Source organism: Spermophilus citellus, assembly GCF_964194105.1.
Source record: "Spermophilus citellus genome assembly, chromosome: 12".
Classification (NCBI taxonomy): Eukaryota; Metazoa; Chordata; class Mammalia; order Rodentia; family Sciuridae; genus Spermophilus; species Spermophilus citellus.
In genome coordinates, this window is record NC_138198.1 from 115714161 (window position 1) to 115786249 (window position 72089).

At 35.6% G+C, this 72089-nt stretch overlaps 1 protein-coding gene across 1 annotated transcript; it reads left to right on the forward strand.

Annotated features, from left to right (window-relative positions):
• Window positions 1-16778: 16778 nt before the first annotated feature.
• Window positions 16779-33176, forward strand: LOC308631670 (uncharacterized protein; the record flags this gene model as incomplete). Its single annotated transcript, XM_081263037.1, has 6 exons — window positions 16779-16962; window positions 18619-18703; window positions 21873-21943; window positions 23361-23373; window positions 27091-27169; window positions 33003-33176. The coding sequence occupies 6 exons, from the start codon at window positions 16779-16781 to the stop codon at window positions 33174-33176; spliced, it is 606 nt and encodes a 201-aa protein (XP_081119163.1).
• Window positions 33177-72089: the final 38913 nt, after the last annotated feature.

Below are 72089 nucleotides of genomic sequence, written 5' to 3' on the forward strand. Positions count from 1 at the left end.
TTGGCGCTCTGGGTACGGGCATCATCCTGGGCTCTGTTCTCCCCATGTGGTGAAAATTCACTGCTCTCATGCCTGCACCTCTCCATTTTCAACACCCACCCTTTTCATTAAAGTAGTGATGTTTGCATTAACTTGTATTTCTCTTGTTTCCTGGAATTCGTGTGCTTTCCCCCCCTTCTGACTAATAACTTGTGTGATTCAGCAGTTTATATATGTACCCTCATCCTGAGTCATAGCTTGGTTGGATAGAGATTCCAATTTTTAAATTATAAGTCTCAGAATTTGAAAGCATCATCTGACTCTCCATGTCCCTGCTGATGCCATTCTGCCTCCTCATCCTGTGTCAGACCTGTTTTCCTTTCAGCAGCAGTAAAAATTTGGGAGTTTTATCCATAATATGATTATATCATATTATCATGTGATAATGTGTACATGAAATTATCTTGTAATTTATCTGTTAAATACATCCCTTTGGATTCCACTATGGGTGACTTCCATCATTTGGATTCTGAAAAGTCCTAATTCCATCTTATAATTGCCTAATTTTTACCCTTTTCCAGTTGTTTGTCTTCCTTTCCTACTTTCTAGAATATTTTATCAAAGACATTCCTTATTCCTTCATTGCTATGGTTTAAATTTTCCGAGAACTATTTTATTATGTTTCATTAGCTTTTCCTATATAGTTCTTGTTCTGTCGATATTCTATCACTTCTTATTTCTTTGGCAATATTAATTATAAGTTATTTTTTTAGCTTGTCTTTTCAACATAGCCCCAGTTTCTAGTTAATTGTTTCTTTGGGACCCACTTCTTTACTGACAGTTTCCTATATGAGCTGGTATTAATTGGATGTGTCATCTATTCATTCAGGAAGTGCTGAGTGCATTAGTGGGGCTGAGTTAGAGAAATTAACCATGAGCAGCTGGGAAAGTCAGTCTTTCCAGTAGAGCACCTTGAAACCTTTTCTCATGCCATTTATGTTTGCTAACACCCCTTCTGTTTTCTTACTTTGGGCCATTTTGAAGTTCTTGGAGAAGAAGGAAGGTCTATTGGTTGGCATTATGGAAGCAGACCAGTGGCAAGAGTTATGGTTTAGAGTAAATTTTACTTAATTCCTACTTGTTAATCCCTTATTTCACCATTGCTTGCAATATGCTTGGTCACTCAAAAACCATATATTTCTTTTCTTTTTTCTATTAGTTTCCCTTAGTTATGTAATATTGGAATTCATTTTGATATAATTATACAAGCATGGAATATAATTTACTCCAATTCAGTCCTCAATACTTCCCTTTTCCTTCCCTCCTCCTTCACTCTGTTCCTTTTCCTCTACTGATCTTTCTTTTATTTATTTATGCTTTCTTTTAGAAGTGCATTATGGATATCCATAACAATGAAATTAATTGTGGTATATTTGTATGTGTACATCGGAATTTTGGTTGGATTCATTCCAACATTCCTCCCCTTTCCAGCCACTCCTCCCTCCTGACAATCTACTTCCTCTACTCCGTTAATGTCTCTTCTATTATAATGGAAACCAGCCCCCCTTTATTTTTTATCATTCTTATTTTGGTTAAGCTTCTGCATTTCAGAGAAAATAGTCAACTCTTGACTCTGGCCTGGCTTATTTCACTTAGCATGATACTTTGCAGTTCCATCTTTTTATCAGCAAATATTATAATTTCATTCTTCTTTATGGCTGAGTAAAGCTCCATATATACCACATTTTCTTTACACATTGATCTGTTGATAGGCACCTAGGCTGGTTCCATAGCTTGGCTGTTATGAATTGTGCTGCTATAAATATTGATATTGCTGAATTCCCATAGTATGCTGATTTTAGATGTTTTGGATATATAGCAAGGAGTGGAACAGCTGAGTCATATGGGGATCTCATTCTTAATTTTTTGAGGGATCTCCATACTACTTTCCAGAGTATTTGTACTAATTTTAAGTTGCATTAACAATGTATGAGTGTACCTTTCCCCCCACATCTCCACCAACATTTATTATTATTTATATTCTTGATTGCCATTCTGCCTTTAGTGAGATGAAATCTCAATGTAGTTTTGATTTGAATTTCCCTGATTACTAGAGATGTTGAATATTTTAAAAATACAATTATTGGCCATTGGTATTTTTTTGAGAAGTATTTCTTTAGTTCTTTTGCCCATTTGTTAATTAGCTTATTTGCTTTTCTTTTGTGTGTGTGTGTGTGTGTGTGTGTGTGTGTGTGTGTTAGACTTTTTGTGTTTTTCATATATTCTGGATATGATCCCCTATTTGAGAAACAGGTGGGAAGGATCCCCTCTCATTCTGTGGGCTCTCTCTTCATGCTCTTAATTATTTCCTTTGCTGTGAGAATCTCTTTAATGTGATAACTGTTCCACTTCTTGATTCTTGATTTTATTTCTTGAACTTTAGGAGTCTTTTAAAGGAGATCAATTTCTGGCCAATATGTTGAAGTGTTGAGCCTACAGTTTTTTCTAGCACTTGTAGAGTTTCTGATCTAATTCCAATGTCTTTGATGGGATCAAGTTTCATTCCTGTACATATGGCTAATCAGTTTTCCCAGTATCATTTGTTTAAAAAGCTATCTTTTCTCCAATGCATATTTTTGGCACCTTTGTTAAGTATCAGATGACTGTATCTATGTGGGTTTGTCCCTGTGTCTTCTACTTTATTCCAGTGGTCTTCTGTCTGATTTGGTGCCAGTACCATGCTGTTTTTGTTACTATGGCTCTATAGTATAATTTGAGATCCAGTATTATGCTGTTTTCAGCCTCACTCTATTTGCTCAAGATTGGCTTTGGCTATTCTGGGTCTCACTTCCAAGTGAATTTTAGGACTGTATTTTTTTTTCTGGTTCGTGTAAAGAACATTGGGAAATAGGAGTGGTAAGAGTAGGCATCCTTGACTTGTTACTATTTTTAGAGGAAATGCTTTCAGTTTTTCTCCATTCAGTATGATGTTGGCCTTGGGTTTGTCATATATAATGTCTTCACAATGTTGAGGTAAGTTCCTTCTATCCTTGGTTTCTCTAGTGTTTTAAACATGAATGGGTGCTGGACTTTGTCAAATAATTTTTACGAATCTATTAATATAATCAGGCAATTCTTGTCTTTAACTCTATTTATATATAGTGAATTATATTTACTGATTTTTATATATTGAATCCAATTTGCATCTGTAGGTTGAAACACACTTGATAATGGTGCACTACCTTCTTAATGTGTTTTTGAATGTGTTTTGCCCATAGTTTATTAAGAAATTTTGCATCTACTTTCATTAAGAATATTGCCCTGGAGTTTTCTTTCCTTGATGTTCCTTTGTCTGGTTTTGGTATCAGGTTAATACTGGCTTCATAGAATTAATTTGGCTGTGTTCCTTGCTTTCCTATTTCATGGAATAATTTAAGGAGATTTTTTTTTATTTCTCTTCTCATTTCTTCCGTGATACATTCATAATTAAAAAGTGTGTGATTTAATCTCCAGGTGTTAAAATGGTTTGTTTCTTTTGTGTCTCATCATTAATTTATAATTTTATTCCATTATGATTTAATTGGATATAAGGAATTATCTGTCTTGTATTTGTTAAGATTCACTTTGTGACCTAAAATATTATTTTAGAGAAAGTTCCATGTGCCTCTAAGAAAGTGAATTCTGGATGAAAGTCTGGATGACTTATCTGATTGTTAGAGAGATGTGTTTAAATCACCCAGTATTATTGTATTGTGGCCTATTTGATTCTTTATATTGAGAAGAGTGTGTTTTACATAGTAGATGCACAATTGTGTTTGGGGAATGAATTTATATATATAATTACTATACCTTTTTGCTGGAAGATTCCCTTAACTAGTATGAAGTGACCTTCTTTGTCTCTTCTGATTTTGACTTGAAGTCTACTCTGTTTGATATGAGAATAATGACCTCTGCTTGTTTTTGACTTCCATTTCCATAATATATATTTTACCCATTTTTTTTTTTACCAACAGTCTGTGGGTATCTTTGTCTGTAAGGTGAGTCTCTTGTAAACAACATATAATTGGGTCTTGTTTTTAATCCTATCTGTCAATATGTCTTGATTGAAGAGTTTAGATCATTTATATTCAATGTTATTATACATAGATTATTCTTATTTTTTACCATTTTAGTTTATTCCTAATGCTTAATTCAAACTTGATTTCTTTTAATTAACTATCCTAGTGCATTTCATCTCTATGCTGGTTTTCATTTTTATTTTTCATTTCTTCTGCATGAAATATTTTCCTGAATATGCTTTATAGTGCAGACTTAGTGGCTATAAATTTTTTCAGTTTCTGCTTATCATGGGAGGTTTTTATTTTATCTTCAATTCTGAAGGAAAATTTTGCTAGATATAGTAATTTTGGTTTGCACCTTCTTTCTTTCGGGATTTGGTATATATTATTCCAAGCCCTCCTAGGTTCAGCATTTGGGTTGAGAAATAAGTTGAAATACAAATTGGTTTACCTCTAAATGTGACCTACTGTTTTTTTCTTGCAGATTTTAAAATTCAGTTCTTATTCTTCTTATTTTAGGTATCATTATAATGGGTCTTGGAGAGAATCTTTTTTGATCTTGCCTATTTGAAGTCCTATATGCATCTTGTATTTTTAATCTTAATAATCTCATTTTAAGATTTGGAAAACTTTCCAATGTTATTTTACTGAAAAGATTGTGCATTCTTTTACTTTGTAGTGTCCCAAGATGGAGGTGGGCTAGGCCTGGGCTCTCACCTCTCTGATCAGCTCTTCCTCCTTTTTGTGCTGGAGAGGGCTGAGGAATCCCCACCTAGCTCCACTCATCTATCTTTTCTCTTTTTTCATCACCCAGGTATTTATGAGAACCTAAAACTCTAATATTCTATAGAAGTATAGAAAATAGGAAGTAGAAGAAAATGGCAATAGCCAAGTTTTACAGGGAGCACAATCTTGGGGTTTAATCTATGTGTCAGTGGTCAGTCACTAGTGGTCAATCACCTGCTTTCTGTTTTATGCCTTACCTTCACTTTCCGCACTATCTGGTGCCTCCAAAAGTCATTCATTTTCATGGCTATTCGGAAAAGTTGGGTTAAACCTCTACAAAGCTACATCAGAACATATGTCACTCACTATTAAATTGCTTACCATTCCTCCATCTATTTTGTATCTTGAAATTTTTGAAATGTTGTCCACTGTTACTTTATTTTCCATGTAAAATGATTATAATGGAATTTTTGAAAGGAAAAGGGAGAAATATATGACTTTTCCAGAGTGTTTTATCCCTTCAGTCTTCAGCTTGAGTCATTTTTATTGGCTTTTCTTTCAATTCATGTGCCATATCTGCAACCTCTAACCTTGTATTAGACAAGTCATGTAATTTTTTTCATTTCAGATATTTTGCTTTTTCAGCCCTAGAAATTCTATTTAGTTTAATTCTAGTGTTTCTATTTTTCCTTATATTATGTTTATGTTGTCTGTAAATCTTTGAATAGTTGCAGTAGATTTTTAAATGTTCTTATCTACTAATTCCATAATCTTTGTTATTTCTGGCTCTGTTTCTATTTACTGATCTTTAAATTCACCACAGATAATGGGTCACATTTTTCCTGCTCTTTTGCATTTAAAAATCTTTATTAGATGCTGGACATTGTGAAATTTATGTTATTTTGCATGTAGATTTTGTACTTCAAAGTACTGAGTTTTGTTTTGGTGGGCAGTTAATTTACTTGGGGTCAGCTTTATTCTTCCCAGTCTCATTTTATTTTTAAGAACTTTTTAAATTTGTTTTTTTTAGATATATATGACAGTAGATGAATTTTGACATATTATACATACATGGAGTATAACTTCCATTCTTGTGGTTGTACATTATTTGGAGTTTCACTGGTCATGAATTCACATATGAACATAGGGAAGTTATGTCTGATTCATTCTACTGTCTTCCTTAATCTCATCCCCAACCCTTCCCTTCATTTATCTTTGTCTAATCCAAAGAACTTCTCCACCCTCCCCCCACTTATTGTGTGTTAGCACCCACATATCAGAGAGAACATTTAACCTTTGTTTTTTTGGGATTGGTTTATTTCACTTAGCGTAATAGTCTACACAAAACCAAACAAACAAAACCCAAATAACCCAGTCAATAAATGGCCAAAAGAACTGAACAGACACTTCACAGAAGAAGAAATATGGATGGTCAACAAACATATGAACAAAAGTTCAATATCTCCAGCAATTAGAGAAATGCAAATTAAAACTATACCAAGATTTCATCTCACTCTAGTCAGAATGGCAATTATCAAGAATACAAGTAAGAAAAAATGTTGGTGAGGATATGGGGGAAAAGATACATTGCTGGCGGGACTGCAAATTGGTGCAACTACTCTGGGATGCAGTATGAAGGTACCCTAGAAAACTTGGAATGGAACCACCAGTCGACCCAGCTATTCCACTCCTCAGTTTATACCCAAAGGACTTAAAATCAGCATACTACAGTGACATGGCCACATCATTGTTTATAGCAGCTAAATTTGCAATAGCTAAGCTATGGAACCAACCTAGGTTCCCTTCAACAGATGAATAGATAAAGAAATGTGGTATATATACACAATGGAATATTATTCAGCCTTACAGAAAAATGAAATTATGGCATTTTCCAGTCTTATTTTCAGGCACCCATGAGATCTACAGTAGCCTTTATTCTAGGACTAGTTCAGATCTAATCCTAATGTGTCATATTTCTGTTTCCTTCTGAGACTTTTCTTCAATGCTCTGTGTATCCAACTTCATCACTCCACCTCATGTTTCAAAAGTGAAATGTGGGCTGAGACTGTAGCTTACTGGCAGAACACTTGCCTAGCATGTGTGAGGCACTGAGTTCAATCCTCAGCAGCACCACATAAAATAAATAAATAAAATAATAGTATTCTGTTTATGTACAACAACAAAAAATTAAAAATAAGAAAAATGAAAGGGTTCCTAACTCTATGTGAACTCCGGGCACTGTTTATCTTACTCAGTTTTATTTCTTCTGAAGATATTCTTAGTCTGATTCATGAAGTCTCACTCTAAGCATTAAAAGCTGGGTGTTTAGTACAGAGCTACATTCTATATTAATTTTGAAAAAAAACTAATCTTAAATATAAATGTATACACAAATATAATATAAAAGTAAGTACCCCTTTTTACCACTATCATCATCTAATGTCTTCCTGTAGGCAATAGATAATTTGGTGCATACCTTCCAGTTATTTTTTTCTATAAACTATTCTGTACATATTGTTCACTGAATGTACTAATATTTGTAATGGAAATGCTAATTAGTTTGATTGAACTTTTCTAAAATGTACCCTTAGATCAAAACATCACATAGTATCCCATAAATATGCACATTACTATTTTTCAATAAAAATGAGTAAATTCTTAAAAAGACATTTGAATTTGGAGGAAGAAAAATTCAATTTAAAATAAGAAATTGCCCTACAGAACTAAACCAATTTGTAATTCCCATAAAGTGTTACTTATTTGAAAACACTATTAATTCAGTGTTTTTTTTAAATTTTTTTTCCAAGCTAATGGTCCAAATATTTTATAATTTTAATTACCCATTTATTAGTAATTATTAATAATTTACCAATTGTTAAAATATTAATAGTTTATTGAATTTATATATGATGTGTCTATGATTCCTTTTGCAATGATGATTTTTTAAAATTTGCCTAATGGCTGCTCAATTTTTTTCTGCTTTGCAATGTTCATAATATCTTCAAATTTTGATGATCTGGAGAGTGGGGGGGCAATTTAAATACAGATTATATGACCAACCTAATATATCCTGCTAACTTTAGTCCTAAAATTTTGTTGGTTTAATTACTAACCATTCCATATATGTACTGAATTAAGTTGTCTTCTTATAGCAAGTATTTGTAGTGGCCTAGTTACTACTAAGTTGCCTTCTTAGTTTATATGATTGGGATCAGTTGAGGTTTGCTTCAATTTTTCTAGGCTGCTGCCAATCAATTAGTTAGCATAGATGCTTCATATCTATGCTAAGAGATGAGGTTACATTAAGACCTATGAAATTCAACTTGGAATTATTGGTCTCTTTTAGGCTATATCTTAAAATCTTTCTTTAAAATGTAGGCTTTGGCTGGGGATATAGCTCAGTTGGTAGAGTGCTTGCCTTGCATGCACAAAGCCCTGGGTTCAGAACCACTAAAAAAAAAAAAAAAAGAAAAAAAATTTGGTTACAGTGTAGGCTTTGAAAAAACACAGAGACATGTGAGAAAAGAAATATAAGTTACATGTGTCAGCAAGAGAATATAGAGCTGTGGTTCCTTCTGTGTAAAGCCATTTAGCAAAGCTTCCACTAACCCAGGTAATTGAAATCATTATTGTTGAAATGAGAGGATCAGTATTGCTTCATATATTAACATTTTATTCTCAAGTTATAAACTTATATTACCTGAAAACAATTTAGAATATTGACATGACTATTTAGAGTCTATTTACAAAGACTTTAGGTGGGAAAAGGGAGAATTATCATGCTATTTTAGTAAAATGAGATGATTAAGGTTAGAAGATCTGGTTTCTTTGCCCTGACAGTTGTAAGTTGTTGGGCAAATTTCCTAAGCTTTCTGTAAAATGATCTCTATTGTGTATATATTTGGATCTAAATAATGTGAATGTGACTTATAAAAAATCAATAAGTAAAACTGTTTTTTTTTTGAAATCTAAAGATCAAGGGAATTAAAGATATCCTGTCTGTATTTAGAACACACAAACCAAAAGAATAACATGTACAATACAGTTTTTATTATAACAATTTTTATTTTTTCTCCTTTCAATATGGTCACCCTAAAAGCTTTAAAATGCCTACAGAAAAATTAATGTGAAGTGAAAGATCTAAGAATTCTATGAATGTAAACACCAGGTATTCCCACAAAGCTCGAGCTATTTTCTCTGCCCTGTATGTTTTTAGAATACCCTGATTCATGGTATTATTAAAAAAATAAATTTTCAAAGATAAAAAGAAATTCTCCCCAAAGAGATCAGTGACTGATGAAAACAGTTGAAGTCAAATCTCACTGAATAAACACATATGGATGCCTTCTGGGTGTCTATTGAGTTGCATTATCTTTATGTTTCAAAGCTTTAGTTATTTGTTCTGTCTTCAATTTACCTTCTATTTGAACCCAGATAATCATAAATTAGGCGAGAAAAAGTGTCTGTTAAGTATGATCTAGCTGAAAGAGATAACACCTCTCTGGATTTTATAGTGTGGCTAAGCACCGTGTTGATGTGTAAAGGAGTGAATATTAGGTGCCATGAAGAGTATGAGGAATTGAATGATGTTTTATTCCTGTATTCAAAGGTCATATAATCTAAGAGCTAGAGTATCAACACAGGAAAAATAAAAATAATAAAATATTATATAACAGTTACTATCATAATCTTTTATGTTGAACAACATGATGAAATTCAATACATCGTTTATTTCATAGTTCAAATATTATGGTTTTCAATTCTACTAGTTAATAAATATACAAATGTGGGTAAGAAACATAACCTTTTTGTGCATCCCTATCCTTACACGAAAAACAGTTCTGTAAGAGTATCTACATGTGGCAGTAGTTGTGACTATTTATGATCCCATCAACAAAGTAGATTTTGGGGTTTTCCCAATATCCATTTTTCTCATCTTTGGTTTAATAATGCTAAACCTACCTTCTTCAGTTCTCTTTCTGCTTACCAGTACACAAAGTGTTAGCAAGGAAGACACCCACCCAGCAAGACATTATGATTTCCTTCCTAGCTTCCCACCTTAAATAGTAGGTTAAATTTTATTTTCTCCCTTTAATTCCATTCCTTAATCTAGAATTCAGATACAATGTTGGCAAGGTAGCTTTGTGGATAAAACTTGGGTAAAAGCAGTACTCTTGAACTGTCCTGCTTAGTGCAGTAGCCACTGGTCCCACATGGCTATTAAACACTTGAAATGTGGCTGGTATAACTGAGGAAATGAAGTTTCAATTTTATTTATTTGTAATTAAATTTAGAAATCAATACTCAATTTAGTTGTCAGAAAACTTTTAAGTATGCTTCAAACAATTTCTCTATCTACTTTTTCAACCAAAAGTTTATGAAATCTAAATATGGACCAAGTATTTCTGATGAAATTTAACATCCTACTAAGACATAGTACATAGTTAAGATGATAATATTTGTGATGTATCTAGTTCAATTAATTATATCATTAATTTCACCTGCATGTTTTTACTTTTGAAAAATGTGATTAATATAAAATTAAAAATTACATTTTTTTTATATATATCAGATATCACTGATGTAATGACAGAGTCACAAGATAGAAGGAACCCAGTCTTTTTGGATGACTTTAAGGAGCAGAACAGTGCGACAGCCCTTAGCCATCTATCAGTTCAGACTTCTATGTAAGAGAAATAAATTATCTGATTGGCTTGAGTCACTCTTGTTTTGGGATCTGGTAAAGCAGCCATGCACTGTTTTAGCTAGTGTTCCTACATGGGGCTGTTGGGAGAATTAAATGGCTTAATGCTTATCAAGGGTTTAAAATAGAGCCTGCAACCTGGTAAAGGCTCAATAACAAGTTATTCTTCACAAAATTATATCTCTGAACTGAAATGAGACGCCATATTCATCCATCCAGCACTATTATTTCCATAACCAAAAGGAAACCATAATCATATCCTCTGCTCAAACCCTTGTGTGGTTTTCTGCCCCTCTGAGGTTGAACACCAAAGACTCACGTTCTCTTTCCATGCCCCAGGATAACTTTTCCCTCTTAGTTTTTCAGGATGTCCCATACTTTGGCTTTCTTTTATTTTCTCAATTGTCATCTTAAGACCTTGTGTATTTTTTTGGCTTCTCATTGAACATGCTTCTTCCTCATCCAGCAGTTAAACGCTGCCCGCCCTTCACAGTTCTGCTCACTATCAACCTCTTTGGTGGGGTCTCTGGTGCCTTCTACACTTCATTTGTCTCCTCTAAATGTGCTCACGGCACCCTGGTGACACCCTTCCCCATTATCCTGCCCCAGGTCTCTACAAGAATCTATGATAATAATTGTATTATAAATGTAGCATCTTTCACATTATTAAAATATGACTTTTTTCCATTCATTACTCTCTTTTGCTAAGTGTTACTTTCTCAAGGCCAATACCAAATGCATGCTTTATACTTCCTCTGGAAACTCAAGGCAGAACTTCTAATAAATAATTAGACTGCCAAATAGACTATATAAAAGTCAACAAATATTTGGGGTAATAATTCAGAAAGAAAATAAAGATCATGTCAGCACATTGGGAGAGACTGATGAGGAAATATTTATGGAATGTCACTTTCACCCTGGAAGAGAAAAGTCACAAGAGTGGTGAGGAAACTGGACTCTAGGACCCATTCGTAGATCTGTCACTTGTTAGCTGTGCAAGTCCTGCAAGTAACACAATCCCCCTGTGCCTTAGGTTCTTCATCTTTTAAAATAGAGAGAACAAATTACAGCATATCTTATAAGGCTACAGGGGAAATTAAATCTACTGCAGAACAGTGTCTGGCACAGAACAAGAGCTTAGTGAAGAGGGAGAGATGTGTTATATGTGGGACTTGGACTAGAAGAAGGAAGGAAAGAGGACATCTGCTTTAAGCAGATGAAATTGCATTGAATATGACACAGGGAAACAAAAAAAGGCAAAGTACACAGGAGAGAGAGAGAGTGAGTAAACCTGCCCCTGAGATGCGGAAAGGTTCTATAGATGAGTGGTAGGAGGTAGAGCAAGAAAAGGATCAACTTAAAGACTTGTAATAAGCCAGGCACAGTGGAGCATGCCTATCGTCCCAGCTGCTCTGGAGGAGGCTGAGGCAGGAGGATTGTAAGCTTGAGGTCAGCCTCAGCAACATAGTGAGACCTGATCTCAAAAATAAATAAACAAATAAATAAATAAATAAATGCAAATAAAATATAATAATAAAAGAAGAAGAAGAAAATCATTGAAAGCATTTTATCAGAGTGGTGGCATTATCAAAACTGGCTTTTTAAAATTTTTGTTTTCTCCATCATTTTTGCCAGATAACAGAATAATTAAAAGATTTCTATAAGCACTTTAGAGCATTATCTCTTTTGATACCACAAAACTACAAGAAAGTTTTATTCCAATGCCCATTGAATTTATAGGAAAATGTGATACAGAAGAGAATATCAGAATCTAATTCATAGAATTTCTATGAGAAATCAATGTTTGAAAAATGTTGAACACTGTATAAAATACAGTGAGTGTTCAATGAAGCCAATTGATAGGTTTGGTGCTCTTATTATCCATCCTAAGAGGAAGGTATTAGACTCTCTTTTTCCTTTTTAGTCCACCTACTATAGTCTAAGGCAAGAAAGCTTTCATGAGCTAAGTACAGAAACTTTTTGAGACATTTTCAGTTCAATTATGTATATTTTACAAATATATAAACAGGACTAAAGTAAAAATAAAATCATAATTTACCCTTGGGCCTTGACTTGAGGGGATCAGTTTCGTGCTCAGCATGTCCATAAATAAAAATGTAGTTGACAAGAGTGAGGGCCGAGGGGAGAGAAACGCCATAAGAACTAGAGTGTGCTTCCTGGCTTGAATCAGACTCCTCAGGATTGGGATCATTCGAGTCCTTTTGAACCCAGGGTGCTGTTGGCAATCATGTAGGAGGAGGATGCCTGAGAGGCTGGGGCTGGGGAACTCTGCAGGTGGGGTCCCTGGTTGCCCAGGAGGGAGATGGGTTAACTCAGAGTGCACACAGTGCAGGCCTCAGGGTGCACACAGTGGTGGCTTCTTGGCAGAGATGAGCAGGTGGCCCAAGCTTTGGGGAAGAGCACCTCTGTTCTGAAAGAAGGTAATAGGATGGTCCTCCTTGGCAGACCTGGGAGTCTGTTAGGATAAAGGTGCTCTTGAAAATGAAAGAAAGATCAGGGGAGTAGAGAAGGGGGTTGAGGGGGAGGGAGGATGGACGGGAAAAGGGAAAAGCAAAGGAATGAATCTGACCTAACTTTCCAATGCACATATAGGAATATGCCACAGTGACTCTCATCATCTCTATATCCATGGGACACTGATTTTTTTTTTTTTTTAGAAAATGTAAATAAATAGATCAGTAGAGTAGAGGAGAGGGAACAGGGAAGGGAGGAGAGGGAGGGGGAGGGTAAGTACTAGGACTTAATTGGAGCAAACTGTACTCCATGCATTTATAATTATGACAAAATCAGCCCTAATTTTATGTATATCTATTATGAACCAATAATAAATAACATGAAAGATGCCCTGTGACCATTGAAGGAGGAGTGTCCCTGTAGACTGCTTGGAGGTCCCCCTCCCCTGTTCTCCGGCTTCCATGAATCTTCCACAATCAGGATCAGTCCCACTGAAAGCAATAAAGAAAGGAAAGGAGGAAGTGGTTTCCAGATCATCATATACTCATCTTCTTTGTTTGTTAATCTCTAGTGAAAGTCTTAATGAAAAAGCAGTTGTAATGACTTGTCCAAGGGAGGTTCGGAAGTGGTCAACGCACTGTGACAATCCACGATACTTTTCTGTGACTGTAAATTTAGAATTATTTAATTTATAAATTAATTTATAAATTGCACCTAATTGTTGAAGATTAAGGCTAGTGTATTCCAGATGCTTTTGTTATGTGAATCATCATCATTATGTGTATCTTCAATGCTGTTTTGTTTACATGCTTAAAATTAGTTTCATAAAGAATAATGTTAACCTTAATAGTTATAAACTCCAAGGGTAACTTGATAAATTATAAATTCTTGAGTCAATGTCCATCTGAAAATGTGACTGTCATGTAATGATCATAACACACTTTTGGATTATTTTGTATTTTAGTGTTTTCAATACAAATGCAAAATGCAATTCCTGTGTTTCAGGGACGTGGCTTGCATTATTAATACACCCAAGCATGTTTCCATGTCTCCCCTACAATGTTACTTAATATCCCACCTTGAGCATAAAAGTTGTTTTAGTCAAAGGGCAAGTTGAGGCCCATTCATATTCTCTATTTTTTTTTTGCATTAAATCATACTCTCAAAAACTACTAAAGCAAGGGTTGTTTGAACGCAAATATGTTAAAACCTCTCTCAGTTAATTCCCCAAACAAATAAAAGCGTTGTATCTCCTCCCATTTTACAAATAATGGACTTGTCCCAGATTTTTGTGCCATCAAAGAAAGGCTTTTGAAAGAGTCTGTGTTATAAACTACAGCAGGCACAAATCTTTAATTATCAAGTTCTTTTTCATTGAGTGAAAACTCTGTCTTCAAATTTTTTTGAAGAAGAAGGTATTACATTTTTCGTAGCACATGGATTTCAAAGAGTGTGGATGTGGCCTGAAAATAAGTTGCAGTTTTGTGAGAAGAAATGGGGACTTGTTAACTCAGAGACAGAGACAGAGACAGAGCGCATGCACAAACTTTGGGTGGGATTTTGCTAATTTTTAAAACTTCAGATTGTCAAATAATAGGGTTGATTATTTTATGTGATTATTAATGATTAAAATATGTGCCATTAGCAATCTTTCTTACCTGTAAACTTTAAGCAACTATTTTGTTAATAAGTATAAATTTAGCATAGTTTTAAATTGTAAATTTGATTCATAGTTAAACTATTAATGGAGTATAATTCTTGTGCCAATATATACAATCTGTTGGTTTCTACATAATTTATTTTCTATAATATTGCTTCTTATAGAGGGTTTTCTTTTTTTAGTTCACTTTTTCTTGTGATTTTGTTTCCCCCTGGTTATTTAAAAGAAGGGATACTCCTAAAACTTCAGTAAACTTAGAATTTATTTTATTGTCTATAGCAATAAAACTTAAAATCAGAAATTTCTTTTAGGAAAAAATATAGAAAGAATGAATTTAATATATGTCTACTGGGTTAATGTGTAATATGGAAGTTTAAATACACTGCCTGATGTGTAAATCATCTAATATTACTGCAGTTTATTCTCTGTGATTATGCATGAATTTTTAAATATTAATATTTTTCTCTTTATGGAAAAAACTATCATAGAACATTTTTGTTTCTCATGCATAAATATTTAAAATGCTTAAACATTATTCCAATGCTTAAAAATGAATTAAATTAAACTTGCAACAATCTTAAAAAATACAATTTCTGGGAAGGGAAGGAGCTTATTTTAATGTAAGAAAAATCTATTAGGACTGCAAACAACTAACACTATGTACTCATAAAATCAAAACTATAGGGCTGGGGTTGTGGCTCAGTGGTAGAGTGCTCGCCTGGCACATGTGAGGCACTGGGTTCAATCCTCAGCACCACATAAAAATGAAATAAAGATATTGTGTGTCCACCTACAACTGAAAATTAAATATTAAAAAACTCAAAACCATAAAAATTAGCCATAAATCAGTTTTTGGTTACTTCATATTTTGATACATAGCTGTGGGTAGTCACCTAGATTTATGAATTATAGTTTGTGATTCCCTTTCCCCTGCAAATTTCCCAGAGCACTGAATGATACTAAGACTGCTTTGTTTATTTTGATTGAATAATTGATTCACTATTTTTGTTGAAGGGTTTAGATTGTATAATTTTAAAATATCAATTTTTGGAGAAGATACGTTAATGATCTTTGGATTGAAATGAATCTGTGTACAAATCCAAGTTCCACCAGGTAATATTACATTCATTAATAAGAGTGGTACCTATGTCCCAACTTATGTTGTGGGCGTTCAACAGTGCCATGCATGTGAGATGCTAAGAACAGTGCCTGGCCATAGCAAATGCTTAAAAACTATTAGTTATTACTGTCATTTTATCTTTTTATCTTTCTTTATCTTCAAAAATTAAGCAATCCTTAAAGAGTTACTGCAAGGATTAAAATGTGTGACATTTAGGACTCAACATTAGGACCCATTATTATAATTAAATGTTAATAGAAGGATTTTAGGTAGTAGGATTGTTATTAACATAATATTTCTAAATTATTTTATTCCTAATCTTTTACACTAAACTGTTATGAAATGAAGAGAAGTGCATCATTTGGTAAAAACCTTATTTAGTAGAATTAGTGCTTCTCTCCAATGTATTCCTTTCCTCCAGAGGTTTCATAAAAATGGAAATAAGTGTGGCAGTTATAAAATTATGGATTTCTTAGATTCATCTGTCTGATTACATTGAAAGCAGTGAATATATATATACACACACACACATACACACACATATATATCATGAACACATTTTAATAATTACAAAATGTTCCCTTTTTAACATAGATAAAGAAGAGATGAAGAAAAAATTTATTCACCCTTTTCAATCAACTGAGATAGACGTGAAAAATGATGCTCACTCTGAGAATTTGATGACTAATTTATCAAGTACTTATGTTTCAGGTACAATGTCATCAACAAAAGTTACGTGTTTATTCTTTTTAGTAAGTGAATTCCATGTGATCTACGTATGTATCAAAGCAATGACAAATTACTTTTAAAAGTAAGTTCAAGGATCAGATCTCAAATGTATTTCTTCTCCTAAAGACCTAGAAGGCCACTTGCTCCAAAGGCTTGAGTCTAAAAGGGTTGATTTTTGGTGAAAATTGTTGTCCACTGGGACACTGAACAAAGATTACTAACAGGATTTGGGGAACTGCCACTTCAGATGCCATTTGGCAAGGCCTTTTAATAGCTTCATTTGACAGTGACAAATACTCTATCTCGTAGATCTTGGCCTTTCTACCTATGGACCTTCTCTCTCTCTTTTTTTTCTGTGGATCTGTGTCATCCAAGGATGGTAAGGAATTGACAGAATGCTTCCTCCTACAAGTGGTAAATATTATTCTGCATTATTTCAGAAGAACCTTTGACACCAAGAGTAAAATATTGGCCTCTCATCACCCTCATCAATTCCTTCAAGTCTGGATGGGTTTGACTTGGGACTGTCCAACCACCCTGAATCTCAGGAGCAGTTACTTATTGATTGCATGGATATCTTCAAATATGATGTTAAAACAGGTGATTATTATTTCAAATTAATGTTCTTGAACTGTAGACTGACTGAATGATCTTGAATTTACATTTATGTTGAGAATAGTCTTAATTTATTCATTCTTATTTTAAACACTTAGTTTATTTTCAATTGACATTATCATATGCAAATTGCTTACTAATTAATAAAGGAAAGTGAGTAAAATGATTTTGGCCTAGGAAATTACATTCCACAGCAACTGAATGTGTGATTCTTATTTAGTATTATTTAATTAACCAATTTAATTTTACCATTTTCAGCTATTGATGCTGAAAGGACCATCCTTCCACACCAATAAAATAATGCAGTATGAAAATAATTAGATACAGATATATATTTATGCGAAATTAAATTAAATTTTGTTTAGAAATAAAAATAACAAAAATAATTCTGAAAAATAGGGCAACTAGGAAACACCTTTGACATATATAAATTAAGTTCATTTCCCTTCCTTTATTGCCAATGTAGGTAGAATCTGTAGTTCCCCCCACCCCGGTCCCTCTTTTCATTACCCACTTCTCCATTTCCATCTTTGCAAATGTCAAGTGCAGAGGGGGAAAAATGACAGGAAAGTGAAAAATAAGTGACAAAAAGAAACACTTTGCTAACACAGCCCACAGCTTCCAGATAGTCCACTCATCCAATCTAACACACATCTGTTGAGCACTTTCTTTTTATAAAAATCATGCAGATACTGTGAAAAAAAGAGTGTGTTGGAAAAAAAAAAAGAGTGTGTTGAAAATGTGGACAGCATACCAAGGAAACAAGAGAGAATTCACAAACAGTTATGATGCAATATCTCTAAAATTTATTGTAAAAAAGTGCAAAGAACAGTCTGTTTTGGAGCTAAGAAGGGGTAGATTAATTTAGATACTATTGAATATAGATTGTTCAATTTGATAACTAAAGCTTAATGACTCTTGATTAATATAACCTCCAAAATAATTCTGAAATGGGACCTATTATTTTGTTCCAAAAGGTATAAAAACAGGAATTGAATGAAAATTATTTAGTCTTTTAGTGGCCGGCCCCTCCTGCACTCAGCCTCCTGGTCCATTGATGTAACTTTGGACACAGGGCCTTTCTTCATCCCTGGGTGCACTGGGCTGTTTATGCATCACATTGTTACATCAGCAGCTCCTCATCTAACCCCAGGCTCCTTCTCCAGCTCTTCCTGGCAACCCTTGCCAGCAGATCCCACCTTAAAAAAACAATTCCTCCAAGAAGACTTCTCCAGAGATTGCTTCTGCTCACCCCCCTAACTGCCTTTGATCTTCTAAAAAGGGAAATTATTTTCCTTGATAGCACTCTTTACAATCATAATTAGACATGATTGTGTTGTTATTTAACATTTTTTTCCTACTAGTCATAAGATCTCCACGGTAGAGACTACGCCCATCTTAGTGTACTTTATCCACAATGCTCAGTTGCTCAGTAATGTCTACTAAATTATATGCTTGCTGACCCATGCATGCCTGTTAACTGAGAAACTGCTACCAAACGTAGCTCTAGGTTATCATTTTGGCTCATTTGCAGTTTTATCTTTGTTTCTAGGACATCCTCGGTTGTTTAACCAGCTCTCTAGTGGGCTAGATATGATTGGACTCATGGGGAATAGAGACACATACAAGCAGACAGTGTAGGTTGTAGAAGTTACATTTTGCTGGATATTATGCTTGCTGTATCAAACCACATGGCTGATGTCCTGGGAGAAATGCAAAGAGGCTCCTACATGTTCCCCTGTGACATCAAGGTTTACCCAGTTCTCTTCATTCTTCCTCTGGAAACTTCTAGGAGCTAAATTTCCTGTAAGGGAATGAGCCTGACTCACTGGTGTGCACACAGGGAGTCAGATGCTAAATTGGAATCATTTCAACACTACCCCAAGCAGCCCACAGCACAAAGCGGTCTAACACACACGCGTGCGTGCACACACACACACACACACACACACACACACACAAAGCTCAGTCTTAGAGAAGTTCATGTGAAAAAGTAAACTTTCAGAAAAAAGTTCAATTCAACTCCTATGAGTTTCTTTTAAAATATTAACCTTTGCCACAATGAAAATTTCTGACCATAAGAAAATTAGGTAGATCTATTGCTGCACTGTTTTGAAGTAAAGTTAATTTTAGGGCAATAATTTTTCAGGGTTAAAGGGGAAAGGGAAATGATTGGATGCAAAATTGAAAAGAACAGTTTGTATAAGATGTAATATAATTTAACTAGCAATCAAAGGATATAGCTGGTGGAAATTTAAACTTTAAAACCAAGAACTAAACATTTATGAGGAGAGACTGTTCCACTCAGAGAAAAACTAAAGTTTATTTTAACTGTTTAGTTTTCATTGAGATTTTAATGATGCATAATTCATGGTAGTAATTAGCATTTTATAGACACTAAATGCAAATAAAAATGGCCTACACAGTTTATTGTTATCTTTAATTTTTATTGCTTGATGATAGTCCTTTATTTAAATCTGCGTAGAGCAATGCTTTACTTTAAAAATGGTGTCTTTTGAGACAATATGATGTTTTCTATGTGTTGTGCAATTATAACGTAAAATTAATTTATAACACTCCATTATTTGGAATCCTGCTGTTATAAGGCAATCGGTCTATGTGAAGAAAATATATATATTCTCTAGTTTAAACAGGGAACCAGTGGAAAGAAGAGGGGAGAGTTGCAAAGAGAAAGAACATATGAGCTGACAGTCTGCCTTCAAAATTTCTTCATTCTTTAATGAATCACTTTTATTGTCATCTCAGATGGTAGGAAAGCATACAAAAATAGAATTAAAGAGAATCGAATTCAATTCCTAAGCCTATCACTCTACAGTGAAGCTTAGTCAGTGGTCTCTGTGATCTGAAGACAATTCCTACGCCATGGATCTGAAACCCGATGGAGAAGATAGCACAAGTAGAAATTGAAATTGGCACCACACATTCTCGCAGAACCCAGCCTTGTTGAAGTAGAAGTGTGTAAGGCTTGTTTCACACTTTGTTCCTATTAGAACTAAAATCCTAATTTTAATAGTAATTATTATTATTATTATTATTTTTAGTTTGGGTCTCTGAGCAGAACTAGAGGCAAGAGCTTATGTCTTACTGTTTTGAGGGTCTGTCATCCTGCAGAGAAGGATGGAAGGGAAATGAAGTGACCCAGAGAAGAGTGCAAAGAATAGAGGGCATAGGAAGAGCGTTACATACCTGCTTTCCACTTGCTGTAAGCCCAACTGTGTGCCTGAAGCCCTGGGATGCACGGACACCCCTAAAGATTATTTCCAGCATAGTCATCTGCAGAGTGGAAAGGGAATGAACTTATCCCCAGTCAGGTCTGCCAGGGTGTCACTATGGAATACTTACTTCCCCAGACCTAGTGGTTGGGCATTCGTGGGACTCCCAGCAGGTTCCCTGACTAGTTATGCCTGGGGGTGAAAGGGTAGCCTTTGGGAGGGAGATCCCGTGACTCCAGTGGAGGAGAGGTGATTCTCTGTTGGGTCATGGCTATGTGACCAGTGGTGGTAGGGCCTGAATAACATCCCAAGGACATTAATGTCTTCAAGAAAGCAAACTGGGAACATCTGAAGGGACATATAGTTGGTGTCTGTCATCAGGCACAGTAATACTTTAAGGGCCCTTTAGAATGCTTTAAGAACAAATAAAATATTATTTAACAATTAAATTTCATTATATTTAATGACACTAAATATTTAAGGTATACAACACAGTGTCATAAAATGCATATGTACAGTGAATTGATTGCTATAGTGGAACTCATTGACATATCTCTCATCTCACAGTTACCCCTTTTTCCTCTAGAGAAAGAATAATTACTATCTATTCACTTCAAATTCTGAGTATAGTACAGATAAATAAACTGTAGTTCTTATGTTGTACATTAGATCTTTTGACTTGTTCCTATTACTTGATACTCTGTGTCTTGAGAATTGTGAGGCAGACTTCGATTTCAGAACACATTACAAATATTCCATTGATTATTGCACCCTGATGCATAAAGAAAAGCTGGATGGTCTTTTGAACCCCAGCTTCTTTCTGAGGAACTGACGCTGATCTCACAGTGTGACTCAGGGTATAGTGCTCATCATGATGCTCTCTGAATTATCTTTTTCACATGTCTTGTCTAGCTTCACCTCTTCTTCCTTACAGACTAAATATAATAACTATTCCTCCATTTGGGGGGATGTACCAGGGATTGAACTCAGGGGCACTCTACCACTGAGCCATACCCCCAGCCCTATTTTGTCTTTTATTTAGAGACAGGGTCTCAATGAGTTGCTTAGTGCCTCACAGTTGCTGAGGCTGGCTTTGAATTCGAGATCCTCCTGCCTCAGCCTCCCAAGTTGCTAGGATTATAGGCGTGTGCCACCATGCCCAGTTCTTACTCCATTTTTGATGTGTTTTTCCCAAGTATGATCTTAGAGAGTGAGGATTTATCAATTTCTAGAAAAGGCTTTAGTACTGTTTGCATAGTCTTCAAAACTTGTCTATAGCTCTAGGTCTTTTTCTAACTTGCCCATTAGGGAAGGTATGTATGTGATCTTGACAGCTGGGTATTTTCTTTTCCTAGCAGCATCGTATGTGCTGAGGGGAGAGGGCTGTGATGGCAGCTGTGACACATATTTCTGTAGAAGTAATATACTCTTAATCTGCAGAGGGCAATTTAACCCTTTCCTGCACAATCTACTGCAGAACAAAAAAAATGCATAATCTTGTCTTGCACATGCTTTTATTTATTCTCTTCCATAAAATAAAATTCACAGTGGAATTTCTCAATATGTGCTATAGGTTTACATATGAAATAACCCCAGTTTTTACTGTGGAGACAGTTCTTCTCCAAGAAATGCATGAAATTACTGGCTGAAGAGTAATAAAAGCAGATGGAATTTTTTCACCTGGTAAGAAAAAAAATCAACAAATTGTTTACATATGCTAGATGGAATTAGGTGACATTTTAAAAATAAAATCAGTTATTTAATACTACTTGAGTTGCAGAAAGATCTCAAGTTGTTTTGATGAACAATTCTGATGGCTGAAGTTAAATTAATCATCCATATTCTCTCCCATGGGTGGGAGCATATCAAACCCCTATGGAATACTTGCAGCTGGTTATAAGCAATATCCAGAGATAGAAACCAAAGGCATGACTGCACTTCTGAACACTGTATCCAGTGTTTAGTGCAATTTACTATAAAACTTAATAACTTAATTTGCTTGTTTGTAAATGTGATTTTCTTCATTTGACATACAATTTAAAAAATGCAGTGTGCACATAATCTGAAATTTCATCATGAAAACTTAAAAAATCTATTCCTATTTAATCTGTGTATTCTCCATTGAATTAATACATGTTTAGGGTTTTTAATTTTTGAATTTGTTCTCATATTATCTGTTATCTCCTGGCAACTGACAATAACCCAGGCCAAGTTTACCTTTACAGCTGTAATCTTACTGATATTATTTACATAAGGAAGAATAATCCAAGGAGAAAGCTGGTCACTGGAAGACAGTAAGTCCAAGTTAGAGTCCAAGTAGAATGAAGAATTACAGACACAGGAAGAGTCAACACATTTCTTCAGGACTCACTCTTCATGCACTCGGTAATTCGAGAGCATGAAGGATCTAGATGGAGGTTACCATCACTCGATTTATAGATGACATGACTTCAAGTGCACACAGAACCAGAACATGCGAGCTGCCAATGCACGTCGACTTGTGTTCTGTGACAGTGCTGTCCAGGAAGAGGTGTCACCGACCTTCTTTATCTCAATGTCATGATGAGGACCTTAACATAAACTCTAGATAGTTAGTGTGCATGTATACATGTCTACCTGAACCCACGCATCCGAAGCTATGTGTATATGCCTCCCAAATGCACTTGTGTATAAATGATCACTTAAGAAGAATTAATGCTTTTTCTATTTTTGCCCAAGAGCAATTATACAGTTAAAAAAAAAAAGCTGCAGCAATCCTTGGTGTTGGAATTGATAACGTAATTGAAGTGAAATGTGAGGAAGGTAGGTTTCTCTTTATATTCCTTTTTTTTGGGGGGGGGGTACTGGGGATTAAACTCAGGGGCGCTTGACCACTGAGCCACATCCCCAGCCCTATTTTGTGGTTTAGAGACAGGGTCTCACTGAGTTGCTTAGCGCCTTGCAGTTGCTGCGGCTAGCTTTGCACTCAAGATCCTCCTGTCTCAGCCTCATGAGCCGCTGGGATTATGGGCGTGCACCATGGCACCTGGCTCTCTTTACATTCTTAACAATTTTATTACAGCTGTGCTTCATAGGTAAAATTTCATTTTCTTATTCTTCCGAATTTTAGTAAAAATATCCTCTCTGATTAAATTTATTTAAATTTTAACAGGAAATAATTAAAAAGAAGCACCAAAGTTATCTATCCTATTGTTAAAATTTATTTGCTAAACATAGTTGTATACAAATGGGGTTTCTACTTACCTGTTTCCTATGTTATATTTTATATTTATTAGGTGTATTGAATTATCCATATAATGGTGTTTGAAGATAGAAATATCAAAACTGGATTAGTAGAATACAAAATAAAAATACAGTTCCATGTGTTTTGAATCCTACTCTTTATAAATAAATAATATTACACATTTTACATGTATTATGGGAGATAATTTTATACATATAAAATATTTATATTTTGATTCTATGTTATATTCTGTAGTTTGCTTTATTTTTTGGCATTATAATATATTTTAGAAATCTTATGAGTTCATATAGATTTATTCTCTCCAAATCTGTTATACTCCAAATTTATTTTGGAGTATTTCATTATGTAAATGCAAACATAATTTCACAAGTATTTATAAATACATCTGATTTTGTGTGACTATCTCTTCATGTGTTCCTGGAAATGGGTTGTTGGTTCAGAGAATGTTTGCATTTGCAACTTGATGAAGATTTTCCATTTGCCTTTCAAACATTTTTGAGTTGATACTCTTTTCTATGATGTAAAAACTATATATTGTCAGTACTTATACATTTGAAAAAAATGATAGACAAAAATAAGCTTTCATTATTGCTTGAAAAAATGTACATATTCTAATGCACGGACCTGTCAAATACATATTACTACAAATAGCCTGTTCATGTGCTTTATGTACTTTTTTATTGGTAGTTTACTATTGCTTAATGGCTGGTAAGCAATCGATATATTAAAAAATTCTAAAATATAAAATATATGAATAGAAAATATCTTGTGAATATATTTTATGAGTTTATTATTCAATACTTTATCTCAAGTTGTTTGATTTTCTTTGTATTCTCCCTGTACATTTCCTGAGAATTGCCCTCTTGATAATTTATAATACTACTACTACCATAATATGATATGATAATCTACTATCATAAACAGAATTTTTCTATTATTTATTTACAAAACCATCATTGACAAGTTTATATACTTACCTTTCTAAGCACCCAACTTGCTTAACATTGCTGTTATTTCCAAAATAACTTTATGTATTCCAGGTTTCTTTCTAACCAACCAACTAACTTCCTTCCTTCCTTCCTTCCTTCCTTCCTTCCTTCCTTCCTTCCTTCCTTCCTTCCTTCCTTCCTTTCCTTCCTTCCTTCCTTTCTTTCCTTCCTCTCTTTCCCTCTCCTTCCCTCTCTCTCTTTCTTCCCTCTCTTTTTTCTTTCCGTCCTTGCTACCTTTCTTTTTATTTCCTCTATTAGATTTTTTTTTCAGAGAAAAAGTAGAGTCTTGATGCTGCTGAGCATTCTTGTCTTGGTGTGAACTTCAGTAGGACTGGTTCCAGTGTTTCCAGTGTATCACTTGATGGCTTATAGTCTGATAGTTGGATGGTGCAGAAAAATACTGGCTTTCAGTTTTTCTTGGATATTTGCTATGAAGAACTGTAAAGCCAACTTAATTCATATTACACCCCCACCCCAACACACACACATATTTGGAAACTTGATTTCTCTACCTGAGTATCAAGAGGTCTTTATTTTAGTATTAAATTTTAAAAACATAAAACCCAGAATCTTCTGATATGTCAATAACACAGAATTTAAGTTTACAAAATAGTTGACTAAGTATTCTGTAGCTCAGAAAACATGATTTTTAGAAAGTAGCCATTTACCTAATACCTGTTTATATACACGACACTAAATACTGCTATTTTTTTCTTATTTTGCAGGTCATTTATTCTTCAAAATCATAGACTTGATATATTTATTCACTTCTGATCAACCAATGTGTATTTGATTCCACATGAGTTAAGAACAATATATTGCAACTAAAAGAATGTTTTACAGTTCCCTACTTAACATGCAAATGTATCTGTATTTTCTTTACCTATTTTCACTAGTGGAAAACAAGTGGTACTTGTCTAGAGATATAAAATAACTACTAAATATTGAAAATTCAATATAAAAGTGAATTGGAAAAAATAAGTAACATCGCCATAGTTCTCTAAGAATATAATTTTGTTAAATTAATAAAAGAAAACTTTATGTATTTTTTACATAAAGAAATTCAGGAGATGGGCATGGTGGCTATCCACCTGAAATCTCTGTGACTCAGGAAGTTTAGACACGAGTTTTAGTCCAGCCTCAAGAACTAAGTGACGCCCTTAGCAGCTTAGTGAAAAATAAATAAATAAATAAATAAGGCTACAGTGATAAAGCAACCCTGGGTTCAAACCCCAGTACAAAAAAAAAAAAAAAGTCATTTTTTTGTAGTGTTATTTTCTTAGAGAAAATTCATAGATGAATGATAAATGAAACCTCAAAGGCAGGGATATTAATTTATCTAATGATTAAGCTTCTTCTTACAGTGCTTTATGTATCTCAGAATGTGAAATTACTAGGTATTTACTACCTTAGTCAAAGCTATTTCTCTTTCTGACATCCAAAAATATAACAGTTAAGTAACATTATTGTCATTTTGGGGGACTTCATGAGATGATATCCAGGGCCAAACTCCTAGTTCCACAGCCAGGGGAGCCCTCGCCCTGCTCCCTCCGCATACTGAGAAGCACAAACTCTGGATGCATGTGGATGTGAGTCTCCCCCTTTGGTCTGGCTTTAATTTCCCTTCAAAAAATGAAGTAGACAACAATGTTTAAATATTCTTAATAAGCATTGCAGGAAAGACAAAAATTACTCTGTGACCAAATTTTATAAGAGGAGAAAGGACAATATTATTTGCATAAATTATTTTAAAATGGACTTTATACATTATGGAAAGAGGTACAAATGTTATCAAGTGATTTTAACAAGTCTAAATCTCAATATTAAACTAAAAATTTGGAATCTCAACATGAAGAAATAGACAAATGATTTAAACTCAAAAGAAATTTTAGTCCATTAGTTCAATATATTTCTTAATTAATACCCAATACTTAATTAATACCCAAAACAAAAGTTTGATGCTACTAATTTAGTCTGATAACTTTTGGCCCCCACAAAAACTTGATTTGGCCTTGATTGGATTTGGACAATCTTAAAGTTATATAATGAATTGGAGAGTTTAATTTTTCTGTAGTATAGACAAATTTGATGCCAACTTGTTAAAAATCTATCTTTGGAAATTTTAAAGATATCTGTCTGCTTGAATTAATTAAGAACCTAAAACATTAATGAATCATGAAAAGACAATGAGGATTCCTAGAAGAAAAATTTAAAGTGCATTGTTCTTATAACCTGGGTAATTATAGTTAAATTTATAATTATCTGGTATAGCAATTAAGTCTTAAAAAGCAATTTTTGAAATAAACTTAACAATGAAAAATTGATCTGTATTATTTTAAAGAAATATGATTTATGTAAGAGTGCATGTCCCTAGGATTTATTTTGGGCAGCTTGGGGAGGGAGATTGCTGATCCTGTAAACTCCAAAGCATTCCTGTAAACTCCACCGATCTGAAAGGTTAAGACCTAGGGCACTGCTCTGGAGAGCAGAGGAAACTGTTTGGTTTTGTTCTCTTGGGTTAGACTGTGAGAGCTAACTGGAGCTGTTTTGTCACCTAGGGCCATCTCTGTGACCTGGCATCCACACAAACTAATGGGCGTTCCCCTTCAATGCTCTGCTGTCCTGACCTGGGGAAAGGTACATGATTTCTGTTCTTAAGTGGTGATGTGATGGATGTTTTAGTAATGATTAGCTTTATGGTGAGTGTTTAAAGCCAAAATAAGTATGGCCTCACTCCATTAAACACAGGGTAGTACAGTTTCCCTTAGTAAGTAATATAGATTCTCCTCCATGGTCTCTAAGCAGAAGCCACTGGTTATTTGAAGTGCCACAAAATCAGAGAGCAGGGGACAGAGATTAACTCAGTGTCTGAGTAGATGTGTGGTATGGGAAAACAGACAGTGATGAAATCTGCAGGAAACCTGGTAATTCATGACCCTCCCCACTCATTAAAAACACCACGAACAAACAAAATTTCTCTTCGGGTCAGATTCGGCCCACTGGCCAATATGTAATCTCATAGTGCAGGGTTAAAAATAGCACTCAGTGGGGCTGGGGATTTAGCTGTGCGGCAGAGTGCTCGCCCAGCACATGCACAGGGCATGCACAGGGCTTTGGGTTTAGTCCACCTTCCGGAAGGGAAAAAAAGTCAAGGAAAAAATAAGGTTTTTTTTTTTTTTTTTTTTTAAGTGTGGGTAACTATGAAAAACTGAAATATATTTTTGACCTAAAAAGCACAGATTTATGGGTTATGTGAAATTCTTTCCTTCTCTGTGTGTGCATTTTATATCTTCCTCAATAGTAAACGTGAGACTCTCCAGGGAGGTAAGCCTGCCATTGTCTCCGAGGAGATATACAGTCATCAAGTTCAACTGGAGAACTCTGGTCTCTACTTCACTGTCCAAACCACAGACACATTTTTATGTAGCAATCATTTATACCTTTGGGAACATTGTTTTCTTTCTCTTATTCACATGCAACCTAGAGGTTTGGAAATAAACCGTCCATCTTCCTGTTACAAATGGACTTAAGCAGTGATCTCAGTTCACTCTTTGAGTGCTGAATGCCCACTTCCTGTCTAGTTCTGGGAATCTTGTCCTGGCCCACCCATCCTCAGCTCCCCAGACTGGAACTATCAGCTCTTCTCTGGCTTCTGCCCTACTGGCTGCAGGCAGTAATACTCCTTCTGTAAAAGGGCAGCTGTTTCCTGCTCAAAGCCTGAAAGTTAATAGGCTCAATCTACCTCGCTGCTGTTGTGTGTCCAGCCCCAGAAATGATCCCTCAGCCATATCTTTCTTTGAGAAGCTTTGAGTTGGTTCTCCCTCACCTCTTGCTAACCGATTTGCTTTGACTTTCACATTTCATAGACCTTTCTGTCCAGGGCTCAGGTATTGATTTCTGAACTCTTCCTGGGTTTCTTAGTCCATACTGAGTATACCGTATTTACATCAACATTTACATATTAGATATGCTATTCCCTTCCTAAGAAGACTTTCTAAAGTCATCTAGAAGTGTACAACCAGATGCAAGCTGGGTACCTTTTCCAGCCAGATAAGCTCCACAAAATTGACTTTGACACCGGGGGCGAAACTAGTCAGCATGGCTGACATGTTGAGATCTTCAAGGTAAGGTTAATGTGGAAAGCAAAGGTAGGAATTTTCCATCTTCCACCCATTCTGCTTTTATTGGAATAGAAAGGAAAGAGGTGAAGATTGTGTTAATTTACACTTTTGAAACGAAGTACCAACATGTTAAAGTGTTAGCGTTCTAAAGAGGTGATTTGAAAAAGAACACATTTAACTGGTCTATCAGATGACTTTCATTTTGTTTGAGATTTTGAAATTTTAGACCATAAGACAGTGGAGAACATGGGATTCTTAGGGGTGTTCCTAAGATTAAGGGAAAGCTGTGTATGTGTGTGTTGGGGGACAAGCAGAAATGGGGTCTTAGGACTGGGGTTACAGCTCAACTCTAGAGCTCTTGCCTAGCACATGTGAGGCACTGGGTTCAATCCTCAGCGTCACATTTAAAAAAATAAGTAAATAAAATAAAGGCATTATGTGCACCTACAACTAAAAAGTATATTAAAAAAAAGAAAAGAAATGGGGTCTTAGCTGAAAATACTGGTGAGAGTGATCAGCATACATACATGAATGGTCCTTAGGACCACAAGACAAGCTGAAATCATCAAAGGAGAGAAAGAGAATGGACACAGATACAGTTTGACTTTTCTGTGCCTTGGTTTCTGTTAAGAGTAAATGAAATCGCTATACATGCCTAGTATACAGCAGAAGCTCAACACTGTTAGTTTTAAAATATAGTTTGTCAACAACATGCAAAGGGCTTTATTTGCAATATTTCTCTTACTCCTCACACATATAATTTTTAAAAATTGTTCTATATAAAGGATAAATCAAATTCATGTAAAACTACTTAGCAAATATTTACAGATGCATGCAACTGGAACTTAGAAAAGCTAATTAACTTGCCTTGTCTAGTTCCACAGACAGTAGCAGTAAAAGCAGGTTGAGAAGAAAAAAAATACAAACTTTTGATACCACCTACTATTAGTAAAATAATAATTAATCACATATTTATTCAAATGAGTTTGTTAAAATAAATTTAGTAAGTTCAGAAACTTCTTCAATGTAATTTAAAATAACTTACTTGAATTGTGCCTTTGATTTCTTTTAAAATTATAGGAAACCTGTGGCTTTGATGAACAGATCAACAGATGTAGGGAACTGGCAAATTACTTCTATAAGGTTTTAAAGAAAATGGATCATTTAAACTCGTGATTGATTCAGAGGTAAGGGCTATTATAGTCTTTTCCCCCAGCTAGTATAAAGGATATATATTTCTTTGTTGAGTATTACTTGAATCTAGTTTGAGAGAATTTATAGGTCTCCTTAACAATTATCACAAGTATTTTATTTTACCTGAGTTCAAACCAGTTGGGTTTCAAACTTTTTATAAAAGTTTTATATCTTATAAACCAAAGGTCCAAAAGACTTACATTGATGATTATTTTTAGTGAAAAATGTCTGAAGACAAATCTATTTTTCTGGCACTAAATTTAGAGATATGCAATTGCTCTTAGCTTTTTTAAATGATATTTTAGAATATGTAGTTGGGTTTCTGGATGGTCAAGAGAACCCAGACTTTAAAATTAGGTAAATAGTCATTAAAGTACTGACTAGATATTAATGAAAAATTTGAGACTTAGCTATCTTTTAAATTGTCTCCTCTGACTTTATTATCATCTTCATATTTGTGTCTCCCTGAGTTTTAAGGGGAAACTAAAAGTAAAAGGATTTGTTTTTGTGTGTAACACTACAAATTCTCTGATAGGCTATTTTCCTCTCTGAAATAAGCTTTGATAATTAATTCAAATAAAGTTTTCCTTTACCCTTTATTCAGTCACCCAAGCTAGAAACCTGCATGCAACTTGAAAGCCTTGATTTGGTCATGGTGGTGATCAGCAGCTCTTGGAGATTTTGGAGATGTGGAAACTCCCAGCAATACTGATAGCTGTGGCTTTAGTGGAATCTCTCCATTCCTGCCTGAATTACTATAACATTCTGTTGACTCATGTTCTTCTCTTTTTAATTGCATTGTATTCAATGGTTCTTACTTAATTTGGGAGAGCGTTCTGAAATATGGAACTTGTCTCTATCACTATTTGTTTAAAATACTTGAAGTAATGGTTATGCAATGGATAAGTAGAGATAGTTGAAGGAAATTATAGACCAGAGTATGGGAAAAAGCTTCATAGATAAGAAAATTATTAAAAAATAATGTGAAAGGCTTTTGGAGAAAGAGGATGAGAGCTCGTGCCAAGTTGGGCACTCTGAGGACAAGATCTATTTCTTTTATCTCTGGGTCAGGTGCCTGATATGTGTGAAGCCCTAAAAAGTTATTGTTAAATACATTAAAATTAAATCAAATAAATTAAGTACCTCTGATATAGTTAAGTTATTAAAGAATTAGGCAGGACCTTCAGGATACTTGTAAAATTTTTATCTTTGACTTAGGCTGAGTTCACCAATGTCTGCTTCTGGTATTTCCCACCAAGACTTAAACATATCCCAAAGGTTTTGAAAAAGATCAAGGACTCCACAAAGAAAGTGGACTTTGTTTCATTTGTGCATTTTTTTAAAAATATAATATTGCCTTTTAAATAACACATCTGTTTTGTTTGCTTGGTTAGTGGATTGTGATCATATGGTCCTAAGATAGTGGCTTAATATTCAAATGATCAAACTGAAATCTCAAACTTATTTCAAAAAAATCTGAGTGCCAAATGTGCAACCAGCAGAGTTTTCTTCTCTTTGGTTAATTCATTCACCACTCAATATTTTGGGGGTATTCTAGTCAGGAGTGAAGTGTACAAAATGAATAAAACAGCATTCTTGTCCTAAGCTGAATAGAAGGCTTAGTAAGAGAGGAAAAAAAAGGAATATTAATAAGTACAATTCCAAAAAGAGTAGAAGAGATACTTAGAAAAGTATTATCTAATTTGAAATACTTATCATAAGGTCATCTGAGCAAGAAACTGAGAGATAATTTATTGCACCTCCATTAACAACATTGAAAAAATTTCCAATGAATGTCATACAATGGAGATGTTTCATCTTTACTTTAATAATTAAAGGAGACTTCACTACCATTTTATGTTATTTATCCATATATTTATTGTAAGATTTTTGTCTATAGTAAACTTGCATTTATATATATGTATATATATGTCTACTTTAAAACCACCACTTTTTAAATATTACTGCTATTAAACCATCTGTTTTAGGTAATTTGAGATGCCTCAGGATACATTGAAACAAATTATCTCATAGTGTTTAAGGACATCAACTTTTATATCATCAGTAAATTTCACTGGACTTGTAAGTCAGAAGAAAAAATAGAGGTGTTCTGTTTTGCTTTTTGCCATCTGTAGTCCTCTTTATTGAAATAGTTTATGGTTTGAGGCAAATACTCAGTGAAGCTCTTAATTTTTTTCTGAATATGGAAGTGTGATTTTCCACCAGGGTAATTACTACCAGCTGAGAGTTATGGAGAGGCATATTTATACTGACTTAGCAAGTTGGCTCCTAGAACTGCGCACAACCCACTGACCAGAGAGCTACGCCTTTAGGTTCTGAATGTGGTCCTGAGTGAAGAACAGGGAAGATTATGGAACATTTCTTAAAATAGTGCAGAAAATAACCAGTAAAACAAACACACACACACACACAGATATTTGCTTCTGTATTACTATTAGACAGACTTACGAGAAAGTTAAATGATGGCGGCATTTGTAGCATTTTAAAGTTAAGTTGTGGGAAGAAGCAGATGGAGAAGAGGAGCATGTTGAGGAGGTGCAAAATGCCCCCCTTTTCTAAGTGTTGGTTCCACTTTGCTCTATTATAATACCCAAGGATGTTCTGATGTGATTCAGTGCTACATACATGATGTCATTTCAGGAGCTGAACAAGACAATTATATAGACAGAGCTTTTGTCCATGAAATTTACAAAGAAACTGTGTTTTGCTGCAAGGCAGTGACCTTGTAGAAAACTTGTGATGCATAATAATGATTCAAATAATGCAAGTCACAATGCTCAAACGTGGTTCTATTTTTCCATCCCCTATTTCATGTTACCTTTCCCCCAGATTATTTTATTGAATTGCCATGTAAACATAAGAAAATGTCACTTATCTTTCTTGAATGCCTTACAGCCCTCATGCATTATTTTATGTGTTTGGTAACTGTGAATCATGAAATGATGGGAGCTGTGGTATGAATATAGAGCATGTTGCTTTTTTTCTGTGCTAAACTGCTTTGTAAAAATTATCCCTGACGCTTCAGATTGTCTACAATTTACTTGAAGCTAATGATAGTTATGTAGCTATCTACAATGTGAAAACAGTATTTACTTGAAAATTTTCTTTTTAGTAATATTTGCATTTACACACAGATTGCTCCAAAGATTAAAGCACAAATGATAGAAGAAGGCACAGCTCTGATAAGCTACCAGCCATGTGGAGACAAAGTTAATTCTTTTCAAAGGGTCTTTTCTAATCCTGCCATAAGACAAACAGATGTTGACTATCTAATTGATGAAATAGAAAGATTTGGAAAAGAGTTATAATACTTCAATGTGAAGTTGAATATCACATGTAAACACCAACTTTAAATAACGTATTGCTTATGGTAAGAATGCTAAAAGCATTATTCTCTGTTTTAGAACTTTTAATTCTCCTTTGTCCTATGCTGATGTAAGATGATGAAAAGAGACCCAATTCATCACAAGAAAATATAAAAGTTTGTTCACGTAATTGTGATTTTCATTAATTTGATAAACATTACTGAGCACCTGTTAAATCTCAGGTACTTTTGGGAGGTCCTTAGGTAAAAGACCTTCTCTTGTAAAAAGAGAAGTTCCACTGTGGACATTCTGTAACTTCACATGCATTCACAGGCTCAAATTTCTTGAACAAAACCTTCATGGATTGAAATTATTTTTAGTTATCATATGGTGACATTCAATGTCTGCCAAAAATAAAATAATATGTAAGATGTTTTTCTTTTTCTAAAAATTAGGATGTATATAAAATAATGTTCTATATTTTGGAGCAGCAAGTGAGAAAAAGGAATGACAGGTCAAAATAACTGTCTTTGATCCTTGCATTTTTTATACAGAAGTGACTTTAGCTTGTACTAAAATGATTTCACTCATTTTTTCCTACAACACCATTATAATATCCTTAATGTCCAGAGCAATGTCATCCTTTTATAATTTTTCAAAAACATATTTTCCATATTTCACAGGATGGAATCATATAGATCTATATTGTTTGAATACTTAGCATTTAAAAAAATATTTATTTTTTTAGCTGTAGTTGGACACAATACCTTTATTTTATTTATTTATATGTGGTGCTGAGGCTCGAACCCAGGGCCTCGCATGTGCTAGGATAACGCTCTACCGCTGAGCCACAACCCCAGCCCCTGTATATTTAGCATTTTTATTCTCATCTTTTGAGATAAGAATAATTAACATTAGTTGAGCATTTACTGTGTGCCAAATGATATGCCAAGTGTCTTAATTTGTGTGATCATTTAATTCTCCATTAGTGTTATGATATCTCTGATCAACTCCATGAATGAAGATGACTAAGGTTTCAAGAGCTTAAATAATGTGTCCAACATTGCTAATCATTAATAAATAAAAAAATTGAAGGTCTTCAGTTTCCTTTCCAACTGTGGATGACAAAATATTTGCCAAATACCTTGCTGAAATTTGCATTTTACTGTCTACCAGTGAAACTGCCTAATCATTTGATTTAATCAAGTCTCTTGCCTCTGCTCTGGAAGTAGGAATATCTCACAGGGTTGTTGTGAGGATAACATCATCAGATTAAACATTTTGTAAATTTTGAATCATTTTGCATGTGTTTGTTTTTCATATGTAAAATTTTATTACATTAAATAGAACCAGAGATTATATATATATTATTTTTAATTTTGTATGTATACTAAATTAAATTTGTTTTTTCTCTATTCAGTATGATGTTGGCTTTAGGTTTTTTATATCTATACTTTATAATATTGATTTAGTATATATACTAAATTAAAAAATTATAATATTCATTTAGTATATATACTAAATTAAAAATAATGTTCCATATGATATGTTTCTTATTTTATTGGTGCATTATAGTTTTACATAATAATGGAATTTATTGTGATGTATAAATATACATCTATATGCAGGTCACAATTTGTTCTGTTTCATTCCTTCACACTCCCCCTTTACTTCCTGTCTACCTCCCCAGACACCCTTAATTTACTCTACTGATCTCCTCTATTTTCACAAGACCCCCCCTTTAAATTCTCTCTTTCACTCTAACTTCCATGTATGGGAGAAAACATTCAACTCTTGACTTTTCAGATTGGCTTATTTCACTTAGCACAATGTTCTCCAGTTCCATCCAATTTTTCCTGAAAATGACATCATTTTGTTGTTCTGGTTCCATTGTGTGTCTACACCACATTTTCCTTATCCAGTCATCCATTGATGGACACCTAGGCTGTCCATAATTTGGTTGTTGTAAACTGTGCTGCTATAAGCATGGGTACCCCTGTATCTATAGTATGTTGACTGTATTTCTTTAGGATAAATGCCAAGGAGTGATAGAGCTGGGTCATATGGTGTTTCCATTCTTAGTCTTTTGAATAATCTCCATATTAATCTTCTTGATGGTTAAACTAATTTACTATTAAATCAACAGGTTCCTTTCCTCCCACATCCAGTCTTCATTATTATTTGAATTCTTGATGTTTGTCATGCTGACTATAGTGAGGTGAAATCTCAGTGTAGTTTTGATTTGTGTTTCCCATTGCTAAGGATATTGAATATTTTTACATATTTGTGGTAGGCTTTATCTTTATTAGTCATTACAAATACAACCAAACACTGCCATACTTTCTCATCACAGAGAACACTGTGCCATTCTGTTTTCCAAGTTAAGTTGCATTAATTCAAGTTAAATGTTTGACAATCTCTGTAGGATATTTTTTAAAATATAAAAAAACAAGGATTGGAATACAGTTTTTTTCAATTATTCTTCTATCAAATATTTTTTTCTCAACATAGAGTTGATTATTCTATGGAATTTTGTAACCTGTTTCTGTGACATATAGGGAAGAATAATTTAATTATCTAAGTGCAATAGCCCTTGATAAGAATTATGACTCTTGATGGGAGGATTGTTCCAACTGGGGTCCATTCTGTCAGATTTAGAAACATAGTTCATTTTTTCCTCATGCATTATGCATGAATGCCTATAATTCCATGAATGTTATTATAAAATTAAACACTTCTTTATCAAAAAATATGTCTCAGCAATTCAGCAAGGCCATAAGCAACTTAGTGATATCCTGTCTCAAAATAAACACAAAAAGGGCTGGGTTCAGTGATAAAGCATCCCTGGGTTTAGAAAAAATATCCAAAATAAATAATCTTATGCTCAACCTCAAGACCTATGAAAAGGAAGAACAAACTAATTCCAAAATCGGTAGACGACAGGAAATAATTAAGATCAGTGCTGAAATTAATGAAACTGAAAATTTTTAAAAAATACACTGGATCAATGCAACAAAAAGTTGATTATTTGATAAGATAAATAACATTTAGCCAAACTAACCAAAAGAAAGAGAGAAGAACCAAATAAATACAATGAAAGATGAAAAGGCAATATCACCATAGACACGTGTGAAATCCAGTTATTTAGAAACTATTTTGAAAATGTATACTGCAATAAGCTAAAAACCTAGAAGAAGACATTAAACAAAATTCTAGGCACATATGACCTTCCCAGATTGAACTAGAAAGATATATAAGACCTAAACAGACCATATTACATGATGTAATTGAAACAGCAATTAAAAGCCTTCCAACAAAGAAAAGCCCAGGAACAGGTGGATTCTCAGTTGAGTTCTACCAGACATTTAAAGAACAATTAATGCTAATCTTTCTCAAATTATTCCATGAAATTGAAAGGGAGGGAATACAAGAAGCTGATACCAAAACCAGACGAAGACATTTCAAGGAAAGAAACAATAGCCCCTAATCCCTGGTGGACATAGATACAAGAATCCTTAATAAAATGTCAGTAAACTGCATTAAAAAAATCAAGAAGATAATACACTGTGATAAAATGGAATGCAAGGTTGGTTCAACAAATGCAAATCGATAAGTGTAGTTCACCACACAAATATAATTAAGGACAAGAAGCATGATTATCTAAATAGACACAGAAAGGGCCTTTGATAGAATCCAGCACTGATTCATGTTAAATACACTGAGGAACTAGGGGTTAGGGGGAATTTACATCAATATTATAAAGGATAGATATAAAAAACCTAAAGCCAACATCATACTGAATAGAGAAAAACCAAATTTCGTTTGTTCTAAAATCAGGAACAAGGCAAGGATGTCTACTCTCACCACTCCAATTCATTACAGTTCATGACACCCTAGCCAGAGCAATCTGACAACAGGAGGAAATTAAAAGAATACAAAGAGGGAAAGAAGAAGCCAAACTATCATTGATGACATGATCCTATATCTAGAAGACCAAAAATAAAATAAAATAAAAAATTTTAAAAAACCATCAGAAGACTTGTAGAGCTGACACGTAGATCCAGCAAAGTAGCAGGATATAAGATCAGTATTTATAAATGATTTCCCTATACTCCAACAGTGATCCTGCTAAGAAAGAAATCAAGAAAACTTGCATTCACAATAACTTATAAAAACACTTTACAATTAATCTAATCAAGGAGGTGAAAGATATCTACAATGAAAATTATAGAACACTGAGGAAAGAAACTAAAGAAGACCTTAGAAGATGGAAAGACCTCCCATGATCTTGGATAGGCAAAAATGCATACTCTTACATTGTTGGTAGGGCTGCAGCTTGGTACAACCATTCTGGAAACAGAATGGAGATTCCACAAAAAACTGGAATGAAACCCCATAGGACCCAGCTATCCCACTCCTGATATTTACCCCAAAGAATAAAAATGAGCATATTATCATGGTACAGCTACATCAACGTTTATAGTAGCACAATTCACAATAGCCAAATTATGGAATTATATGTGCTTATATACAAAGGAATTTTACCTCAGGGAAGAAAATTCAGCTAATCTTGGGAAAATAGGTTAATAATCTCACTCAGGATGTTTTAAATAACATGCAAATTGAATAAAGAAAATGTGGTATATACACAATGGAGTTTTTCTCAGTCATAAAGAAAAATGAAAACATGGTGTTTACTGGTAAATGGATAGACCTGGAGAACATAATGCTAAGTGAAATAACCCAGACTCAAAAAATCACGGGTTAAATTTTTCTCATATGTGGAAGCTGGAGCAAAATAAGGGAAAAGGTAGAGGGGTGGTTGGATATCATAAAGGTACAGGGAAGATCAGTAGAGTACAAGAAGGAGATTGAGAGGGATGGAGGAGGGTTGGGAAAGTGGAGGAAATGCAGAATGAATTTAACAAAATCACACTATATGCATGAATAAATATATCACAGTGAATTCCACTTTTATGTATATGTATAAAGCCCAAATCAAAAGTAATAAATAAATGAAAGGAAGATCAGTAGGATAGAGAAAGGAGAATAGGAGGGGTGTGAGAAAGGAAAGGGGTATGGAGTGAGAACTGAAATGGAGCAGATTCCATGCATGTATGATTTTTCAAAATGAACCCAACTATTGTGTATAACTATAATGTTCTAACAAAAAATAAACTTAAAAAGGAAAATAATAATGTCAGCCACAGAACCTAGCTCTCGCTATGTTCTCTTGAACTAGTATCTGGGCACTAACCCTGTACCTAAACTAATGTGAATTTTCCTTTCACAACTTAGAGGAATTACATTTTTTTGCTCCTAAGTTTAATATGAAATTCTTAAAGGGATATAATTAAGCTCATTTTTCCAAAATGCATAGCAATATATTTTAGCATAATAAATAGCATTGATTTAACTAACAGAGATGACTCTAAAGAGATTATGTCCCTAGAACTGAGTTAAAGCAGAATAGTCCAAAATGAGAGATATTTTTAAGTTTTATATTTCAATTAAAAGTACTACCATAAAATCATGCACAACATATAGAGGCACACATGTTACAATCAAAATCCAAATGGAGTTCTGGAATTCTGAAATCTTATAATTCAGGCAGATAATGTGGGGGAATGATAAAGTTTTGGGAAATTTGAAAAATGTTTTAAATAGCAGTTTGCTATTGCCAGAGTAGGAGTATGAGATACAGAATTCTGCTACAAGTGGCCAGAGAATTACATGGCCTTAAATTTAGCATTCTATGTGAAACCATTCAATTGAGTCAAATAGGTGAGTGATATAATGAGACTATTATTATAGAGGGAAAGAAAAGACTTTGATTTTGATGGCAGTTTCAAGGATGTGTTAAAGAAAGGCTTGGGCTCCAAAGACTAGATTAAGAGGCTATCACAACAATTCAAGAAAGGTGCAGTTGATCAGGGCTTTGGTGCCAGGCAACAGGGGGTCCAAAGGTGAGCTGTATCCTGACTGATGAAACTCCTTTTAGTGCAATTAATGTAGCATCAGAGATGACTTTAGACTTCATAAGCTAATCTATGTTATGGAATATCCTGGACAAAAAAAGCAAGAAAGGTCCTGGGGAGCATTCGGACAGACTTGGACTTCTCCATGCTTTGTTCAGGCTTCACAGGTGCTGATGCACCCTGGAAATTCTTAGTAAGGCTGAGTAAACTTCCCTTCAGTCTGATTTGACAGTGGTATCCTCGTGGTAGTTCAATGATTCTCTGAGAAGGACGTTCAATTACTCTGGTCCAAGTTAAACCTTTGAATATTTCCAGTATAGTCCTATAGATGTGGGGATGGGTTGGGGGAAAGCCACCAAAGCTCTAGATTGACTCTAAAAGACTTAGTTTTAGAATCTCATTTGCTGAATCATATTGCTTTACATTCTGGGATTCTTCAATTTTCGGTCTGGCTCTTGTTTCAGCTCAGATGGTCCCTTGACTCTCTTTGAACTTTATTTTCACCCTCACTTATCGGGGGGCTTTGACACTATTCCTCCATCTGAGACATTAATTTTCATACTCATCCTGCACTTCCGGTGCCTTGCTTCTCCCCACGGGCTAGGTGTCAATCCCTCAACCCTGTGCCCACATCAGGAGCTCAGGACCATCAGCCTCACATGGCACCTTCATGTTGGCTCTAATTAGAAGCATATCCAGTTCTTTCTGTGAAAAGTGTACTTATCCTATTATATTCAACCCAAGCCCCTCTTTCCTGATGCCTTTTCCTAGTCAAAACCCATAGCATGGAGGGTGGATACTAACTCAATAAATATTTCACAAGAATATTGAAATTTATTCCTTTAATCGCGAGCAGGCTTTCTTATTTCTAAAGTCCCCATTACCACCTTCCTTCCACAAATATAATAATTAGTGGTTATTAAGTCCTCGTCTTCACTTCCATGTGAAATCTTCTCTCACCTACAGGAAAACTTCACAAGAAGCTAAAGAGATAATAGTAGCTGTGCTACCATGGTATTTAAACTATCTATAGGTACAATAGAGAACCTTATCCATACATTCACTTATAGAAAACATGGATATGCCTTAAATTCCATGTAGTTCATTGGCTATTTAAAATCCTTCAAGTTTTTAATTGTAAAGTAATTAAATGGGCTCTGTTCAATAAATTCTAGAAGTACCTTCTTGGACTACAGGTCCTTTAAAAGCTATAAACATTTTTTTTTTTGCTATTTTCATTCTGATAAAAGTGAGTAATCTAATTGGGTTTCATAATTGGGGGTAAGTTTACTCTAAACTGTATTATAAAAATCCTATTAAAATATTTGTCAGTGATGTGATAATAGCTAATAATAATACCTAGTCTTCAATAATCATTTTCCAGTTTAAAATCATCTTGGCATAATTTATTTTATTTTTGTCAATTCTGTTTTGTAAAGGAGGTCTAGCCACACAGTGCAAAGATAAAAATGTAGCAAAGAGCTTAAGGGCACTTACGCTGTACACAGGCCTCTTGGGATTGAATCCCAGCTCTGCCTCTTGGCAGGAATTGCTTTTTATTCCCTTTCTCCATCTCTATAAGGGATAATATAGTTCCTTAGAGGTTGTAGAGGTTATATTTATTAGGTTCTTAAAACAGTACTTGGAACATAGTGAGACCTCAATACATGATAGTGTTCTTAATACCATAATTTTTGAGATTGTAAACACACGCTTTAAAAGCATTCTTAACATCAGTTTTTAAACTCGCTGTTCTGTGTTTCAAAACTCATGTTCCTTCTGATTTGTCCTTCTGCCTTCCCATGCAAAGACCTGTGTAAGAAGCACAATGTAGAACATACAGACTTCAGTGGGCCTGGAAATGGGGCTAGAAATTTGTTAGGTGGTAGTGTCAAGACAAGGCACAATCTAAAGCTATTTACAGAAGTGTAAAGATTATGACTCTGTTATTTGAGAAAAAAATATTTCAAATAAAACTGCAAGACAAAAAAAATGAGGTACATTTCAATCTTACTCTGGTTCTATAATTTTATTTTCTAAGTGCAAATAAAGACAGTTTTCTTAGACAATGACTAATTTACTAAACAATGTAGCATTGATCTAGAAGGAAGAGATATACCTTTATCATATGAATAGATTTTGTAAGAATTTTAGGCATGAATTATCCTGATCCATGGTCATGTCATCTGTCTGCATCATCCTGTCCCATGAGCTCAGGGTCTACCAGTCTAAGAATAAAAGTTCTTTTTTTGGCTTCTTCACCCTGTGTTTACCAATATAAAGAGATATATATGAAGAAATTTATGAGAAACTTTTTTGTTTTGTTTTGTTTTAATCCAGGGCCTTGCACATGCCAGGCAAATGCTCAGTGATTAAGCCACATTTCCAGTGCAAAACCAGGGATTTCAAGATGGCAAGAAACACATTTGGATCATGACAGTGAATATTACGTTTGCTGAGGTTGGTCCTGTGTTCCCAGGCCCAGCAAATCATGATGGCAGCAGAGACCTCAGGGTACAAATGGTACTCACCTATTGTCTTTCAGATTTCCCGTGGGCAGCCTTGCAGTTCTTTCTGGGAGCTCTCTGCCACTGCAGCCTCTTGGGAATAGTTGAGGACACATTTAATCTTTCACAGATAGTACACTCAGGAATGCCAAGTCTCGGATCCTCTATTCCCATCCCTCAGATCATTTAAAGGTAAATAGAAACAGACGAGAAGCCATATCCAAATTATCCTTGGCTCAGTCAAGAGCCAGGAGTATAGCATAATTCACTGATTATGTTAATTCCCTTTTCTCAGATCACCTATCTCAGGAAATAATTGGCATAATTAAAAGTGCAAAAACCTCAATCAACACTGCTAACTTTAGCCAATACTCTCTAATTTAGTGATTTATGGCTAACTTTGAAAATCAGCATTACTGGGCCTCTCAAATTCTTTGGATTGGTCATTGTTTAATTGTAGAAAATGCACTCAATAGCGGTTTTAAGTTAAATTTCTCTTTGAACAGATGATTTACTATGATCATTCAACTGTGATGGAGTTTAGTTACAATGACTCTGCAATGAAAAATTAAATGCTGCCAAGAAATAATATGACAAATACATAAAAAGACAATTTCTGAGGGTATTTTATAGGTTTATTAAACAGAAAAAACCCTCTGTGTGTCCCTTGATTTTGAAAGGGAATTATGTTTCTATTATTTTTCCCCTTTAGGTAAGAGGAGCGATTTTGCATCATTTTGCTTCAATTTTATGCTACCTTTCACTCTCTAACTCCTAGGCAATAAAAGGCAGAGTCCTCAGTGAGCAAGGAACCAATCAGTCCAGGACCTGGAATATGGTAGGGACCAAGTAAAGCTAAAATTTTTATTAGTTAATTCACACACTTCCAAGTATCCACAAAAATGCATGCAAACAAAAGTGATCAGATATAGTAAAAGTCTTGATCTACCTTGCTAAATGCTATTACTGACTTGTGACCTTTAGAACTTACTGAGAAAAACACAGATATTTAAGTTGTTTCCATTTCCTAGGAAAAGTGCAAGCATTAAAAATTTATATGATCTAAAATCAGCATAAGAAAACTATGCAAAATCATTGCAGGTATCATATTAAAATGAACTAGTGTTTGCTTCTTTTTAAATGACTTAAGTTCTTTGCAATATAGTAATTCAAATGAAAGTTTGGGATTCAGAGATGAACAGCATTATTTGTTTAAAAGAAAACTGAATATTTAAAAAATCAAAAGGCAAAAACAGATTAATATGCAAAAGGCAATTTTATTTCTTAGCAATTAATCTGAAAATGAAACTAAGAAAAAATTCCATTTATAGTAGCATTGAAACAATAAAATTTTCATGAATAAATTTAACAAAATAAGTATAAGACAAAAATTGTAAAATATCATTGAAAGGAGTCTTAAATAAATATAAATAATTCCATGCTTATTATTTGAAGATTTAAGATTGTTAAAATGGACAGTACTCCCCAAATTGATCTGCAGAGACAGCTCAGTCCCTTGTCAAACTCTCAACTGACTTTTTTATTTTTTGGCAAAAGTTGACAAGGTAATCCTAAAATTAATATAAAAACAAAAGGATTCAGAACAGCCAATAATGAAAAAGAACAAAGTGGAAGGACTCAAACTTCCTGAATCCAACACTTATCCTAAAGCTACAGGGATGGGACTGGCACAAGCTCAGACACGTTGACCAATAAAATAGAATCTAGAGTCCAAAAATAAATCTTGATATTTATGGTCGCTTGATTTTTATAAGGAAGCCATAATAATTTAATGGAGAAAGAATAGTCTTTTCCATAAATGATGATGAGAAAATTGGATATCTATATGCAAAGGATATGCCATATCATATACAAAATAATAACTTGAGATGGATCAGTGAGTTAAGTTAAAACTATCACACTTTTGAAGGAAAACATAAGAGCAAATCTTTGTGACCTTGGGTGAGGCAGTGGTTTTCTAAATGCCAAAAGTACAAAAATCAAAGAAACACATTTCAAACATAACATGGATGTAAATATTATCAAAGTTAAAAGTTCCTGTTCATTTTGATGATCAAAAATCAAAAGACAGCTGATGAGATGAGGGAAAATGTGTGAAGATCATATCAATGATAAGTGGATAGAATATACAACAAATTTCTAGAACTCCATAGTAAATAAAAAGGGCAAGGCATTTGAGCATACATTTATTTATCCAAACAAGATATACCAATGGCCAATCAGCACATGGAGAGATGCTCCACATCCTTACCACAGGTCCTCTAATGGAGCCTATGAGTCCTGGATGGCTCCCGCCTCCTATTGGTCCTGTGAGGCACACTCTTCTCTTCTTTCTGAGATCTGTAAGCAAAGCACTGCTTCTGTTATCTTGTGTGTTTTTTTGAGTTGCCGCCTGTGCATCACCTGACTGATACACCTGACTTCTTTCTAGAGAGTTATCTTGGTAGTAATAACTAGACACAAGTCAGAGAAGAGCCCTGAAGGTAGCTGCTGGTATAACCAAGTTGGCTATGAGATGCACACCTGGTCACACACTCAACACTCAGGCACTGAACCATGCACAAGGATACCCCAGAACCCTGTGAAAGGCACACAGCAAACACCCATCATCAAATCCCTGGAGCCTGTCAGGGTGGGGCTAGTCTTTATGGCCATTCTCCAGAAAGAAAACAGGCTCCAAGACCAGATCGGATGCCATTTCCATTGTGTTTAGGGGAAAGTTGTTTGTGATTTTTATTATTTAAGATTAAATTCATAATCATCTGTATATTATTAATACATAGGTATTCTCTCACCATAGAATCATAATCATAAGATATATGGGGATAAATAAATGGCTTGAAATTACTCAATAGATCTAAATCAAGGGAAACAGTGGCTAAGAGAGAAAGAGAGGAAGACAGAGAGATGCTACAATATAATATAAGAACTTGATGTTTTACCACCAGCATCACATAAAAAAAAAACCTCTCACCTATTTTGGCAGAAGGTCTGAAGTTTGAAAGTGACAGCGAGTCACAAAAATTGGGGTGAAATTAATATTTAATAGGATTCAAATTCATGGCCTTCTGACTGTTTCTTTTCAGGAAAGGAAAAATAAAGACATCTATATCAAAGTGTCTCCTTAATTTAAAATGACTGATCACTCAGTGGGTCTTCTACATTTGTTGCCATGGCAACATAGATGTGGAAAAAGAAAGTATTAACTCAGGTTATTTATAAACCCTATTACAGACTGAAGATGCAAGTCGGTGGTAGAACATTTATCTAGCTTGATCGAGGCCCTGGGTTCAATTCCCAACACTGAAAAACAAAAGTCCTTGATAGTATGATGTAGCTAACAAAAAGTATGTGCTGTAAGGTTCTCTTTGACTGTCTTCCTAAGCATCCTAATAAAAATTATTTGCCTTTGGTTTAATAAGGCTTATATGCTGCTATTTCTTCAGATCACATGCAATCCTACATAGTTCTTCACTAAAGAATGTACAGTGTGCCCAACACACAGTTATCACTTGGACAATACTCCTGAAGCATGTGTACCTGCAACAGAAGAGAAAATTCTTGCTCAACTGACCTTTGGAAACAATCATCTGAGCTGTGACTCCTGACTCTGTCTTCACACATGTGTCTCCACCACTGGTACTGCTGACAGTTATGCTTTGCATGTGAGGTGTCCCCCAAAGCTCCTGTTAACGCAGGGATATTCAGAGGTGAAGTGATTATATTACATAAACTGTGACCTAATCTCTGGCTTAATTTGAACAGGCTGACTAGGTGGTGACTGGAGGCAGGTGAGGCAGGTGGGATATGGATGGAGGAAGTGGGTCACTGGGGGTGTGTCCTGGAAGTTTTGTTCTTCCTGTCATTCCTTTCTCTCTTCTGCCTCAAATCTCTCTCTCTCTCTCCATATACACATGTATATATATGGAGATATTTATATATAATAAATATATTTATATATTTAATAAATATATTATTTAATAAATATATTTATGAAATATATTTATTAAATATATTATTTAATAAATATATTTATGAAATATATTTATTAAATATATACATTTATATAAATATATATTTATGTAAATAAATATAATAAATATATATAAATATCTTCATCTCCGTCTCTGTCTCTCTCTCTGCTTCCTGACCCCACCATGAGCTGAGCAGCTTTCTTCTGCTGGGCCCTTCCCCCATGATGTGCCGGGCCCAGAGCATTGGAGTCAGCATGGACTGAGACTTCAAAGTTCATTTAAGTCCCAAATAAACTTTTCCTCCTCTGAATTGTTCTTGTCAGGTATTTTGGTCACGGAGACAGAAAGCCAACTAAGACCATGACTCATATTTTTCCCAAATAGTGATATCTCCTTAAATATTAGATACTTCTTATATTGAGCTAGACTATTAGCCCTGCAAGGCAGAAACTACCTCTGGAATTCATTTTGTAATCAAGATCAATGCCACGAGTGTTAAAAACATAATCAATATGTTTACTGTTAGTAGTGAAAACATTACAATGAAAATAGTATGCTTGGCAATCTGGCTCTCTCAATAGACAGTAACCTCTTTAGGGCCAGGGATGATGTTTTACTCTATTTCTGGTAAATCATGGGAGCATAATGATACCTAGTCTATCAGTAAGTACTGTGCACTATGCACTCAGAAGGCTTTGCTAATATTATAGGACACTGCAATTTACAATTGCTCTCCACCTTTCTTTATATAATGTGCCATCTCCTCTCTTGCTCATGTGAAGAAAATAAATGGTAGAGAAGAAATTTAGAATATTAATGCAAAGAATATATGCTATTAATAGTGCATATAAAAATCACATCTAATCAGGAGCAACTTTTGATTCTTTTATTAATAGAATGTGGCCTTAATCAAATCATGTAATATCTTTAATTCCAAGTTTTGAGGTGGGTGTATCACTAGGGAATAAAACCAAAATCTTAAAGTGCAGCATCACTTCAACCTGCTGCCTTGCCAAGGTTTTGTGGCATTGTCCTCGATCATGAGGCAGTTTTATGGTTTGCTCTATTAGAAACAGAGTTCTTGGATGAAGTTGGTGCTTTGGATGTTCTGATCTTGTTTTCCCTCAATTAATTCTCTGGTTCTAGGTCATAACTGAAACCTCTATCACTCTGAACCCAAATGAAATTTTTTCCTTTACATCTCAGATATTTATTACAGTAATGGGAAGCTGACTTAGCGCATCATAGAGTGTCCTTACACAAACCAAGACCACTAAATGTCACTAGGTAGTACAATCTTAGGAGCACACTGTCATATATGTCGTCTGTCATTGACCAAGATATCTTTATGCAAAACATGACAGTATATTTTTTACTTAGTTCGGAGTATATGAGAACTGTCTTCATTGACAATCCTGCACGTTCATGCTTTCTTTCTCTGAACCCCTTGACCAGCTAACTGAAAGGATTTGATGGGGGCTACCTTAGTTCAATCTTCCATTTCAGCTATGTACAGTTAGAGGAGTTTGTTAGAAAAATCCTCCTAATTTCAAGGTAAAAAGGAGCGGTGCGTTTTAATTGGAGAAACCTGAAATGTGTGTAATTTATCTCTATCTGAATGTAAAACTCCTAATATCAGGCCTTGACAAATGAAATACTCATATGAGACATTGACTTCCCAAATTACTCAACTTCTTTGATGTTTATGCAAGTTTAGTACTTAAAACATTGAAATCCAAGTAAGTATTCCTCAGGCAGTTTAGATAATGAAAACAAACCTCTGACAAAGTGATCAATAAAGATATAGAAGTATAAATTAACGCTAGCAAGAAAAATGTGCCCTAGATAGAAGACTCTGTAGGGATTTTGTCATGTCAGTAATTTAAAAAGACAACTTACCATAATATTTTCAAGAAGAAATAGAAAATTAGAAGAAAGTGAAAACATTCACTTTCAATAATCAATTCAGTAACTTTTCTGCACTGACAGGAAGGCTATAGATCCAATCCTGATGGCTTTACAGATGGGTTTTATATGCCCCCAAGGAATAGATAATCCCAAATTTAGACTGATGAATTTATCACAGAATAAGAAAACAAAGGGGTCACCTAAACCATTTTACAAATGTATTTTCATTGTTGCAATAAAACCAGATCAAAATAAAAAGGTAAAATTGCATTTTATACCAAACTCTTTTACAAACCTTAAACTATGAATTCAACATAAAATGCCATCAAATCATACTTATCAGAGTATTCTTATCTAAACCAAGACTCACAATCAAAAACAGAATGCTCTCTTAACCTGTAAATGGAAAGCAATTTTGATAAAATTCTGAACAGGTGTTTTTATTTTTATTTATTTATTTTGATTCTAGAGATTTAATCCAGAGGTGCTTTACCACTAAGCTATATCTCCAGCCCCCCACCTTTTTTTAATTTTGAGGCAGGGTCTCACTGTTGCCTGGGGCCTCACTAACTTACTGAGGCTGGCCTTGAACTTGGTGATCCTCCTGCCTCAGCCTTCCAAGCCACTGAGTTTGGGTGTGCGCCACTGAGTCCAGCTTCAAAAGTTGTTTTTGCTTGTTGTTTATTTGGAATATCACAACCTGCTATCAGACTTCCTAGAAGTAATAAAGATCCAGGAATAGCCAATTCATTTTTAATCACCAGTATAAAGAAGGACTTTTCCTATGGCTTATCAATACTTAATTGTAAACTGAAGTGATCATGGCACTGGAATAGATCAATAAATCAGATGATTTGAACTGAAAGTGATAACCTATGTATATATAATAAAAGGCAAAAATTCGGGGGAGTAAGATATTTAGAGACTCCTTCACTTATGATGGGGTTATCTGGACAAAACCATCATAAGTTGAAAATATCATCATTTGAAAGGGCACTTGACACATCCAATCTACCAAGCATCTTAGCTTCACCTAGCCCACCTTAAAAGCTCACTTATAGAGCTGGAGATTAGGCAAAGTCATCTAACATAAAGCCTATTTCAGAATGAAGCTCTGAATATCAGGTGGGTGACTGTTACCTTCCATATCATGAAGTATTTTGTGCTGCATATCACTAGCCCAGGAAAAGATCAGAATTCAAAATTAAAAGTACAGTTTCTACTGAACACATAATGTTTTCACATCACTGTCAAGTCAAAAAAATCATAAGTCAAACCATCATAAATTGGGGACATCAGTATACCAGTTTCAGGATTAACCATTTCATTCCTGGGAGGAATAAAAAAACAAAAAACAAAAACAAAATCCTCAGGTTTATTTATCTCAATGACTAGGTGAATGGGTCTTTGTTAAATTATATTCTCTATGATTTAAAGATTTCACAGTATAAATAAAACTCATTTTGATATGGAACCGAACAAGCTAAACTGACAGTAAGAAAACTTGAATTTTATTTTCTCTTCAGCCTTTAAAGATCTCTGTAAATGTAACTATTTAAATATCAGTTTTTGCAAGTTCAAAGCCAGCCACAGCAACTTAGAGAGACTCTGACTCAAAATAAAAAAATAAAAATAAAAATTGCTGGGGATGTGGCTTAGTGGTAAGGTACCTCTCCCCAGTACCAAATAAATAAACAAACAAATAAATAAATATCAGTATTCTCATTTATAAAATAAAGTTGCCAAAGCCATACTCTGTGTCCTTAGCTGCCAAAGGTTTCAACCCATGAAATTCCCAGGACTTTTAATGTGCCTTGAATTTTAGCTAGATGTATCAACCAGCCTTTATTTGTCTAATAAGTGACTATAGTTCTAGCTCCTTCTGTTTATTCCCCTGAGAAGGAGGCAATTTTCATGATGCCATCAATGTAATGCAATCACTGGCCCTTAATGGTTATCATTTCTAAGTCCATTCTCACTTAATTATGCCAACATGTCCCTAAATTCAAACATCCCTGTGGGAATACAGTAAACAATACTGAGTTCATCCAAACAGTGCAAACAGCACCTGGCTGGACTCCAGTTTTGGATTGAAATGAAGGCATTAGTTGGCTCTGTCCAGGCCTGGTGAAGCCCCAGCATCGATCTCTCACACTTTCTGTGTTCTATACACCTGAAGAAATCAGACAGCTCTTCTGGTTATTGCAGGGAGTCAGTCTAGCTTTAACTTCCAGTTTCTGGTTTCCCTCCAGATGATCCTAAATGCTGTCACTTAGCATGGCCAATTAAAATTGGGCAAACAGCAGTCTGAGACAACCTTCTTGGGGAAAAGGGCAAGGACAGCATTGCCATTCACTTGTTATATTCCTCTCAGTCTTGCGTTTTAGAAAGGAACTGAGACTGCCAGACAATCACCTCCAGCACACTTTACAAATTATAACTCAACCCACGTCCTAATCTCCAATGCAGCAAGCATCTCTGTCTCCATAAACCCCCTTCACCTTTGGCCTTTAGAACTCCATCCTCATTCCCCAAGGACTACTGTACCTGCACCTGGCAGAATTAAAGCATCTTGCCTACCACTCACTGGGTTTGGATAGTTGGATGAGTCTTTTACAGATTTTATTGCTCTGACAGGGTATCATTAGCCTGGTTCAAATATTTTTTGCATTCTAAATCCTCATCAATGAATTTGAATTCTTAGGGCCTTGGAGGTACGGGCAGAATGAGTTACCTCATCTTCCATTAGGGTGCTGGGTTTTGTTCTGGCATTTCAACTACTGGAATGATACAGGAGCTTGTTAGGCTTGGTTTGATTCTTTGTTATGGTGGTTAACATCAGTTTTAGATTGATCCTAGCAATGTGTCCTTTACTTAGAGCCTGGTCTTTTGTCCTAAAGCTTTTTCCTTTGTGGAATTTCAGCTGAATGCCTGAGGTGCTTGGCAACACTTATTTACACTTCCCTCCCTGGGGATCCCAGCCCACTGCAGCCTCACATTCGCCACCTGCCCAGAGTCCCACGGGGAAGCCACACTCACTCCCAGAGCCTCTCTCTGCACAGCTGGTGAAATCTCATCTGTCCGGAAGTCAGAGCGTCCACTGTGTCTCCTTAGTCCAGCAAGACCCCATCCAGTTGGGCTGCACCTCTGGGCACTGCTACCTGCATGTGTCCCAGAGACAAAGGGGCAGACGGGGACATAGGGTGCACATCCTGCCTTCTCTCCAGGATCAGCCTTGTCCTGCCTTTCCTTCACTGTCAGAAAGCTTGCCTCTCATGCAGTTGTCTCTCTTCAGTGGCTTATGACTGGAGGGAAGATGCGGCCCAGTTACTGTACTGAGGCTGAGAGTGGACCCCTGACTGTTTTTTCAGTAATTTCCCAAAATAGCCAAATTTCAGTACATTTTCATAAATGTGCCAGCAGATGTCAGCAAAAGGCAAGGCAGTGACATATGAATTTTGTAGTAGGAGGCCAAATATTTAATTATCAGAGTTCAATCAAACATCAGTTCTCTAAATGTAATGCTCCACCAATAACTTCCTTTACCAGCGGATTGCTGACGGTGACGGTGAATCTCATCTCCAGGACAGCAACAGAACTGCCAATCTCTCGGGAACTCTGACCCATCCTACAGCTCTGTGAACTCCAACTCAGAGACTCATGGGCAAATCCTTTGCAATGGTTGACTAGTCTCACCTTGATAGGGACAGTAGTGCTCCATGACACCATAAACCTTACCAAGGCAGCCTTAAGATCCCTCTCAGATTGACCAAACTTACACACAGGTTTTTTCCCCCTGCCTCTAACCTGACCTTTTGCTTAAAGCATTTACTTTAGAAAACTCTGCCTCTTTAAGATCTAAATCTCATTATGTTTTTGCTAATTGATAAGGTGATGTTATGATTCATGTAGACATTGGGAAGTGATCAATCAGGGTAATTAGCTTAGCCACCATCTTATCATTTGAGCACATTCAAAATCCTAAAATCCTCTCTTCTCACCCTCTTGAGATTTATAAAGCATCCGTGTTGACTATATTCACCCTGCCTTTGACCTCCTAGAATTTCTAGTTGAGAGTAAACTAGCCACTGAGGAGAGCAGGGAGAAGTTGGGAGAGGAGATGTCAGTCAGGGGTGCAGTGTCAAAAGGAGTAAGTTCTGGTGTTCTATGTAGATGTAAATCCTGTCAGTTTCACACCAAGACTTTTAAGAATCTGAAACATAGTTCAGATTGGTATGAACTCATAAAACAATAATTACTGTGAAATTTAAGAATGACTGAAATTAAATTGATTATTCATGCTAAGAAAATAAACTTACTAAGCATTTCTTTAACTTACATTCTATTTAAAAACTAACAAAATATCACATCTTTAGCAGCTTCTCCAAAGGGCCTTTAAACTCCCCAGAAGCACTGATCTAGCTGAGCAAAAATTGTATGCTTTTGTTAATAATTACTAGAGGTATATATGGCTTCAAAACAGATTTTTGCTAACAGTTAGCTAAATAAATTTTGTTGACTCCATGCTGGGAAACTGGGGTTAATGTACACTGTGAATTTAGCAATAGGATCACTTGCTATATATTCAAGATATTAAAATAACCACTTTTAAAAAGAGGAAACTTCAATGCATGGTGAAGTCAAATTACAGCTCTTTTCTTAAAATATACCTACTAAAAGCAAATTTGGAAAAGAGCAAAGTTATACAGCATATGTATGTCATATATGAAATTGTTCTCTTAAATTTTTATTTTGGAATAAAAGTTTTCACAGTTATATATTTATTAATTTTCCTCTCCAGACTTGCAAACAGCAGAAAGTACTGTTTGTGAGACTACATTACTTTCACCTTAAATCATATCATACTCACCTATAAAATTAATCTGGAGGAATTTGTTGCATTTTTATATCTCTAACTATAAATGAGACCGTGCATTTGTAATCTTTTAAATACAAATCTACATGTATGCACACACAGGTTATCTTCTGCATACATACAAACATGCATATAATATCTAGACTTGCATTTGTATATAAACATTATGTATGTATTCTAAATTAGATATGTCTTTCTACAAAAGCCCTTGGTTGACTCACTAGTTGGTTATGTTATAATGAATAAAAAGGAGCTAAATTTTTCTTCAGGAAATTTTCCCTTTAAAATCTTGAAGAATAATTATTAAAGTAATATTTTGTTAGAAATTGCTCAAGTATAAAGCCTCTGGATATAAAGCCACTGTTCCACAGAAAGAGCATTTCTATCTTAAGATTTCAAGATTTTAATTTTTCCCTATAAATACCTAAGCAATGCCTGAAATCATACTTGATAACAAGGGAAAAGACTTCCTTAATCATGCAAATGAGAAAGCTTAAATGTTCTGCAGGTAGAAGTGTTTAAATGGGAACACCATTTTTCCTTAAGTCAATTAAAATTGCCTAACTTCCTATTTTTAAAAAATTGTAATAATCTCCTCCTCCTCCTCTTCCTCCTCCTCCTTCTCCTCCTTTTCCCTTCCCCCTCCCTTTCTCCCACCCCTCCTTCTCCTTCTCTCCTCCTCCTCCTCCTCCTTTCCCCCTCCCCCTACCTTCTCCTTCTTTTTCCCTCCCCCTCCTTCTCCATCCCTCCTCCTCCTCCTCCTCCTCCTCCTTCTTCTCCTTCCACTAGTACTGAGTTATAAACTAAAGTTCCTGAAGTCAACAAAATAGTTGCCCTTAAGAACTGTGTTGGCCAAGCTAATGGGCACTTATAAACTTTAAAAGGACATTTAATTCTATTTGAATAAAATTGACATTCTATCAGTGTTAAACCAGTTGTTTTGTTAAAAAGAATACTAATGGGAATAAAAATGTCAAATATAATTTAATAATTTAACATGGGTTATTCTCTAAATATTCAATACTCAGTTCAATATAACTATTATCAAAAGCTTCCATTTTAACTGCCATTAAACATTTCAAAATTCTCAAAGTACATTTCAGCTAAGATCTGTCTTAGAGAAGAAATATATTATTAGAGAAAAATAAAAGTTTGCTGACCTTTTATAAGGTGATGAAGTTTTAAGAGCAGATGGCAGGTAATTCTCTTTAATCCAGGTTCAACTGACTTCTACAAAATCATTTTACCTTATGTGTAAAATATTAAATATGAAAGCAAGCTTGTTATTGGGATAAAATGAAGAGAAAATAATTCAGAAATTCAGTTCTTACAACATGCCCCTGATGTTAAGCAATGCATCACTGTATCATTGTTTAGTAAAAGGAACAAGAGATTCATGGAGAAATGGCTAGTAGAGGGCTTGAGCAGGGAAAATACAATGAAAACCCAGAATAACTTATGGTTGGGGTTATTTAGTGGAGAAATAGACAAAGGTGGAGGGTGGAGGAGGAGAAAGATCAGGAGGGAAAGAGGAAGAGGAAGGAAGGAAGGACAAGGCATGTCATGTCGAAGGGAAATAGGAACCTCCTAAAGACCAGGGCCAACACGAGACAATGTGAGAAACAAACTAAATAATTTTAAGACCATGTATAGCAGAATAAAATGAATCTGCATGAGTCCCTTCTGATACAAGTGAAAGACTGAATGAGACTTTATTTTTTACATGAGAAGAAATAAGGGAAATTGAGTCATCATTAAGCAAAGCCCAGAGTAACTGTTGCTAGCAACCTCAGGGATGCTATCAGCAGTGACCAAAACGACGACGAAAACAGGGTCTTTCCACAGCCTCAGAGCATTTCCCTACTTTCCTTCACAGTGGTGAAACCTGAAAAATATCGCCTTAGTCACGTGAGATAAGAGGTTTTAAAACCATGACACATCTGTGCAATTCTTGCCCAAAATTGATTATGCAGTTCTTGTCATGAGAATACTTCAGGCAGTCCCAATCAAGGAGCACTTGGTGATGCAAAAATTGTGCCAAGAACATGAAAAGATATATCCCAGGGTGTATAGGCATGTGACCTATTCAAGATTTTAAAAAAAATATTTGTATTTAGAAATACCTTATACATTTTAATTTATTTGTTTATTTTGGCTAACCCAAAGGTCAACAAACTTCCTTTATAAAGGACAGAGAGTAACTATTCAGTGCTTTTGTAAAGACAGCTACACACACTGTGAAACCAAAAGGGTATGGCTGTGTTGTAGTAAAACTATCTTTGCAGAACAGATTGCAACCTGGATTTGGCCCCAAGGGCCATGGTGTGCCCATCTCTTCTCTGCACTATTATTAGAGCATGTCATCTGGGTAACAATTCATTAGGGTTGTCCTAGTGTGGTATGGACATTTCTTCTTTCCTTAGAGAGAGGTACATTTAATTGAGAGCCACAATTAATAAAGAGCCAAAATTATCTATTTTAAATGTAAAAATATAATATGTGCCTTATTATGGTTTAACTAAAGAGTTGTTTATTTTTCCACTTAATTTCCTATTTCATGCTTTTTACACCCTATTTGCCTCATTTAAATTATACTGCTCAATACTATAATTAATCCCTTATGTCCTTCTGCAGTAACATCAAATTATAGTGGAATATATAAATTGGGTTTGGTTGTTTACCTTTAAAACTTATAAAATATGACACTTTTAATCATATTTGAGTATTATAATAACAAAAAAACTTAGTTTGAGTTGTTTTTCCTTTCAAGAAAATGAAAGTAAATAGTGCATCAATTATTTACACAAAATAATTTATTTAGGGTGTCTCAGGATATTCATGTAAGGATTTTTAATTTATATTTTATTAACTGCTTTTGAAGAATGGTTTAAAGATCTGAGAGGACTCACATTTGTACTATACAAGCATAACTATTTTTAAAGCCATTCAGGTGGTACTACAGAGTATATAAATTATGTAGGTCCTCCAGAAATAGATCATGAGAACAGTATTTAACCATCTCTGGGAGGGACAGGGAATACCTGTACAGGTGTGAGGGAGGCTGATAAGAAACAGCAGGCAGCCAGGAGGGGCACCTTACCAAGCCAGCTGCCACTGGGGTGAACAGTGCTACATTCTGCTGGGACACACTAAGAGCCAACCACGACTGTAGATGGCTGTGTGGGAGGTTGCTCATTCCTCAGTGCCTCTGGCCTACTGGGTACCCAAGTCACACTCTGGGAACCAGGCAAATCCCTCAAGAGGAAGGGATATTGGCAACAAGAAGTTGGGCCAGGGCACACTGAAGGAGAATGTAGGAGAGACTGAAGTGGGCATCTGTATATTTGACTTATGGGCCTCTGAGCCTTTTATTTAAACAAAGGAGAACCATACTGATTGCAAAAGCAAAGGTAACAAGGTAGTCCTTTCCATGGGCTTTAGGCCTTCCTCCTCTTTCTATTGTACTCCCTCTCCATGCTCCCTTTATGAGCCTCATCTGAGCTTTTGACATGTAGAAAATATTCAATATTGCTTTTCCTACCCTTTAGGACAGAGTAGAGTAGAAGTTTATGTAACAGAATATTTTTATTTTTGTATCATTTTTAGCTCATGTAAATTTAATAATTGTCAAAACAGATTAGTTAGCAGCAAAGAAATGTTTTCCCAGCTAAGACACCTAGAATTTTGAGATCATGGAGATTCAAGATAGTCCATGACATGAAAGAATTAATAAATAAGTTTAAAAAAATGTTCAAACTGTTCATCCTAGAGTAAGAAACAAAAACAAAATGAAAGGTACACATTTTAAATGTATCTTTAATTTTTTTTAAAGAAACAACAAATAATGGAATATTTGGGGGGTAATTTGTTTTTATACATTTTTAAATTGAAAAATTGTATATAACATGAACAGCATGATGTTTTGAAATATATATATATAGTGAGAGATATAGTAGATAGATAGTGAAATAGCTCACAGAGCTAATTAACATATGTATTACCTCAAATACTTATCATATTTGATAATGAAAACAGTTGAAATCTAACATTTTAACATTTTTCCAGATGACAATTAAATGGTTGCTAACTACCATCACCACATTGTGCAATAGGTCTCTTGAACTTACTCCTCCTCACTGAAATGTTGTGCTATTTAGCCATCATCTATTTACTTTTACTCCCTGCTCCCAGCTAATCTCAATTCTATTCTCTATTCTTACAAATTCAATTCTTTTAGATTCCACATGTAAGTGAAATCATGCAGTTGGTCTTTCCGTGCTGGCTTATTTCACTTAATGTCCTCCAGCTTCATCCAGGTTGTTGGAAATGACAAGAGTTCCTTCTTTGTAAAGGCCAAACACGACCCCATTGCAGTACCTTTCCTCTGTTCATCCACCCACTAGACGACACTAGGCTGACTCCCTCATGATTATGAATAAACCTGGGATTTTTACAGCTCTTCAACATACTTTTTCCTTTCCTTTGAGAAAATGCTCTCCAGGAGGACTGCTGGATCATGTCACAGTTCTGTTGTTAATCTTTGGAGGAACTTCCATACTGTTTTCTGTCATGGCTGTTCTAATTTACATTCCTACCAAGTACACATAAGGGAACAAAGACTCCCCTTCTCCACATCTTCACCTACACTTGTTATCTTTAATCTTTTTTATTATAACTATTCTAGCAGGTAGGAGATGATACCTCTCTGTGGTTTTAATTTGCATTTCCTTGGTGATCAGTCATGTTCAGCATTTTTTTCTTTCCATATTCCTGCTGCCATCTGTATGTCTTCATTTGAGGGAGGTTTATTCAAGTCTTTTGAATTAGGACAATTAAAATAAGGTCTGTTATTAGATGATATCACTGAATAATAATGTAGATATTAAAATAACCACCAATCATTTAAAAAAAGACATATAGCAAATAAACCAGTAGACATCAGTGGGATTTTGAAAACAACCCACATCCCTGAATTTAAAGGAAGAAAGGAAGGGATACAAAAGGAGATAGAAAAAACTGAGAAAGTAGAAAAATGACCAGCCTGTGGTCTTTTAAAACCCAACACATCAACAATTACATTAAGTGTCTGTGATCTCAAGGAGGCAGCAAAGATAGGGATTATGGAACTGAATTAAACAGATGTGTCAGTTTAAATATAAAGACACAGATAGGTTCAAATTAAACAAAGGAGTGATGATGAAATTGTAACAGGTTAGCTCACCAAGCAAATATGACTTTTCTGGGTGTGTATTCACCTAAAAATGGAATATCCAAACACAATGAAAATAATAAAAGGTGAAGAATCAAACCTATATATGTTTCAGTTTAAGACGGCCTGGTTTGCTCAGTAATGCATATTACAAGTAGATAGGATAAAGATAATGCAGTCATCCTATCTCATTAGCATCGGAGGAGTCTTCCAGGCCAAACAAAAGATAGATAGGTAGCAAGAACACATGAAAAGATTATCACCATCCTTATTCCTTAGGAAAATGCAAAGTAAACCAAAGTGGGACAAATACCACAAATTTATTAGGATGAAAACTAAAAATAGAAACTGTCACTACCAAGTGCTAAGGAAGATGTGAAGCACCAGGGACTCTGGAAGATTGCTCATGGTGATGAAAGAAGATCAATCACTTTGGCAAACAGGATTTTTCCATTTTAAAATCAAGTAGGACTTAATCCTACCTCTACATTGCAATCAAGTCAAATGGACATGTATGTCCACAAAAAGCAAGTATACAACTGTGTAGAGCAGCTTCGTTAGGAACAGCCCCCAAATGAAAGCATACTATTCATCAAGCATTGTCTGGATAAATCATTCTTGAGGTATCCACACACTGGAGAACTATTTCACAATGAAAATAACAGATCACAGACAAGTATAGCAAGGTGAATGAAGCTCTCACCCAGTATCACAAACAGAAGATACAAAAGGCTACATATTATTTGAATCTACTTGGACACATTAGAAAAGAGGAAATGGTTGGACCTGGTTGGACCAAAAAGCATATTGGGTCAAGCACAGTGGTGCATGCGTGTAATCCCAGTGGCTTGGTAGGTTGGGACAGAAAGATCAGGAGTTCAAAGCCAGCCTCAGTAACCACCAGGCACTAAGCAAGTCAGTTAAATCATGTCTTTAATAAAAAGACAAAAATAGGGCTGGGGATGTGTCTCAGTGGTTGAGTGCCCCTGAGTTCAATCCCCAATACCCACCCCCCTAAAAAAAGCATCTTGATGGTTGCCAGAGCCTTCAGGTTGTGGGGAGGGGACTGATGACAGGGGCACAAGAAAATTTGGGGATGACAGATAATAGGAATGTACTGTTTCCCATCTGTAATGCTGGTTACATGGCTGTATACGTTTGCTAAAATGATAGAAATCTACACCCCAGAAGGGTGGGTTTTCCAGTGTGTGGATCATACCCTTAAAAAGCCTATATTTAAGAAGATAATAGAAATTCTAGGAATGTGGTCATACCTCCTACAAGCCAAATCTTCACTCTAGGACTCAATGGACCAGTTATGGCAACCTAGCTGGGCAGTGTATTTGCCTTTCCCACAAAGCAGGTAGATACACTCTGCAGGATGTGGTGGGGCCACCAGGTGGGTCCCATTGTCTTAGCAATAGTCCCAAATGCCTGCTGGAGCCAAAGCACATATTAGTTCACAACTCTTCTTTTCTGTTATTTCAACAAAATATCATGTTTCCCAAGAACACCTTCATGCTAGCTGAAAAATACTCTTGCATACCCACAAGGAGGTCAAATGGGATATCTTTGCTTATAAAAATTTTGTACATGCAAAAATAAAATGATATAGAAATCATTTTTATATGAACATTCTCAACAAAAAGATTGTGGATTATTGTTTGGCTCTTAACCAAAGTTCTAATAAATCAGATAGTATGCAAAAGAGTTTAGAAGCAGAGAGAATGTTAACTGCTACAGAATGCCTAACTTGTGTGTTCGAGCCACAGAATTGTATTTCTCATGTAAAAAACAGAATATTCACACAATAGCTGAAGTTTTATCCTTTGAGAATAAACTGATATTACATACATAAATTAGCTCAGGCTCAGAAAAATTGAGCAATCTTCAATTGATCTTGCATAAGGACTAATGAGGGACCTAGTATGAATTATTAGTGGACCTTGTAGTATATGTGGGAATATACTTGATATATAGGATGGTACAATGCTGAGGAACTGGGTTGTTATAGGTTCACCTGCGTGTTAGTTGACTGTGACTTTCACAAGGAAAATTACAATAACCCCTTTACAACTTTCCTAATAGAAAACATTCTTGCGTTTATTTAATTTTCCCACCAGGTGGCACTCTTAGTCCACACGCTGTCAGATATTCTTGTAAAAGTTTTTGTCCAACTTTGACATCCTTTATTCCTTGCACAGGTAAGTAAGTCTACTTTTAGCCCTGTCTACATTGTTCCCGTATATACTGATATTCCTCTTACCATGCTCAAATAAAGCATTACTGACAATCCAACATGTTGTTTTAACTATATTGCCTTGAAGAAGGTATGACACAGATCCAGAAAAAAAGAAACCAGAAACTAGAAAGACTTTTAGAGTTTAGTACTCCCTGCTGCCTGAAGAGCAAGCAGCAGGCTACCTAGGGCCTCCCAGGGGAAGCTCTTGGTTGATCAGGATGCAGGGGCAAGCCTTTCTTGTGGATTCTGCTGGAATAAAAGGGCAAGCAGGAAAGCAGGTTTAGGCTTGGGGACTTGGAATAATATTAGTGGGGCTCAGGAGCTATCCCTATGTGTCTTGTACCTGACCCTGGGAAGACAAAGAATTTGGGAATGTGGCCTTGATCAAATGTCAAGAAAGGGAATTGAGGGACTTCTAGGCAGAACCCCAGAAACTGAATCAAGGCTGCAAATGGAATGCACAAACAACAAACAAAAACCACAAAAAAAAAAACAAGGGTAAACCCTACATTACGCCAGCCTCTGTTTTAGTCAGCTATTTTGCTGCTGTGACTAAAGGACCTGATAGCACAACTGTAGAGGAGGAAAAGTTTATCTGTGGGTTCATGGCAATACTGCAGGTTAATGGTGACGAGTCCTGCTCCCTCACATGTAGAAGTATAACGTTAGAGAAGCATGCAGAGGCTAGCATATAAAGCAGGGTTTATTTAAAAAGGAGTGACATAGGGCTGGGGATGTGGCTCAAGCGGTAGCGCGCTCGCCTGGCATGCGTGCGGCCTGCGTTCGATCCTCAGCACCACATACAAACAAAGATGTTGTGTCTGCCGAGAACTAAAAAATAAATATTAAAATTCTCTCTCTCTCTCTCTCTCTCTTTAAAAAAAAAGCGGGGGGGGGGGGGGTGACATAGACCTCTCCCAGGAAGAAGAACGAGGCCATAGCTGGTATCCTGGTATCCCAAGGAGTGAGGGTGTCTTGCCTTTTTATATGTCCTAGGATTCCTTCTCCCCCTGCTCTCTTTCCCTTATCTTTCTCCATCCTGAGTATGTGACTAGGCCCAGGAGATGCTTGGTGGGGTGGCCGAAAGGTGAGAAGCAGATGGCTAGGGGAAGGGCCAGGTGGAGCAGCCCAGGACACATTAATTAACAACTTTGTAACTCCCTGTAGGGAGGGGCAATTCCTGGAACAGGTTACCTTAGCAACAGGTGGGAGCAGGGGGTTCTTGATAAGGGTGGAGGAAAGGCTCTGAAGGAATGAACATTTCAATCCCCTCCAATCTCTGGATCTGACCCTTGACTATCTGCTTCTAATTCTAGCTTCACGGGTTTCAGAGGTCCTAGTTCCACAGAAGACCAGCTCCACTCCTCAGGGGCTCCAGGTGAGGCAGAAGAGTGTGCAGAGGGAAACAGCTCCTATGGCGATCATGAAAGGAAGCAGAGAGAGGGTCTCCGCTCACCAGATACAAATATACACCCCAAAGCCATGCCCCAATTCCCACCTCCTCCAGCTGCACCTACCACTTCAGTTATCAATCAAATAATCCCTATCAGGGGATTAATTCACTGATGGAGTTAAGGCTACAACTCAATCATTTCTCCTCTGAATCTTCTTGCATTGTCTCACACATGAACTTTTGAGGGACACCACATTCAAACCATAACAGCATCCTTTATTTATTTATTTTTTGGTAAATCTCTTCATATTTCACATAGATGGAAGTGTTTGGAGCTTTGTATCTTGGAAACTGAGTCTTTCCATCATCCCTGAGGAATTTGCACAGAGGAATCCTGACCGGTGATGTAGGACTCTGTCCCCGGGTGTAGTGACATTGGTGAGATAAGCTGGGGCATTTCTGTTCATTGGTATTGGCTCTGGACTCCTGGTTTGTGTGTGCCTGCTTTGTCTCTATTTTCCTTTGTAGAAAATTAGAAAAAGTTGAACCAGATAGTATAGATGTGTTCCCTCTTTAAGACATGTATTTAATTCACAGAATTTTAAGGAAGAGCCTGGAGCTGCAGTGGGAGTATGTGCCTGTTATTCCAGGAGCCTGGGAACCTGAGGCAGGATGATTGCAAATGTACGACCAGCCTGGGCAACTTAGCAAAACCCTGTCTCAAAAACAAACAAACAAAACAAAAACAAAACTGGGATGTAGCTTAGTGGAGGAACCTACATGTTACGGTTAGTGGAGTATTTGAATGTGTAACATAATACAGCAAATAGATCCTGATAGTCAAGTGACTAAAAAGAGGACGGTAAGTCATATAAATTCAAAAGGAAAGGATAAGAAGTTCAGGGAGAGGGAGGCACGTATTATTAGAATTTGACATTTGAAAGCCCAGAAGCTATAGCCCAAGTTTACATAAAAAACCTGGCCCTTCCTCATCCCCTTCAAATATCACAAAAAGCCCTTCCCTCTTGCAGAAAATAATCTTCTGGCAAGAAGATCTGCTCTGAAAAGTCTTCATTCTGGCCACCACTATTGTTAAAGAAGTCCTGGAGAGGGGCATTCACTTCACTCCATCTGTCCTCTGATGGGGACCAGGGAAGTGCTCTACTGCAGCTCTCAGAGTCATCACTGGTGGGTCTGCCTGTGGCCAGGAGGGAAATGACTCAGCCATCCAGGCTAACTGGCTGATTTCTACTCATACTCAATAGATAAGGAAAAATAAAAGCAACATCGTAGAGATGGTATTGTCCTAGGACATCCTGGGGAAGAAGGGGAAATAGTATCCCAGCTCCCAAATAGAACAGTATTCCAGAAACAGCATTTTAAATCCAGCTAGAATAAATTGCTTGACCATTTCCAGGAATTAACTAAACACGTGCAAAATTACATTAACATATGCAAAACACTAAGCTTTTCTATTATTGCTAAAATATTCAAGTTCCTTCTCTTTTTGCTACTTTGAGACAGAAATCAAATCAGAATTATTTTTTTTAATTAAATATTCCATGTTTCAAAGTAGGATAACTCGTTTGAGATAAATAGTGTAGATTTATGTTTCAGAATCTGTTGACATAACACTCAAGCTTTTAAGCTCAGCTAAAAGTTTTGAAACTGATTTTGTTAACACCTGTCCCATTCTGCACATTAAATCCAAAAGCCACTTTTCTCTCTCACCCCCCTTGCTAATCTCTACTCTAATTATTTTATTTCATTATAAATATGTACTTTTATGAATTTTCTCTTCATTGGCTTTTCAACTCCTAATATACGGCCTGGTCATCATTTGCTATTTCCCAAGGCCTAGCAATTACATGGTATATGTTGGATAATTAAGATATTTTAAAAGAATAAGTGAATAAAGATACACATTTTGTTATTGTAGGGGAAGAAATGGGAATTAGATAGATATCAACATAGAATCGTCACTGAAAAAAAAAATTCCAAACATTGAAACATACTTTTCTATGGTTTTACAGTTAATTTTTATGAGGGGAAAAATGACTACTAGGGAAGAGTAGCCAAGAATAAGTAGTTAAAATATTAAAAAGTTGATATTACATAGCATTTTTTAGGCAATGATGACAAGAAAAAAAAAAGTCTGCACATGTTCAGTGTAGAAGCACAACTTTTTCTAAATATTTTTGCTCCTGGGTTGAATCCACAGATGTAGAAACCAGGGATCTGGAGGGGACCCTCTCTAGACAATTCAATGACGTCATCTTATGGTACATTTAAGTGTCCTTTTCTACTTTATTTCTAATATTTCTCACCTTCACTATTTAGTTTTATCTCACAATTTATAGTTACACATCAAAATTTTAAAGTTATGACCATTGGGATTATTATTTTTTAAAGGTTGTTTTTTATACCTTATTTTATTTTTTTTTATTTTTGTGTAGAGCTGAGGGTGGAACCCAGTGCCTCACACATGCTAGGCAGGCTCTCCATACGAAGCCACAATTGGATTGTGGATTATATTTATAGATTTTGGTTCTGGTTAAGATTTTTATTTTACCTCTTTATTTAGCTATTGTCAATTAATAATAAATGAGTGACTCCCGGAGATTATAGGTGGGTATAGGTGGGTGCTCCCGGAGTTGCATGTGAATTGCAAATTGATGGTCCCAGCACTTCTCAGGATCTTATATTAAGGAGAGAGAAAAGACCCTATTCTGAAAATAAATAAGACTGAGTTGATTGTTTGGAACTTATAGTTTGCAAAGAAGAAAGAGAATGAGTCCAGGATGAAAGGGAGGAAAAGGTTGAGATGTCAATGAGCATACATTTAAAATAATAAATGATTTTTCAAGGGTACCACTCCACTGGGAAATCCAGGGAAATCTAGGATGGTTTGTATTTCTCATTTATGTCATAGGTCCTATGGGTTTCTTTCAGCATCTATGACAACGTTTAATTCTTCATCCAGCGTATCTTAATAATGTCTGTTTTTCTCATTTCTCCTACGTGTGGATATTTATTTCTGTTTAGTGGACCCCTCCCCATATCTTCACTGCTTTTTGCTAAGGCCAAGGCCAAATTATTAATGCACATTCTAAAGGACAATAGTCCTGTAGTTTCAGAGTAATTACTTTTCCAACTCCCACAGTAAATTTTCTTTTAAAACACTATCTACAGTGTGAAATTGAGTAGACATCTGATGGAGCTCAACCCGTTTATTTCTCCTCTCAAAAAATCATTAAGTTTGAGTCACATTGAAAGCTGTACTGACATTAAGTAATGCATTCCATTCCTTTAAATTGCTTTTCTAGCTACACATTATCCATGTACAAAAGCATCTCAGAATATTCCACATTTTGAGCTAGTATCTCAACAAACATGCACACACACACACACACACACACACACACACACACCACAGCATTTTCTTATTCATAATAGCAACACAAAACAGAGAACAATTATGAATTACTGTGTTGACTTCTTGAGTTACAATAAGCAACTCTTGTGATCAAGAATGTCATTGGCAATTGGGTGGGTTGAGTGTTCTTCAATTTGGTGCTAATTTTCCAACAAAAGTGCTTGCTATGTTAAAATTTACTTTACCTTATAAAATTATCTTAATTATGCAGAAAATGTTAACACTATGGTTGACTTTTAATCAGCATATTCAAAGAAGAAAATTTAATCCAAGCAGGGATATAAGGGTATTGATTATCTGCCTCCTATGCCACAGGGTCAAGTATAAGGTGGATGCTGTTTGTATTAATATAAATTCCCTGCAATAGCATTGAAATCTGTCACTATTATTGATTACTGTTTTAAAGCCCATGCCCATTGATTTGAGCAGAAAAATTATCGGGATGGATTTAGCACTTGCTTGCTATGACTTGTAGTCAATACGTGACCTATTGAACAAATATTCATAATATTGAACTTTATGCATACCCATCAAAGTACACAGCATGCAAAAAGATACAGTGGATGGTTATATTAGAACTGGCTTGAATACCACCTGCTCCTGGTAGTTAGTTTTTGATGGACTGTCAAGGGGCTCGAGAGAAGTTGTACATAGGTTAGTAAATGTGTTCTGGAACATATACAGCAAAAGCTGTGGTATGGGAAATGTTAATCATGGAAGTAACTGAAATTCATAAGAAAATTCCAAGGACACTTAGAATGTTAGAGTTGAAGGAACTCTCTAGATTCCTGTGTAAAACCATTAATAAAAGATTTTACTACATGTGAGCTCTAAAATCTGGCTAAATTTGAAAATTCAGTGGGTATGGATCAGAAAACATGCGTTCTTCAGCCTTGGAAATACCTGGTAATTTTTGTATGTCTGTTTTCTGTTGTTAATCTTGTTGAAGTTTCACATTTTCTCCTGGTTATGCCCGATGAATGCCCACCTGAACCTGATTTTACAATATCCCATGGGTCTACAGAGGAGTAAGAGAAACTACACATTTTCAAGAAAATCATCTGCAGGTGCTCCCAGGGCAGTGCGCAGACTTCTGACCTCATGACTTCATCTACAGTGCCATGGTTTTTTGTTGATTCTTGAGGGCAGTTTTAATTGAAAAGGAAAATTAGCTAATCTTCATAAAGTCCCTTTGTCTCCTAAGATTCATATCAGTGATTTGTATAATGATGGTTTAAATTCTCTGTGAAGTTCTATTATGCTATACTAATCTATAGAAACCCTACTTAACTTTATTTAGTAGATTAGTGAATTTCATTACAAATCAAGATTTCCAGGCTTATGTTTGTAGACAGTTTGGTATCTTGGAAGCATTAAAGTATACATATACATATGTATATATATAACGGTCAATTACTTTATATATATTCAAGTTTGGCTTGAATATAAATGCATCATGTTCTCGGACATTTAAGAATATTGAATTTGGGCTGGGGATGTGGCTCAAGCGGTAGCGCGCTCGCCTGGCATGCGTGCGGCCCGGGTTCGATCCTCAGCACCACATACCAACAAAGATGTTGTGTCCGCCGAGAACTAAAAAATAAATATTAAAAATTCTCTCTCTCTCTCTCACTCTCTCTCCTCTCTCACTCTCTCTTAAAAAAAAAAAGAATATTGAATTTGATGATTGTTGAATGATTTCTGTTATTCCAAATGTATTAATCTTATTGCTTCCATATTATAAAATATAAGCTCTTCATTGAGGAAAAAAAATCATAAAATGTGATTGGAGGCACCACTCAAAATCCAGTCTCTGGGGTTAAGTTAGGCAGGGGCGTTTTTTTGTTGTTTGTTTGTTTGTTTTTTGTTTTTGTTTTTGTATCAGGACTTGAACCTAGGGGATTATTAACCACATTCCCAGCCCCAGTCCTTTTTATTTTTACTTTGAGACAGGATCTTGCTTAGTTGCTTAGGACTTCACTAAGTTGCTGTGGCTGGCTTTGAACTTAAAATCCTCCTGCCTGAGCTTCTCAAGCCACAGGAATTACAGGCAGGTGCCACCACGCCCAGGTTAGGCAGCCTTTTTTAACACCAGGTTCCACCATTTAGTGCCTGAATTTCAGCAAGTCACTCTGTTTTTCTAAGGGTATTTTCTCCTCCGTTAAATGACAATAATGAAAAAAAATGTAAAATTTAAATTAAACGTTTACATATTAAATACATTACCTAATAAGTGTGAAATATTTGTCATTAAATTATTGATATTATCCTTACCATTATTATTAACAATCTGGTTCCACCAAATTGTGGTTCAACATTAGTAAGTTGGCTACAAGCCTTTATAGCTTCATTTTTTAAAAAAATTTTAACTCTGAAGTACATTCATGTCCGAGATTACTATTACTCTGCTTGATTTTTATAATCGAAAGAGATAAAGTCTACATAGCTAGCACTTTTGTTGGAAAATTAGTACCAAAGTACAAAGCTGACATTTCTCCATATAGGTATCAGTGCAAAATAAAAAAGACTTAGAGAACAATCATAAAATCTTGTGTGAACCAGAGTATGAGGGTAGATTCATTTTCTACTGCTGCATTACCACAAATTTAGGGGCTTAACACAACCACCAGATCTTAACTCACAGCCTCTTTAAGTCCAGGGACAGCACAGCTGGGTCTTGTGCTCAGGATTTGAAGAGCTGCAGTCAAGGTTTTGGTAAGAGCTATTGTTATGGTTTGGATGTGAGATGTCCCCCAAAAGCTCAGTATGAGACAATATAAGAAGGTTCAGAGGAGAAATGATTGGATTGTAAGAGTCTTTACCCAATCTGTAGATTAATGCCCTGATAGAGATTAACTGGAGATAGGTGAGGTGTGGCTGGAGGAAGTTGTTAATTGGGGGTGTGACTATGAGGTATATATTTGCTATCTGAAGCAGAGAAGTCTCTCTCTGCTTCCTGACCACCACAATGTGAGCTTCTTCTCTCTGCCACCCTCTGCTGCCATGATTTTCAACCTCACCTCGAGCCCAGAGGAATGGAGCCGGCCTTCTTTGGATGAAGACCTCTGAAACCGTGAGTCCTCAAATAACTCTCCTCCTCTACAGTTGTTCTGGTTGGGTCCTTTGGGCTAAAGAGCTGTGCTCTGACCTGGAGTCCTGGGTTTTCTCTGGAGCTGGTGTGAATCAGGTTCCTGTGTTCTTGCTGACTGTGAGCAGAATGACCAGGGGAAGATCTAAGGCCACCCTGCGACCTTCTCCAGGGCACCTCTATGATGCAGTGGACAGCAGGGCTGTGCTTTAGCCGGGCCAGCAGGGGAGTCTGCACCTTGTCCCCTAAGTACTCACCAAATTAGGTCTTGTTGGAGATCATCTCTTTTGATGAATTCACAGTCAACTGATTAGGGGCCTTGATTACATCTGAAAAAATAGAGGATCTGGTGTTTTATGCAAACTCATTTATATAGTAAATAAAAGATGGTGTTTTTCAAAAGAAATCAACTTACCTTACAAGAACAAAAATTGAATATGTATCTACTATTTTCTGAGTGTTTCTCCTGTGCTGTTAGGTCCAGTGCTTTCTATTATCTCAATTTTATTACTTTTATGAACAAAGACACTGATTGGAAGAGGTTATGTGCCTCCGATTCCAAGACCAGTGAGTGACAGGGCCCTTCCCTGGCTGTCAGAGGAGACGGAAACCAGATCTGACTCCAAAGCTGCCTCCTCACCTTCCTGTCTGACCCTGTTAAACAGGTGGTTAAGAAAGAGTTTGGATACGCCTCACATATATGGGGAATAATGTTAACCTCGCTATTTATTAACAAACACTTTTGTTAATTAAGTAATTTTAAAGGCACTGTCTTCATTTATCAAATTATAAATAGTGATAAAATAATTTTAAATTGAGATACCATTTTTTCCTTTAGTAAATTATAAATAACTATTTCCCTCACTTTAATTAGTATATTTCTCAGCTTGCCTGGTCCTCAAATGACAATAGCTTCCACAGCTTTTCTCATTTAATTGGCTTGGTTTATATTTTGAAAACATTGGCAGAATATCAACTCATAGATTTTCTAAAGCCTCGCATCCTAGTTGGTTTTGTCTAATTTTCTTTGACTGCCAAGGACTCCGAGAACATCTTTAAAACATAATTCTTGGTGACAAGAATTCTTGAGTGAGTGCTAAACAAAGTTGAATGTGAGGGTTCCTGGGCGCTCTGTTGTCCTTAAGGTAGGAGGACAGGAACTTCAGGTTTTGAGCATCCTTCTTTACTTGATGGGTGTGCCCAGGAAATGCTGGGAGGATAGCAAAACATTCAGAGGAGAGGAAGGAGTCAGGAGAGTTGGCATTCCCAAACCAGCCTTGGCTGCGGAACCCTGGAGGAGAGAAAATGGCTCCTGAGCCATGCCAACAAGGGGCAAAGGAACTGGGGTTTATCACGGCTCCCACAGCCTCTGGTGAGAGCTGTTCCCGATGGTTACTGACTGACACTTTCTGGAGCCTAGTGAAAACATACAAGACATTGTGTGAGACATTACACTAAAGTCTTTGCCCACCTTTAGCCAGCATCTACATCCCGGGACCTATCACACTGACAGTATGGAGTCCTTCCTAACATTTCCTCTAAGTGCCAGAGTGAGAGATTAAATAGGCTTAATAAAACTGTGATGTGCTTTTAATCCAGCAAACTGGCCACAAGACATTGTATTTAAACCTACCTGAAAACAACCAATCTGTTTAACTTCTTTAGAAAAGGAAATTCCCTGATGTATTTAGTCATTTACTTAAAGCACTCTATGTTTGTAATATATAAGCAAAATTCAGGTTGTAAAACACACAGAGACATAACACACATTCATACACGTATTTCTACTGAATGATTGGATTATTCAAATGGTTAAATGGAAAATATATCCAAGTGTTGTTTATTCAAGGACAGGTATATCATCCCTGTGTCACTGATCTGTGGACTCTCTCAGTTCCCTTTCCAGTTCCACTGAGCTAATGAAAAGGCACTCCTCTGCTTAACCCAACATGGGATAATCATCCTGGGTAGACTCACATCTCCTCCCCATCTGGGTCCCAATGAAATTTGACAATTGTTCCTTTATTTTGGAGAGAGAAAGCCATTTCACAGCACCGTGTGAAGGAAGCAGGGCATAAACACTTGGATGTTGATCATTTGGCAGCCTCTTTCTCCCAGGCTATGAGTCAAATATATTGGAGTACCAGGGAGCTGATCACGGGTTTCCCAATTACATCACATCGCTAGACACAAAGCTCCTTAGAAGACACTGGGTGAGGAACGTCTGTTTCTGTGCTTCTGTAGCTTCATTTTTTCAAGACCATTCACATAATGAGATGTTATTTCAAAGCCGTGTTTTAAAAGAAAAAAAAAATATGAAGTCATCACTAAAGGCTTTTAATTCCCTACAGGAGAATATCACCATTCAAAAATGGTAATTATCTCAAACTGAAAAAAAAATCAACAATTATTAAACAGGTCTCTGTCTTTTGATATTAAATAGGAGATAAATAGTGTCAGAAATAATGAGAAACTGTCAAAGTTAGCATAACATTTTTTGTTGTGTCAATATTTCAAAATTCCATGAAAGATTACAAAAATCAAAATAACAAATTATGAACATTTAAGCTTGAGGAACACAAAAAGTTATTACATATCCACAATGATTGGAATTAGAATGAAGTCCGGCCTACATAGTTTTCACATGACATTATTTGTTCTCCGGGCTTTATACATCACCAAAATTGGAAGAAACGAATTCAAGCACATTTCTGATCGTTGTCAAGAATTGCTTTAGGATTTACAATTTTCTTGTTGCTTTTATTTTAAGCAAATAAAACAATCTATTCTAATTCTTAAAATTCAAAGTTGTTCTTAACCATTATCTACAGTGTTGGCAACAAAACATCTAGCTTCTCAATAAAATATGCAAATGTTTATTTTAATTTAATGTGGTGCTTCCAATTCAATTAAGAGTTCCCTGTAAGAATGAGCCGCTTTATGAATTCATTCTGATGCCTGCCCCATTTCCTATTGTTTTTGGGCTCAGTAGGCATACTACAAGGCAAATCTTAAAGCCTGAAATGCAGTCGCTCTGTAGAAATCTTAGGCTGCATCTCACAGTTCTTACCATGTCAAGTGTCACCAAATGCTTTGAGATTCTGGAGAAGTCTATGTGAATCTGCAGATGATTCTCTTGATTATGTACAATAAATAACAAAAACAATCTATATAAATTCAAGGGAAATATGTCTTCTTAACAGTGCTCATGATTTTAAGTGAAGAACTGTAGCTTATTTTTCTCATCTATGTGTAATGAATGGAGATTTGAAATAAGCAAACAGGAAAAACAAATGAGCTGTTAAACTTGAAGGGTCATAGTGACTTCCGTTTCCTCTTTTGCAAAATAAGGTGGTTGAACGACATGATTTTGAAATCCATTCCACCTCTGGTATCTATAATTATACATAACAATTAAATGATGAGAACAATAATTTCTCCAGAACAACCTCTCCAAACTGCTCTCAAGCCGCAGGGGTATTAAAAGGAGCTTAAAAGTCATGACATGGGGAGTGGAGTTTATTAATGAGAAACTAGATTTCAGAGTGCTCAGACCTTATCTAGAACAGATCTTCATGAACTTGTGTGACATATTAGGTATTTATGTGCAAGTTAATTTAAAAGAATATGTGTATGTTTTGATATATGCACATAAACACATATATGTGTACGCACATGTTTATGTATATACATACAGACAGTACCTGACATATGGTGGTCTGACTTATGACATGTTGACTTCTTTTTTGACATTTTTTTTAAAACTTTGTGATAGTCTGAAGTGTTCAGTAAAAACCACATTTCAAATTTTGAGTTTTGATTCTTTTCCTAGGCCAGTGATATGGGATACATTCTCTCGTGATGATGGGCAGTGGCAGTGAGCCACAGCTCCCTGTCAGCCACATGAAATATTTAGCACTTTATTAAAAATAGGCTTTACATTAGATTATTTTGCCCGACTTGGGCTGATGTAAGTGTTCTGAGCATGTTTGAGGTAGGGAAGGCTGAGCTATGATGTTCAGTAGGTTAGGTATATCAAATACATTCTCAACTTAGTGACATTTTTAACTTATGATGAGTTTATTAGGATGTAATCTAAGTCAAAGAGTATCTCTATATGCATGTGTATTTGTGTGTGTATATGTGTTTTAGATAGATAGATAGACAGACAGACATACCCTATAGACCATCACTGTCCAAGAGGATGTTCTTCATTTCTGAAATGTTTTATTATCTTCACAGTCCAATAACAGCCTCCAATGGCTACTGAGCACATGAAATGTG